The following is a 68,738-nucleotide window of genomic DNA, read 5'->3' on the forward strand; positions in this document are numbered from 1 at the left end:
AAGTAGCTCTGCTGACCAGATTTTCTAGGTTTGAAGTAGATTTGCTGATCTGGTTCTCTGGCTCTACAGTGGCTCTGTTGACCTGGTTCTCTGGCTCCAATGCAGCTCTGCTGACCTGGTTCTCTGACTCTAGTGCAGCTCTGCTGACCTGGATATCGAGTTCTACAGCAGTTCTGCTGACCTAGTTCTCTGGCTCTAGAGCAGCTCTGCTGACCTGGTTCTCTGGGTTTGAAGCAGCTCTGCTGACCTGGTTCTCTGGCTCTAGAGCAGCTCTCCTGACCTGGTTCTCTCCCTCTAAAGGAGGTCTGATGACATGGTTTCTCTGGCTCTAGAGCAGCTCTACTGACCTGGTTCTCTGGCTTTGAAGCAACTCTGCTGACCTGGTTCTCTGGCTCTAAAGCAGCTCTGCTGACCAGGTTCACTGGCTCTAGAGAAGGTCTGCTGGCCTGGTTCTCTGGCTCCAAGGCATCTCTGGTGACCTGGTTCTCTGGCTTTGAAGCAGCTCTGCTGACCTGGTTCTTTGACTCTAGAGGAGCTCTGCTGACCTGGATCTCTGGATCTACAAGGGCTCTGCTGACCTTGTTCTCAGGTTCTAAAGCAGCTCTGCTGACCTGGTTCACTGGCTCTACAGCGGCTCTGTTGACCTGGTTCTCTGGCTCCAATGCAGCTCTGCTGACCTGGTTCTCTGGCTCTAGAGCAGCTCTGCTGACCCGGTTATCAGCCTCAAGAGCAGCTCTGCTGACCTCGTTCTTGGGCTCTAGAGAAGGTCTGCTGACCTGGTTCTGTGGCTTTGAAGCACCTCTCTGCTGACCTGGTTCGCTGGCTCTAAAGTAGCTCTGGTGACCTGGTTCTCTGGCTTTGAAGCAGATTTGCTGATCTGGTTCTCTGGCTCTAGAGCTGCTCTGCTGATCTGGTTCTCTGGATCTACAAGGGCTCTGCTGACCTTGTTCTCAGGCTCTAAAGCAGCTCTGCTGACCTGGTTCACTGGCTCTACAGCGGCTCTGTTGACCTGGTTCTCTGGCTCCAATGCAGCTCTGCTGACCTGGTTCTCTGACTCTAGAGCAGACCTGCTGGCCTTGATCTCTGGCTCTAAAGCAGTTCTGCTGCCCTGGTTCTCTGGCTCTAGAGCAGCTCTGCTGACCTGGTTCTCTGGGTTTGAAGCAGCTCTGCTGACCTGGTTCTCTGGCTCTTGAGCAGCTCTGCTGACCTGGTTCTCGGGCCTTAAAACAACTCTGCTGACTTCGTTCTCTGGCTCTACAGCAGCTTTGCTGACCTGGTTCTCTGACTCCAGTGCAACTCTGCTGACGTGGATATCTAGTTCAACAGCAGCTCTGCTGACCTAGTTCTCTGGCTCTAGAGCAGCTCTGCAGACCTGGTTCTCGGGCCTTAAAACAACTCTGCTGACTTCGTTCTCTGGCTCTACAGCAGCTTTGCTGACCTGGTTCTCTGACTCCAGTGCAACTCTGCTGACCTGGATATCTAGTTCAACAGCAGCTCTGCTGACCTAGTTCTCTGGGTTTGAAGCAGCTCTGCTGACCTCGTTCTCTGGGTTTGAAGCAGCTCTGCTGACCTGGTTCTCTGGGTTTGAAGCAGCTCTGCTGACCTGGTTCTCTGGCTCTTGAGCAGCTCTGCTGACCTGGTTCTCGGGCCTTAAAACAACTCTGCTGACTTCGTTCTCTGGCTCTACAGCAGCTTTGCTGACCTGGTTCTCTGACTCCAGTGCAACTCTGCTGACCTGGATATCTAGTTCAACAGCAGCTCTGCTGACCTAGTTCTCTGGCTCTAGAGCAGCTCTGCAGACCTGGTTCTCGGGCCTTAAAACAACTCTGCTGACTTCGTTCTCTGGCTCTACAGCAGCTTTGCTGACCTGGTTCTCTGACTCCAGTGCAACTCTGCTGACCTGGATATCTAGTTCAACAGCAGCTCTGCTGACCTAGTTCTCTGGGTTTGAAGCAGCTCTGCTGACCTAGTTCTCTGGGTTTGAAGCAGCTCTGCTGACCTGGTTCTCTGGGTTTGAAGCAGCTCTGCTGACCTGGTTCTCTGGCTCTTGAGCAGCTCTGCTGACCTGGTTCTCGGGCCTTAAAACAACTCTGCTGACTTCGTTCTCTGGCTCTACAGCAGCTTTGCTGACCTGGTTCTCTGACTCCAGTGCAACTCTGCTGACCTGGATATCTAGTTCAACAGCAGCTCTGCTGACCTAGTTCTCTGGCTCTTGAGCAGCTCTGCTGACCTGGTTCTCGGGCCTTAAAACAACTCTGCTGACTTCGTTCTCTGGCTCTACAGCAGCTTTGCTGACATGGTTCTCTGACTCCAGTGCAACTCTGCTGACCTGGATATCTAGTTCAACAGCAGCTCTGCTGAACTAGTTCTCTGGCTCTAGAGCAGCTCTGCTGACCTGGTTTTCTGGGTTTGAAGCAGCTCTGCTGACCTGGTTCTCTGGCTCTAGAGCAGCTCTGCTGACCTGGTTCTCGGGCCTTAAAACATCTCTGCTGACCTGGTTCTCTGGCTCTACAGCAGCTTTGCTGACCTGGTTCTCTGACTCTAGTGCACCTCTGTTGACCTGGATATCTAGCTTTACAGCAGCTCTGCTGACCTAGTTCTCTATCTCTAGAGCAGCTCTGCTGACCTGGTTCTCTGGCTCTACAATGGCTCTGCTGACCTGGTTCTCTCCCTCTAAAGCAGCTCTGCTGATCTGGTTTTCTCCCTCAAACGCAGCTCTGCTGACATGGTTTCTCTGGCTCTAGAGCAGCTATGTTGACCTGGTTCTTGGGCTCTAGAGAAGCTCTGCTGACTTGGAACTCTGGTTTGAAGCACCTCTCTGCTGACCTGGTTCTCTGGCTCTAAAGTATCTATGCTGACCTGGTTCTCTGGCTTTGAAGCAGATTTGCTGATCGGGTTCTCTGTCTCTAGAGCAGCTCTACTGACCTGGTTCTCTGGCTCTAGAGCGGCTCTGCTGATCTGGTTCTCTGGATCTACAACGGCTCTGCTGACCTTATTCTCAGGCTCTAAAGCAGCTCTGTTGACCTGGTTCACTGGCTCTACAGCGGCTCTTTTGACCTGGTTCTCTGGCTCCAATGCAGCTCTGCTGATCTGGTTCTCTGACTCTAGAGCAGCTCTACTGTCCTGGATCTCTAGATCTACAGCAGCTCTGCTGACCTAGTTCTCTGGCTCGACAGCAGCTCTGCTGACCTGATTCTCTGGCTCGACAGCAGCTCTGCTGACTTGGTTCTCTGGCTTTGAAGCAGCTCTGCTGACCTGGTTTTCTAGCTCTAGAGCAGTTCTGCTGACCTGGTTCTCTGGCTCTAGATCAGCTCTGCTGACCTGGTACTCTGGCTCTAAAGCATGTCTGGTGACCTTGTTTTCTGGCTCTAGATCAGCTCTGCTGACCTGGTTCTCTAGCTTTGAAGCAGCTCTGCTGATCTGGTTCTCTGGCTCTAGAGCAGCTCGGCTGACCTGGTTCTCTGGCTCCAAAGCAGCTATGCTGACATGGTTCTCTGGCTCTAGAGCAGCTCTGCTGTCCTGGATCTCTAGATCTACAGCAGCTCAGCTGACCTAGTTCTCTGGCTCGACAGCAGCTCTGCTGACCTGATTCTCTTGCTCGACAGCAGCTCTGCTGACTTGGTTCTCTGGCTTTGAAGCAGCTCTGCTGACCTGGTTTTCTAGCTCTAGAGCAGTTCTGCTGACCTGGTTCTCTGGCTCTAGATCAGCTCTGCTGACCTGGTACTCTGGCTCTAAAGCATGTCTGGTGACCTTGTTTTCTGGCTCTAGATCAGCTCTGCTGACCTGGTTCTCTAGCTTTGAAGCAGCTCTGCTGATCTGGTTCTTGGGCTCTAGAGCAGTTCTGCTGACCTGGTTCTCTGGGTTTGAAGCAGCTCTGCTGACCTGGTTCTCTGGCTCTAGAGCAGCTCTGCTGACCTGGTTCTCAGGCCTTAAAACAACTCTGCTGACCTGGTTCTCTGACTCTAGTGTAGCTCTGCTGACCTGGAAATCTAGCTCTACAGCAGCTCTGCTGACCTAGTTCTCTGGCTCTAGAGCAGCTCTGCTGACCTGGTTCTCTGGGTTTGAAGCAGCTCTGATGATATGCTTCTCTGGCTCTAGAGCAGCTCTGCTGACCTGGTTCTCGGGCTCTACAGCAGCTTTGCTGACCTGGTTCTCTGACACTAGTGCAGCTCTGCTGACCTGGATATCTACCTCTACAGCAGCTCCGCTGACCTAGTTCTCTAGCTCTAGAGCAGCTCTGCTGACCTGGTTTTCTGGGTTTGAAGCAGCTCTGCTGATCTGGTTCTTTGGCTCTAGAGCAGCTTTGCTGACCTGGTTCTCGGGCTCTACAGCAGCTCTGCTGACCTAGTTCTCTGGCTCTAGAGAAGCTCTGCTGACCTGGTTCTTTGGCTCTACAATGGCTCTGCTGACCTGGTTCTCTTCCTCTAAAGCAGCTCTGCTGACCTGGTTTTCTCCCTCGAACGCAGCTCTGCTGACATGGTTTCTCTGGCTCTAGAGCAGCTCTGCTGATCTGGTTCTCTGGCTCTAGAGCAGCTCTGCTGACCTGGTTATCAACCTCAAGAGCAGCTCTGCTGACCTCTTTCTTGGGCTCTAGAGAAGCTCTGCTGACTTGGTTCTCTGGCTTTGAAGCACCTCTCTGCTGACCTGTTTCTCTGGCTTTGAAGTAGATTTGCTGATCTGGTTCTCTGGCTCTAGAGCAGCTCTGCTGACCTGGTTCTCTGGCTCTACAGCGGCTCTGTTGACCTGGTTCTCTGGCTCCAATGCAGCTCTGCTGACCTGGTTCTCTGACTTTAGAGCAGCTCTGCTGGCCTGGATCTCTGGCTCTAGAGCAGCTCTGCTGACCTGGTACTCCGGGTTTGAAGCAGATCTGCTGACCTGGTTCTCTGGCTCTAAAGTAGCTCTGCTGACCTGGTTCTCTGGCTCGACAGCAGCTCTGCTGACTTGGTTCTCTGGCTTTGAAGCAGCTCTGCTGACCTGGTTTTCTAGCTCTAGATCAGCTCTGCTGACCTGGTACTCTGGCTCTAAAGCATGTCTGGTGACCTTGTTTTCTGGCTCTAGATCAGCTCTGCTGACCTGGTTCTCTAGCTTTGAAGCAGCTCTGCTGATCTGGTTCTCTGGCTCTAGAGCAGCTCGGCTGACCTGGTTCTCTGGCTCCAAAGCAGCTATGCTGACATGGTTCTCTGGCTCTAGAGCAGCTCTGCTGTCCTGGATCTCTAGATCTACAGCAGCTCAGCTGACCTAGTTCTCTGGCTCGACAGCAGCTCTGCTGACCTGATTCTCTGGCTCGACAGCAGCTCTGCTGACTTGGTTCTCTGGCTTTGAAGCAGCTCTGCTGACCTGGTTTTCTAGCTCTAGAGCAGTTCTGCTGACCTGGTTCTCTGGCTCTAGATCAGCTCTGCTGACCTGGTACTCTGGCTCTAAAGCATGTCTGGTGACCTTGTTTTCTGGCTCTAGATCAGCTCTGCTGACCTGGTTCTCTAGCTTTGAAGCAGCTCTGCTGATCTGGTTCTCTGGCTCTAGAGCAGCTCGGCTGACCTGGTTCTCTGGCTCCAAAGCAGCTATGCTGACATGGTTCTCTGACTCTAGTGCAGCTCTGCTGACCTGGAAATCTAGCTCTACAGCAGCTCTGCTGACCTAGTTCTCTGGCTCTAGAGCAGCTCTGCTGACCTGGTTCTCTGGGTTTGAAGCAGCTCTGATGATATGCTTCTCTGGCTCTAGAGCAGCTCTGCTGACCTGGTTCTCGGGCTCTACAGCAGCTTTGCTGACCTGGTTCTCTGACACTAGTGCAGCTCTACTGACCTGGATATCTACCTCTACAGCAGCTCCGCTGACCTAGTTCTCTAGCTCTAGAGCAGCTCTGCTGACCTGGTTTTCTGGGTTTGAAGCAGCTCTGCTGACCTGGTTCTCGGGCTCTACAGCAGCTCTGCTGACCTAGTTCTCTGGCTCTAGAGAAGCTCTGCTGACCTGGTTCTTTGGCTCTACAATGGCTCTGCTGACCTGGTTCTCTCCCTCTAAAGCAGCTCTGCTGACCTGGTTTTCTCCCTCGAACGCAGCTCTGCTGATATGGTTTCTCTGGCTCTAGAGCAGCTCTGCTGATCTGGTTCTCTGGCTCTAGAGAAGCTCTGCTGACTTGGTTCTCTGGCTTTGAAGCACCTCTCTGCTGACCTGTTTCTCTGGCTTTGAAGTAGATTTACTGATCTGGTTCTCTGTCTCTAGAGGAGCTCTGCTGACCTGGTTCTCTGGCTCTACAGCGGCTCTGTTGACCTGGTTCTCTGGCTCCAATGCAGCTCTGCTGACCTGGTTCTCTGACTTTAGAGCAGCTCTGCTGGCCTGGATCTCTGGCTCTAGAGCAGCTCTGCTGACCTGGTACTCCGGGTTTGAAGCAGATCTGCTGACCTGGTTCTCTGGCTCTAAAGTAGCTCTGCTGACCTGGTTCTCTGGCTTTGAAGTAGATTTGCTGATCTGGTTCTCTGGCTCTACAGCGGCTCTGTTGACCTGGTTCTCTGGCTCCAATGCAGCTCTGCTGACCTGGTTCTCTGACTCTAGTGCAGCTCTGCTGACCTGGATATCGAGTTCTACAGCAGCTCTGCTGACCTAGTTCTCTGGCTCTAGAGCAGCTCTGCTGACCTGGTTCTCTGGGTTTGAAGCAGCTCTGCTGACCTGGTTCTCTGGCTCTAGAGCAGCTCTGCTGACCTGGTTCTCTGGCTCTGCAGCGGCTCTGTTGACCTGGTTCTCTGGCTCCAATGCAGCTCTGCTGACCTGGTTCTCTGACTTTAGAGCAGCTCTGCTGGCCTGGATTTCTGGCTCTAGAGCAGCTCTGCTGACCTGGTAATCTGGGTTTGAAGCAGCTCTGCTGACCTGGTTCTCTGGCTCTAAAGTAGCTCTGCTGACCTGGTTCTCTGGCTTTGAAGTAGATTTGCTGATCTGGTTCTCTGGCTCTACAGCAGCTTTGCTGACCTGGGTCTCTGACTCTAGTGCAGCTCTGCTGACCTGGATATCTAGCTCTACAGCAGCTCTGCTGACCTAGTTCTCTGTCTCTAGAGCAGCTCTGCTGACCTGGTTCTACGGCTCTACAATGTCTCTGCTGACCTGGTTCTCTCCCTCTAAATGAGGTCTGCTGACATGGTTTCTCTGGCTCTAGAGCAGCTCTGCTTGCCTGGATCTCTAGATCTACAGCAGCTCTGCTGACCTGGTTCTCAGGCTGTACAATTGCTCTGCTGACCTGGTTCTTTGACTGTAGAGCAGCTCTGCTGACCTGGTTCCCTGGCTCTAGAACAGCTCTGCTGACATGGTTCTCCGGCTTTGAAGCAACTCTGCTGACCTTGTTCTCTGGCTCTAAAGCAGCTCTGCTGTGCTGGTTCTCTGGCTCTAGAGCAGCTCTGCTGACCTGGTTCTCTGGTTTTGATGCAGCTCTGTTGACCTGGTCCTCTGGCTCTAGAGTAGCTCTGCTGACCTGGTCCCCTGGCACTAGAGCAGCTCTGCTGACTTGGTTCTTTGGCTCTAAAGCAGCTCTGCTGACCTGGTTGTTTAGCTCTACAGCAGCACTGCTGACCTGGTTCTCTGGCTTTGAAGCAGCTCTGCTGACCTGGTTCTCTGGCTTTGAAGCAGCTCTGCTGACCTGGTTCTCTGGCTCTGGAGAAGATCTGCTGACCTGGTTCTCTGGCTTTACAGCAGCTCTGCTGACCTGGTTCTCTGGCTCTAGAGCAGCTCTGCTGACTTGGTTCTCTGGCTTTGAAGCAGGTCTGCTGACCTGGTTTTCTGGCTCTAGAGCTGTTCTGCTGACCTGGTCCTCTTGCTCTACAGCAGCTCTGCTGACTTGGTTCTCTGGCTTTGAAGCAGCTCTGCTGACCTGGTTCTCTGGCTCTAAAGCCGCTCTGCTGACATGGTTCTCTGGCTCTACAATGGCTCTGCTGAGCTGGTTCCCTGGCTCTAGAGCAGCTCTGCTGACCTGGTACTCTGGCTCTAAAGCAGCTCTGCTGACATGGTTCTCTGGCTCTAGAGCAGCTCTGCAGAGCTGGTTCTCTGGCTCTAGAGCAGCTCTGCTAACCTGGTTCCCTGGCTTTGAAGCAGCTCTCCTGACCTAGTTCTCTGGTTCTAAAGCAGCTCTGCTGGCCTGGTTCTCTGGCTCTACAATGGCTCTGCTGACCTGGTTCTCTCCCTCTAAAGGAGATCTGCTGACATAGTTTCTCTGGCTCTAGAACAGCTCTGCTGACCTGGTTCTCTGGCTTTGAAGCAACTCTGCTGACCTGGTTCTCTGGCTCTAAAGCAGCTCTGCTGACCTGGTTCACTGGCTCTAGAGAAGCTCTGCTGGCCTGGTTCTCTGGCTCCTAGGCATCTCTGCTGACCTGGTTCTCTGGCTCTACAGCAGCTCTGCTGGCCTGGTTCGCTGGCTTTGAATCAGCTCTGTTGACCTGGTTCTCTGGCTTTGAAGCAGCTCTGCTGACCTGGTTCTTAGACTCTAGAGAAGCTCTGCTGACCTGGATCTCTGGTTCCATGGCAGTTCTGCTGACCTGATTCTCTGGCACTAGAGCAGCTCTGCTGACCTGGATCTTAGGCTCTAAAGCCGCTCTGCTGACATGGTTCTCTGGCTACTAGGCATCTCTGCTGACCTGGTTCTCTGGCTCTACAGTAGCTCTGCTGACCTGGTTCCCTGGCTTTGAAGCAGCTCTGCTGACCTGGTTCTCTGGCTCTAAAGCAACTCTCCTGACCTGGTTCTTTGGCTCTAGAGAAGCTCTGCTGACCTGGATCTCTGGTTCCACGGCAGGTCTGCTGACCTGGTTCACTGACTCTAGAGCAGCTCTGCTGGCCTGTATCTCTAGATCTACAGCAGCTCTGCTGACCTAGTTCACTGGCTCTACAGCAGCTCTGCTGACCTGGTTTTCAGGCTGTACAATGGCTCTGCTGACCTGATTCTTTGACTGTAGGGCAGCTCTGCTGACCTGATTCTCGGGCCTTAAAACAACTCTGCTGACCTGGTTCTCTGGCTCTAGCGCAGCTTTGCTAACCTGGTTCTTTGGCTCTAAAGCAGCTCTGCTGACCTGGTTGTTTAGCTCTACAGCAGCACTGCTGACCTGGTTCTCTGGCTTTGAAGCAGCTCTGCTGACCTGGTTCTCTGGCTTTGAAGCAGCTATGCTGACCTGGTTCTCTGGCTCTGGAGAAGATCTGCTGACCTGGTTCTCTGGCTTTACAGCAGCTCTGCTGACCTGGTTCTCTGGCTCTAGAGCAGCTCTGCTGACTTGGTTCTCTGGCTTTGAAGCAGGTCTGCTGACCTGGTTTTCTGGCTCTAGAGCTGTTCTGCTGACCTGGTCCTCTTGCTCTACAGCAGCTCTGCTGACTTGGTTCTCTGGCTTTGAAGCAGCTCTGCTGACCTGGTTCTCTGGCTCTAGAGAAGCTCTGCTGACCTGGATCTTAGGCTCTAAAGCCGCTCTGCTGACATGGTTCTCTGGCTCTACAATGGCTCTGCTGAGCTGGTTCCCTGGCTCTAGAGCAGCTCTGCTGACCTGGTACTCTGGCTCTAAAGCAGCTCTGCTGACATGGTTCTCTGGCTCTAGAGCAGCTCTGCAGAGCTGGTTCTCTGGCTCTAGAGCAGCTCTGCTAACCTGGTTCCCTGGCTTTGAAGCAGCTCTCCTGACCTAGTTCTCTGGTTCCAAAGCAGCTCTGCTGGCCTGGTTCTCTGGCTCTACAATGGCTCTGCTGACCTGGTTCTCTCCCTCTAAAGCAGCTCTCCTGACCTGGTTCTCTCCCTCTAAAGGAGATCTGCTGACATAGTTTCTCTGGCTCTAGAACAGCTCTGCTGACCTGGTTTTCTGGCTTTGAAGCAACTCTGCTGACCTGGTTCTCTGGCTCTAAAGTAGCTCTGCTGACCTGGTTCACTGGCTCTAGAGAAGCTCTGCTGGCCTGGTTCTCTGGCTCCTAGGCATCTCTGCTGACCTGGTTCTCTGGCTCTACAGCAGCTCTGCTGGCCTGGTTCGCTGGCTTTGAAGCAGCTCTGTTGACCTGGTTCTCTGGCTTTGAAGCAGCTCTGCTGACCTGGTTCTTAGACTCTAGAGAAGCTCTGCTGACCTGGATCTCTGGTTCCATGGCAGTTCTGCTGACCTGATTCTCTGGCACTAGAGCAGCTCTGCTGACCTGGATCTTAGGCTCTAAAGCCGCTCTGCTGACATGGTTCTCTGGCTACTAGGCATCTCTGCTGACCTGGTTCTCTGGCTCTACAGTAGCTCTGCTGACCTGGTTCCCTGGCTTTGAAGCAGCTCTGCTGACCTGGTTCTCTGGCTCTAAAGCAACTCTCCTGACCTGGTTCTTTGGCTCTAGAGAAGCTCTGCTGACCTGGATCTCTGGTTCCACGGCAGGTCTGCTGACCTGGTTCACTGACTCTAGAGCAGCTCTGCTGGCCTGTATCTCTAGATCTACAGCAGCTCTGCTGACCTAGTTCACTGGCTCTACAGCAGCTCTGCTGACCTGGTTTTCAGGCTGTACAATGGCTCTGCTGACCTGATTCTTTGACTGTAGGGCAGCTCTGCTGACCTGATTCTCGGGCCTTAAAACAACTCTGCTGACCTGGTTCTCTGGCTCTAGCGCAGCTTTGCTAACCTGGTTCTCTGACTCTAGTGCAGCTCTGCTGACATGGATATCTCGTTCTACAGCAGCTCTGCTCACTTAGTTCTCTTGCTCTAGAGCAGCTCTGCTGACCTGGTTCTCTGGCTCTAAAGCAGCTCTGCTGACCTGGTTCCCTGGCTTTGAAGCAGCTCTGCTGACCTGGTTCTCTGGCTCTAAAGCAACTCTCCTGACCTGGTTCTTTGGCTCTAGAGAAGCTCTGCTGACCTGGATCTCTGGTTCCACGGCAGGTCTGCTGACCTGGTTCTCTGACTCTAGAGCAGCTCTGCTGGCCTGTATCTCTAGATCTACAGCAGCTCTGCTGACCTAGTTCACTGGCTCTACAGCAGCTCTGCTGACCTGGTTTTCAGGCTGTACAATGGCTCTGCTGACCTGATTCTTTGACTGTAAGGCAGCTCTGCTGACCTGATTCTCGGGCCTTAAAACAACTCTGCTGACCTGGTTCTCTGGCTCTAGCGCAGCTTTGCTAACCTGGTTCTCTGACTCTAGTGCAGCTCTGCTGACATGGATATCTCACTCTACAGCAGCTCTGCTGACCTGGTTCTCTGGATCTAGAGCAGCTCTGCTGGCCTGGTTCTCGGGCCTTAAAACAACTCTGCTGACCTGGTTCTCTGGCTCAACAGCAGCTTTGCTGACCTGGTTCTCTGGCTCTACAGCAGCTTTGCTGACCTGGTTCTCTGACTCTAGTGCAGCTCTGCTGACCTGGATATCTAGCTCTAGAGCAGCTCTGCTGACCTGGTTCTCTGGCTCTACAATGGCTCTGCTGACCTGGTTCTCTCTCTCTAAAGCAGCTCTGCTAACGTGGTTTTCTCCCTCTAAAGCAACTCTGCTGACATGGTTTCTCTGGCTCTAGAGCAGTTCTGCTGACTTGGTTCTTTGGCTCTAGAGCAGCTCTGATGACCTGGTACTCTGGCTCTAAAACAGCTTTGCTGACCTTATTCTCTGGCTCTAGAGCAGCTCTGCTGACCTGGTTCTCTGGTTTTGAAGCAGCTCTGCTGATCTGGTTCTCTGGCTCTAGAGCAGCTCTGCTGACCTGGTAATCTGGCTCTAGAGCAGCTCTGCTGACCTGGTTCTCTGGGTTTGAACCAGCTCTGCTGACCTGGTTCTCTGGCTCTAGAGCAGCTCTGCTGACCTGGTTCTCAGGCCTTAAAATAACTCTGCTGACCTGGTTCTCTGGCTCTACGGCAGCTTTGCTGACCTGGTTCTCTGACGCTAGTGCAGCTCTGCTGACCTCGATATCTAGCTCTACAGCAGCTCTGCTGACCTAGATCACTGGCTCTTGAGCAGCTCTGCTGACCTGGTTCTCTGGCTCTACAATGGCTCTGCTGACCTGGTTCTCTCCCTCTAAAGCAGCTCTGCTGAACTGGTTTTCTCCCTCGAACGCAGCTCTGCTGACATGGTTTCTCTGGCTATAGAGCAGCTCTGCTGACCTGGTTCTCTGGCTCTAGAGCAGCTCTGCTGACCCGGTTATCAGCCTCAAGAGCAGCTCTGCTGACCTCGTTCTTGGGCTCTAGAGAAGGTCTGCTGACCTGGTTCTCTGGCTTTGAAGCACCTCTCTGCTGACCTGGTTCGCTGGCTCTAAAGTAGCTCTGCTGACCTGGTTCTCGGGCCTTAAAACAACTATGCTGACCTGGTTCTCTGGCTCTAAAGGAGGGCTGCTGACATGGTTTCTCTGGCTCTAGAGCAGCTCTGCTGACCTGGTTCTCTGGCTTTGAAGCAGCTTTGCTGACCTGTTTCTCTGGCTTTAAAGCAACTCTGCTGACCTGGTTCTCTGGCTCTAAAGCAGCTCTGCTGACCTGGTTCTCTGGCTCTAGAGAAGCTCTGCTAGCCTGGTTCTCTGGCTCAAAAGCAGCTCTGCTGACCTGGTTCTCTGGCTCTACAGCAGCTCTGCTGGCCTGGTTCGCTGGCTTTAAAGCAGCTCTGGTGACCTGGTTTTCTGGCTTTAAAGCAGCTCTGCTGACCTTTTTTTCTGGCTCCAGAGAAGGTCTGCTGACCTGTATCTCTGGCCCCACAGCAGCTCTGCTGACCTGATTCTCTGGCTCTGGAGCAGCTCTGCTGACTTGGTTTTTGGCTTTGAAGCAGCTCTGCTGACCTGGTTTTCTAGCTCTAGAGCAGATCTGCTGACCTGGTTCTAAGGCTTTGAAGCAGCTCTATGGATCTGGTTCTCTAGCTCTAGAGCAGCTCTGTTGACCTGGTTCTCTGGCTCCAAAGCAGCTCTGCTGACCTGGTTTCTTGGCTCTAGACTCCTAGAGCAGCTCTGCTGACCTGGTTCTCTGGGTTTGAAGCAGCACTGCTGGTCTGGTTCTCTGACTCTACTGCAGCTCTGCTGACCTGGATATCTAGCTTTACAGCAGATCTGCTGACCTAGTTCTCTGGCTCTAGAGCAGCTCTGCTGACCTGGTTCTCTGGGTTTGAAGCAGCTCTGCTGATCTGGTTCTCTGGCTTTAGAGCAGCTCTGCTGACCTGGTTCTCGGGCCTTAAAACAACTCTGCTGACCTGGTTCTCTAGCTCTACAGCAGCTTTGCTGACCTGGTTCTCTGACTGTAGTGCAGCTCTGCTGACCTGGATATCTAGCTCTACATCAGCTCTGCTGACCTAGTTCTCTGGCTCTAGAACAGCTCTGCTGACCTGGTTCACTGGCTCTACAATGGCTCTGCTGACCTGGTTCTCTCCCTCTAAAACAGCTCTGCTGACCTGGTTTTCTCCCTCGAACGCAGCTCTGCTGACATGGTTTCTCTGGCTCTAGAGCAGCTCTGCTGACCTGGTTCCCTGGCTCTAGAGCAGCTCTGCTGACCCGGTTATCAGCCTCAAGAGCAGCTCTGCTGACCTCGTTCTTGGGCTCTAGAGAAGGTCTGCTGACCTGGTTCTGTGGCTTTGAAGCACCTCTCTGCTGAACTGGTTCGCTGGCTCTAAAGTAGCTCTGCTGACCTGGTTCTCTGGCTTTGAAGCAGATTTGCTGATCTGGTTCTCTGGCTCTAGAGCTGCTCTGCTGATCTGGTTCTCTGGATCTACAAGGGCTCTGCTGACCTTGTTCTCAGGTTCTAAAGCAGCTCTGCTGACCTGGTTCACTGGCTCTACAGCGGCTCTGTTGACCTGGTTCTCTGGCTCCAATGCAGCTCTGCTGACCTGGTTCTCTGACTCTAGAGCAGATCTGCTGGCCTTGATCTCTGGCTCTAAAGCAGTTCTGCTGCCCTGGTTCTCTGGCTCTAGAGCAGCTCTGCTGACCTGGTTCTCTGGGTTTGAAGCAGCTCTGCTGACCTGGTTCTCTGGCTCTTGAGCAGCTCTGCTGACCTGGTTCTCGGGCCTTAAAACAACTCTGCTGACTTCGTTCTCTGGCTCTACAGCAGCTTTGCTGACCTGGTTCTCTGACTCCAGTGCAGCTCTGCTGACCTGGATATCTAGTTCAACAGCAGCTCTGCTGACCTAGTTCTCTGGCTCTAGAGCAGCTCTGCTGACCTGGTTTTCTGGGTTTGAAGCAGCTCTGCTGACCAGGTTCTCTGGCTCTAGAGCAGCTCTGCTGACCTGGTTCTCTGGCTCTTGAGCAGCTCTGCTGACCTGGTTCTCGGGCCTTAAAACAACTCTGCTGACTTCGTTCTCTGGCTCTACAGCAGCTTTGCTGACCTGGTTCTCTGACTCCAGTGCAGCTCTGCTGACCTGGATATCTAGTTCAACAGCAGCTCTGCTGACCTAGTTCTCTGGCTCTAGAGCAGCTCTGCTGACCTGGTTTTCTGGGTTTGAAGCAGCTCTGCTGACCTGGTTCTCTGGCTCTACAGCAGCTTTGCTGACCTGGTTCTTTGACTCTAGTGCACCTCTGCTGACCTGGATATCTATCTCTACAGCAGCTCTGCTGACCTAGTTCTCTATCTCTAGAGCAGCTCTGCTGACCTGGTTCTCTGGCTCTACAATGGCTCTGCTGACCTGGTTCTCTCCCTCTAAAGCAGCTCTGCTGATCTGGTTTTCTCCCTCGAACGCAGCTCTGCTGACATGGTTTCTCTGGCTCTAGAGCAGCTATGCTGACCTGCTTCTTGGGCTCCAGAGAAGCTCTGCTGACTTGGTACTCTGGTTTGAAGCACCTCTCTGCTGACCTGGTTCTCTGGCTCTAAAGTATCTATGCTGACCTGGTTCTCTGGCTTTGAAGCAGATTTGCTGATCGGGTTCTCTGTCTCTAGAGCAGCTCTACTGACCTGGTTCTCTGGCTCTAGAGCGGCTCTGCTGATCTGGTTCTCTGGATCTACAACGGCTCTGCTGACCTTATTCTCAGGCTCTAAAGCAGCTCTGCTGACCTGGTTCACTGGCTCTACAGCGGCTCTTTTGACCTGGTTCTCTGGCTCCAATGCAGCTCTGCTGATCTGGTTCTCTGACTCTAGAGCAGCTCTGCTGTCCTGGATCTCTAGATCTACAGCAGCTCTGCTGACCTAGTTCTCTGGCTCGACAGCAGCTCTGCTGACCTGATTCTCTGGCTCGACAGCAGCTCTGCTGACTTGGTTCTCTGGCTTTGAAGCAGCTCTGCTGACCTGGTTTTCTAGCTCTAGAGCAGTTCTGCTGACCTGGTTCTCTGGCTCTAGATCAGCTCTGCTGACCTGATACTCTGGCTCTAAAGCATGTCTGACTCTAGAGCAGCTCTGCTGTCCTGGATCTCTAGATCTACAGCAGCTCTGCTGACCTAGTTCTCTGGCTTGACAGCAACTCTGCTGACCTGATTCTCTGGCTCGACAGCAGCTCTGCTGACTTGGTTCTCTAGCTTTGAATCAGATCTGCTGACCTGGTTTTCTAGCTCTAGAGCAGTTCTGCTGACCTTGTTTTCTGGCTCTAGATCAGCTCTGCTGACCTGGTTCTCTAGCTTTGAAGCAGCTCTGCTGATCTGGTTCTCTGGCTCTAGAGCAGCTCGGCTGACCTGGTTCTCTGGCTCCAAAGCAGCTATGCTGACATGGTTCTCTGGCTCTAGAGCAGCTCTGCTGACCTGGTTCTCTGGGTTTAAAGCGGCTCTGCTGATCTGGTTCTCTGACTCTAGTGCAGCTCTGCTGACATGGAAATCTAGCTCTACAGCAGCTCTGCTGACCTAGTTCTCTGGCTCTAGAGCAGCTCTGCTGACCTGGTTCTCTGGGTTTGAAGCAGCTCTGATGATATGCTTCTCTGGCTCTAGAGCAGCTCTGCTGACCTGGTTCTCGGGCTCTACAGCAACTTTGCTGACCTGGTTCTCTGACACTAGTGCAGCTCTGCTGACCTGGATATCTACCTCTACAGCAGCTCTGCTGACCTAGTTCTCTAGCTCTAGAGCAGCTCTGCTGACCTGGTTTTCTGGGTTTGAAGCAACTCTGCTGATCTGGTTCTCTGGCTCTAGAGCAGCTTTGCTGACCTGGTTCTCGGGCTCTACAGCAGCTCTGCTGACCTAGTTCTCTGGCTCTAGAGAAGCTCTGCTGACCTGGTTCTTTGGCTCTACAATGGCTCTGCTGACCTGGTTCTCTCCCTCTAAAGCAGCTCTGCTGACCTGGTTTTCTCCCTCGAACGCAGCTCTGCTGACATGGTTTCTCTGGCTCTAGAGCAGCTCTGCTGATCTGGTTCTCTGGCTCTAGAGCAGCTCTGCTGACCTGGTTATCAACCTCAAGAGCAGCTCTGCTGACCTCTTTCTTGGGCTCTAGAGAAGATCTGCTGACCTGGTTCTCTGGCTTTGAAGCACCTCTCTGCTGAACTGGTTCTCTGGCTCTAAAGTAGCTCTGCTGACCTGGTTCTCTGGCTCTGAAGTAGATTTGCTGATCTGGTTCTCTGGCTCTAGAGCAGCTCTGCTGACCTGGTTCTCTGGCTCTACAGCGGCTCTGTTGACCTGGTTCTCTGGCTTCAATGCAGCTCTGCTGACCTGGTTCTCTGACTTTAGAGCAGCTCTGCTGGCCTGGATCTCTGGCTCTAGAGCAGCTCTGCTGACCTGGTACTCTGGGTTTGAAGCAGCTCTGCTGACCTGGTTCTCTGGCTCAAAAGTAGCTCTGCTGACCTGGTTCTCTGGCTTTGAAGTAGATTTGCTGATCTGGTTCTCTTGCTCTACAGAGGCTCTGTTGACCTGGTTCTCTGGCTCCAATGCAGCTCTGCTGACCTGGTTCTCTGACTCTAGTGCAGCTCTGCTGACCTGGATATCGAGTTCTACAGCAGCTCTGCTGACCTAGTTCTCTGGCTCTAGAGCAGCTCTGCTGACCTGGTTCTCTGGGTTTGAAGCAGTTCTGCTGACCTGGTTCTCTGGCTCTAGAGCAGCTCTGCTGACCTGGTTCTCTGGCTCTACAGCGGCTCTGTTGACCTGGTTCTCTGGCTCCAATGCAGCTCTGCTGACCTGGTTCTCTGACATTAGAGCAGCTCTGCTGGCCTGGATTTCTGGCACTAGAGCAGCTCTGCTGACCTGATAATCTGGGTTTGAAGCAGCTCTGCTGACCTGGTTCTCTGGCTCTAAAGTAGATCTGCTGACCTGGTTCTCTGGCTTTGAAGTAGATTTGCTGATCTGGTTCTCTGGCTCTACAGCGGCTCTGTTGACCTGGTTCTCTGGCTCCAATGCAGCTCTGCTGACCTGGTTCTCTGACTCTAGAGCAGCTCTGCTGACCTGGTTCTCTGGGTTTGAAACAACTCTGCTGACCTGGTTCTCTGGCTCTAGAGCAGCTCTGCTGACCTGGTTCTCGGACCTTAAAACAACTCTTCTGACCTGGTTCTCTGGCTCTACAGCAGCTTTGCTGACCTGGGTCTCTGACTCTAGTGCAGCTCTGCTGACCTGGATATCTAGCTCTACAGCAGCTCTGCTGACCTAGTTCTCTGTCTCTAGAGCAGCTCTGCTGACCTGGTTCTACGGCTCTACAATGTCTCTGCTGACCTGGTTCTCTCCCTCTAAAGGAGGTCTGCTGACATGGTTTCTCTGGCTCTAGAGCAGCTCTGCTTGCCTGGATCTCTAGATCTACAGCAGCTCTGCTGACCTGGTTCTCAGGCTGTACAATTGCTCTGCTGACCTGGTTCTTTGACTGTAGAGCAGCTCTGCTGACCTGGTTCCCTGGCTCTAGAACAGCTCTGCTGACATGGTTCTCTGGCTTTGAAGCAACTCTGCTGACCTTGTTCTCTGGCTCTAAAGCAGCTCTGATGAGCTGGTTCTCTGGCTCTAGAGCAGCTCTGCTGACCTGGCTCTCTGGTTTTGAAGCAACTTTGTTGACCTGGTCCTCTGGCTCTAGAGAAGCTCTGCTGACCTGGTCCCCTGGCACTAGAGCAGCTGTGCTGACATGGTTCTCTGGCTCTAAAGCAGCTCTGCTGACCTGGTTGTTTAGCTCTACAGCAGCACTGCTGACCTGGTCCTCTGGCTTTGAAGCAGCTCTGCTGACCTGGTTTTCTGGCTCTAAAGCAGTTCTGCTGACCTGATTCTCTGGCACTAGAGCAGCTCTGCTGACATGGTACTCTGGCTCTAAAGCAGCTCTGCTGACATGGTTCTCTGGCTCTAGAGCAGCTCTGCAGAGCTGGTTCTCTGGCTTTGAAGCAGCTCTGCTGACCTGGTTCTCTGGCTCTAAAGCAACTCTCCTGACCTAGTTCTCTGGTTTTAAAGCAGCTCTGCTGGCCTGGTTCTCTGGCTCTACAATGGCTCTGCTGACCTGGTTCTCTCCCTCTAAAGCAGCTCTCCTGACCTGGTTCTCTCCCTCTAAAGGAGGTCTGCTGACATGGTTTCTCTGGCTCTAGAGCAGCTCTGCTGACCTGGTTCTCTGGCTTTGAAGCAACTCTGCTGACCTGGTTCTCTGGCTCTAAAGCAGCTCTGCTGACCTGGTTCACTGGCTCTAGAGAAGCTCTGCTGGCCTGGTTCTCTGGCTCCAAGGCATCTCTGCTGACCTGGTTCTCTGGCTCTACAGCAGCTCTGCTGGCCTGGTTCGCTGGCTTTGAAGCAGCTCTGGTGACCTGGTTCTCTGGCTTTGAAGCAGCTCTGCTGACCTGGTTCTTTGGCTCTAGAGAAGCTCTGCTGACCTGGATTTCTGGTTCCACGGCAGTTCTGCTGACCTGGTTCTCTGACTCTAGAGCAGCTCTGCTGGCCTGAATCTCTAGATCTACAGCAGCTCTGCTGACCTAGTTCACTGGCTCTACAGCAGCTCTGCTGACCTGGTTCTCAGGCTGTACAATGGCTCTGCTGACCTGATTCTTTGACTGTAGGGCAGCTCTGCTGACCTGGTTCTCGGGCCTTAAAACAACTCTGCTGACCTGGTTCTCTGGCTCTAGCGCAGCTTTGCTGACCTGGTTCTCTGACTCTAGTGCAGCTCTGCCGACATGGATATCTCGCTCTACAGCAGCTCTGCTCACTTAGTTGTCTTGCTCTAGAGTAGCTCTGCTGGCCTGGTTCTCTGGGTTTGAAGCAGCTCTGCTGATCTGGTTCTCTGTCTCTAGAGCAGCTCGGCTGACCTGGTTCTCGGGCCTTAAAACAACTCTGTTGACCTGGTTCTCTGGCTCTACAGCAGCTTTGCTGACCTGGTTCTCTGACGCTAGTGCAGCTCTGCTGACCTGGATATCTAGCTCTACAGCAGCTCTGCTGACCTAGATCTCTGGCTCTAGAGCAGCTCTGCTGACCTGGTTCTCTGGCTCTACAATGGCTCTGCTGACCTGGCTCTCTCCCTCTAAAGCAGCTCTGCTGAACTGGTTTTCTCCCTCGAACACAGCTCTGCTGACATGGTTTCTCTGGCTCTAGAGCAGCTTTGCTGACCTGGTTCTCTGGTTCTAGAGCAGCTCAGCTGACCTGGTTATCAACCTCAAGAGCAGCTATGCAGACCTCTTTCTTGGTCTCTAGAGAAGCTCTGATGACCTGGTTCTCTCACTTTGAAGCACCTCTCTGCTGACCTGGTTCTCTGGCTCTAAAGTAGCTCTGCTGACCTGGTTCTCGGGCCTTAAAACAACTATGCTGACCTGGTTCTCTGGCTCTAAAGGAGGGCTGCTGACATGGTTTCTCTGGCTCTAGAGCAGCTCTGCTGACCTGGTTCTCTGGCTTTGAAGCAGCTTTGCTGACCTGTTTCTCTGGCTTTAAAGCAACTCTGCTGACCTGGTTCTCTGGCTCTAAAGCAGCTCTGCTGACCTGGTTCTCTGGCTCTAGAGTAGCTCTGCTAGCCTGGTTCTCTGGCTCTAAAGCAGCTCTGCTGACCTGGTTCTCTGGCTCTACAGCAGCTCTGCTGGCCTGGTTCGCTGGCTTTAAAGCAGCTCTGGTGACCTGGTTTTCTGGCTTTAAAGCAGCTCTGCTGACCTTTTTTTCTGGCTCCAGAGAAGGTCTGCTGACCTGTATCTCTGGCCCCACAGCAGCTCTGCTGACCTGATTCTCTGGCTCTAGAGCAGCTCTGCTGACTTGGTTTTTGGCTTTGAAGCAGCTCTGCTGACCTGGTTTTCTAGCTCTAGAGCAGATCTGCTGACCTGGTTCTAAGGCTTTGAAGCAGCTCTATGGATCTGGTTCTCTAGCTCTAGAGCAGCTCTGTTGACCTGGTTCTCTGGCTCCAAAGCAGCTCTGCTGACCTGGTTTCTTGGCTCTAGACTCCTAGAGCAGCTCTGCTGACCTGGTTCTCTGGGTTTGAAGCAGCACTGCTGGTCTGGTTCTCTGACTCTACTGCAGCTCTGCTGGCCTGGATATCTAGCTCTACAGCAGATCTGCTGACCTAGTTCTCTGGCTCTAGAGCAGCTCTGCTGACCTGGTTCTCTGGGTTTGAAGCAGCTCTGCTGATCTGGTTCTCTGGCTTTAGAGCAGCTCTGCTGACCTGGTTCTCGGGCCTTAAAACAACTCTGCTGACCTGGTTCTCTAGCTCTACAGCAGCTTTGCTGACCTGGTTCTCTGACTGTAGTGCAGCTCTGCTGACCTGGATATCTAGCTCTACATCAGCTCTGCTGACCTAGTTCTCTGGCTCTAGAACAGCTCTGCTGACCTGGTTCTCTCCCTCTAAAACAGCTCTGCTGACCTGGTTTTCTCCCTCGAACGCAGCTCTGCTGACATGGTTTCTCTGGCTCTAGAGCAGCTCTGCTGACCTGGTTCCCTGGCTCTAGAGCAGCTCTGCTGACCCGGTTATCAGCCTCAAGAGCAGCTCTGCTGACCTCGTTCTTGGGCTCTAGAGAAGGTCTGCTGACCTGGTTCTGTGGCTTTGAAGCACCTCTCTGCTGAACTGGTTCGCTGGCTCTAAAGTAGCTCTGCTGACCTGGTTCTCTGGCTTTGAAGCAGATTTGCTGATCTGGTTCTCTGGCTCTAGAGCTGCTCTGCTGATCTGGTTCTCTGGATCTACAAGGGCTCTGCTGACCTTGTTCTCAGGTTCTAAAGCAGCTCTGCTGACCTGGTTCACTGGCTCTACAGCGGCTCTGTTGACCTGGTTCTCTGGCTCCAATGCAGCTCTGCTGACCTGGTTCTCTGACTCTAGAGCAGATCTGCTGATCTCTGGCTCTAAAGCAGTTCTGCTGCCCTGGTTCTCTGGCTCTAGAGCAGCTCTGCTGACCTGGTTCTCTGGGTTTGAAGCAGCTCTGCTGACCTGGTTCTCTGGCTCTTGAGCAGCTCTGCTGACCTGGTTCTCGGGCCTTAAAACAACTCTGCTGACTTCGTTCTCTGGCTCTACAGCAGCTTTGCTGACCTGGTTCTCTGACTCCAGTGCAGCTCTGCTGACCTGGATATCTAGTTCAACAGCAGCTCTGCTGACCTAGTTCTCTGGCTCTAGAGCAGCTCTGCTGACCTGGTTTTCTGGGTTTGAAGCAGCTCTGCTGACCAGGTTCTCTGGCTCTAGAGCAGCTCTGCTGACCTGGTTCTCTGGCTCTTGAGCAGCTCTGCTGACCTGGTTCTCGGGCCTTAAAACAACTCTGCTGACTTCGTTCTCTGGCTCTACAGCAGCTTTGCTGACCTGGTTCTCTGACTCCAGTGCAGCTCTGCTGACCTGGATATCTAGTTCAACAGCAGCTCTGCTGACCTAGTTCTCTGGCTCTAGAGCAGCTCTGCTGACCTGGTTTTCTGGGTTTGAAGCAGCTCTGCTGACCTGGTTCTCTGGCTCTACAGCAGCTTTGCTGACCTGGTTCTCTGACTCTAGTGCACCTCTGCTGACCTGGATATCTATCTCTACAGCAGCTCTGCTGACCTAGTTCTCTATCTCTAGAGCAGCTCTGCTGACCTGGTTCTCTGGCTCTACAATGGCTCTGCTGACCTGGTTCTCTCCCTCTAAAGCAGCTCTGCTGATCTGGTTTTCTGACTTTAGAGCAGCTCTGCTGGCCTGGATTTCTGGCACTAGAGCAGCTCTGCTGACCTGATAATCTGGGTTTGAAGCAGCTCTGCTGACCTGGTTCTCTGGCTCTAAAGTAGATCTGCTGACCTGGTTCTCTGGCTTTGAAGTAGATTTGCTGATCTGGTTCTCTGGCTCTACAGCGGCTCTGTTGACCTGGTTCTCTGGCTCCAATGCAGCTCTGCTGACCTGGTTCTCTGACTCTAGTGCAGCTCTGCTGACCTGGATATTGAGTTCTACAGCAGCTCTGCTGACCTAGTTCTCTGGCTCTAGAGCAGCTCTGCTGACCTGGTTCTCTGGGTTTGAAACAACTCTGCTGACCTGGTTCTCTGGCTCTAGAGCAGCTCTGCTGACCTGGTTCTCGGACCTTAAAACAACTCTTCTGACCTGGTTCTCTGGCTCTACAGCAGCTTTGCTGACCTGGGTCTCTGACTCTAGTGCAGCTCTGCTGACCTGGATATCTAGCTCTACAGCAGCTCTGCTGACCTAGTTCTCTGTCTCTAGAGCAGCTCTGCTGACCTGGTTCTACGGCTCTACAATGTCTCTGCTGACCTGGTTCTCTCCCTCTAAAGGAGGTCTGCTGACATGGTTTCTCTGGCTCTAGAGCAGCTCTGCTTGCCTGGATCTCTAGATCTACAGCAGCTCTGCTGACCTGGTTCTCAGGCTGTACAATTGCTCTGCTGACCTGGTTCTTTGACTGTAGAGCAGCTCTGCTGACCTGGTTCCCTGGCTCTAGAACAGCTCTGCTGACATGGTTCTCTGGCTTTGAAGCAACTCTGCTGACCTTGTTCTCTGGCTCTAAAGCAGCTCTGATGAGCTGGTTCTCTGGCTCTAGAGCAGCTCTGCTGACCTGGCTCTCTGGTTTTGAAGCAACTTTGTTGACCTGGTCCTCTGGCTCTAGAGAAGCTCTGCTGACCTGGTCCCCTGGCACTAGAGCAGCTGTGCTGACCTGGTTCTCTGGCTCTAAAGCAGCTCTGCTGACCTGGTACTCTGGCTCTAAAGCAGCTCTGCTGACATGGTCCTCTGGCTTTGAAGCAGCTCTGCTGACCTGGTTTTCTGGCTCTAAAGCAGTTCTGCTGACCTGATTCTCTGGCACTAGAGCAGCTCTGCTGACATGGTACTCTGGCTCTAAAGCAGCTCTGCTGACATGGTTCTCTGGCTCTAGAGCAGCTCTGCAGAGCTGGTTCTCTGGCTTTGAAGCAGCTCTGCTGACCTGGTTCTCTGGCTCTAAAGCAACTCTCCTGACCTAGTTCTCTGGTTTTAAAGCAGCTCTGCTGGCCTGGTTCTCTGGCTCTACAATGGCTCTGCTGACCTGGTTCTCTCCCTCTAAAGCAGCTCTCCTGACCTGGTTCTCTCCCTCTAAAGGAGGTCTGCTGACATGGTTTCTCTGGCTCTAGAGCAGCTCTGCTGACCTGGTTCTCTGGCTTTGAAGCAACTCTGCTGACCTGGTTCTCTGGCTCTAAAGCAGCTCTGCTGACCTGGTTCACTGGCTCTAGAGAAGCTCTGCTGGCCTGGTTCTCTGGCTCCAAGGCATCTCTGCTGACCTGGTTCTCTGGCTCTACAGCAGCTCTGCTGGCCTGGTTCGCTGGCTTTGAAGCAGCTCTGGTGACCTGGTTCTCTGGCTTTGAAGCAGCTCTGCTGACCTGGTTCTTTGGCTCTAGAGAAGCTCTGCTGACCTGGATTTCTGGTTCCACGGCAGTTCTGCTGACCTGGTTCTCTGACTCTAGAGCAGCTCTGCTGGCCTGAATCTCTAGATCTACAGCAGCTCTGCTGACCTAGTTCACTGGCTCTACAGCAGCTCTGCTGACCTGGTTCTCAGGCTGTACAATGGCTCTGCTGACCTGATTCTTTGACTGTAGGGCAGCTCTGCTGACCTGGTTCTCGGGCCTTAAAACAACTCTGCTGACCTGGTTCTCTGGCTCTAGCGCAGCTTTGCTGACCTGGTTCTCTGACTCTAGTGCAGCTCTGCCGACATGGATATCTCGCTCTACAGCAGCTCTGCTCACTTAGTTGTCTTGCTCTAGAGTAGCTCTGCTGGCCTGGTTCTCTGGGTTTGAAGCAGCTCTGCTGATCTGGTTCTCTGTCTCTAGAGCAGCTCGGCTGACCTGGTTCTCGGGCCTTAAAACAACTCTGTTGACCTGGTTCTCTGGCTCTACAGCAGCTTTGCTGACCTGGTTCTCTGACGCTAGTGCAGCTCTGCTGACCTGGATATCTAGCTCTACAGCAGCTCTGCTGACCTAGATCTCTGGCTCTAGAGCAGCTCTGCTGACCTGGTTCTCTGGCTCTACAATGGCTCTGCTGACCTGGCTCTCTCCCTCTAAAGCAGCTCTGCTGAACTGGTTTTCTCCCTCGAACACAGCTCTGCTGACATGGTTTCTCTGGCTCTAGAGCAGCTTTGCTGACCTGGTTCTCTGGTTCTAGAGCAGCTCAGCTGACCTGGTTATCAACCTCAAGAGCAGCTATGCAGACCTCTTTCTTGGTCTCTAGAGAAGCTCTGATGACCTGGTTCTCTCACTTTGAAGCACCTCTCTGCTGACCTGGTTCTCTGGCTCTAAAGTAGCTCTGCTGACCTGGTTCTCGGGCCTTAAAACAACTATGCTGACCTGGTTCTCTGGCTCTAAAGGAGGGCTGCTGACATGTTTTCTCTGGCTCTAGAGCAGCTCTGCTGACCTGGTTCTCTGGCTTTGAAGCAGCTTTGCTGACCTGTTTCTCTGGCTTTAAAGCAACTCTGCTGACCTGGTTCTCTGGCTCTAAAGCAGCTCTGCTGACCTGGTTCTCTGGCTCTAGAGAAGCTCTGCTAGCCTGGTTCTCTGGCTCTAAAGCAGCTCTGCTGACCTGGTTCTCTGGCTCTACAGCAGCTCTGCTGGCCTGGTTCGCTGGCTTTAAAGCAGCTCTGGTGACCTGGTTTTCTGGCTTTAAAGCAGCTCTGCTGACCTTTTTTTCTGGCTCCAGAGAAGGTCTGCTGACCTGTATCTCTGGCCCCACAGCAGCTCTGCTGACCTGATTCTCTGGCTCTAGAGCAGCTCTGCTGACTTGGTTTTTGGCTTTGAAGCAGCTCTGCTGACCTGGTTTCTTGGCTCTAGACTCCTAGAGCAGCTCTGCTGACCTGGTTCTCTGGGTTTGAAGCAGCACTGCTGGTCTGGTTCTCTGACTCTACTGCAGCTCTGCTGGCCTGGATATCTAGCTCTACAGCAGATCTGCTGACCTAGTTCTCTGGCTCTAGAGCAGCTCTGCTGACCTGGTTCTCTGGGTTTGAAGCAGCTCTGCTGATCTGGTTCTCTGGCTTTAGAGCAGCTCTGCTGACCTGGTTCTCGGGCCTTAAAACAACTCTGCTGACCTGGTTCTCTAGCTCTACAGCAGCTTTGCTGACCTGGTTCTCTGACTGTAGTGCAGCTCTGCTGACCTGGATATCTAGCTCTACATCAGCTCTGCTGACCTAGTTCTCTGGCTCTAGAACAGCTCTGCTGACCTGGTTCACTGGCTCTACAATGGCTCTGCTGACCTGGTTCTCTCCCTCTAAAACAGCTCTGCTGACCTGGTTTTCTCCCTCGAACGCAGCTCTGCTGACATGGTTTCTCTGGCTCTAGAGCAGCTCTGCTGACCTGGTTCCCTGGCTCTAGAGCAGCTCTGCTGACCCGGTTATCAGCCTCAAGAGCAGCTCTGCTGACCTCGTTCTTGGGCTCTAGAGAAGGTCTGCTGACCTGGTTCTGTGGCTTTGAAGCACCTCTCTGCTGAACTGGTTCGCTGGCTCTAAAGTAGCTCTGCTGACCTGGTTCTCTGGCTTTGAAGCAGATTTGCTGATCTGGTTCTCTGGCTCTAGAGCTGCTCTGCTGATCTGGTTCTCTGGATCTACAAGGGCTCTGCTGACCTTGTTCTCAGGTTCTAAAGCAGCTCTGCTGACCTGGTTCACTGGCTCTACAGCGGCTCTGTTGACCTGGTTCTCTGGCTCCAATGCAGCTCTGCTGACCTGGTTCTCTGACTCTAGAGCAGATCTGCTGGCCTTGATCTCTGGCTCTAAAGCAGTTCTGCTGCCCTGGTTCTCTGGCTCTAGAGCAGCTCTGCTGACCTGGTTCTCTGGGTTTGAAGCAGCTCTGCTGACCTGGTTCTCTGGCTCTTGAGCAGCTCTGCTGACCTGGTTCTCGGGCCTTAAAACAACTCTGCTGACTTCGTTCTCTGGCTCTACAGCAGCTTTGCTGACCTGGTTCTCTGACTCCAGTGCAGCTCTGCTGACCTGGATATCTAGTTCAACAGCAGCTCTGCTGACCTAGTTCTCTGGCTCTAGAGCAGCTCTGCTGACCTGGTTTTCTGGGTTTGAAGCAGCTCTGCTGACCAGGTTCTCTGGCTCTAGAGCAGCTCTGCTGACCTGGTTCTCTGGCTCTTGAGCAGCTCTGCTGACCTGGTTCTCGGGCCTTAAAACAACTCTGCTGACTTCGTTCTCTGGCTCTACAGCAGCTTTGCTGACCTGGTTCTCTGACTCCAGTGCAGCTCTGCTGACCTGGATATCTAGTTCAACAGCAGCTCTGCTGACCTAGTTCTCTGGCTCTAGAGCAGCTCTGCTGACCTGGTTTTCTGGGTTTGAAGCAGCTCTGCTGACCTGGTTCTCTGGCTCTACAGCAGCTTTGCTGACCTGGTTCTCTGACTCTAGTGCACCTCTGCTGACCTGGATATCTATCTCTACAGCAGCTCTGCTGACCTAGTTCTCTATCTCTAGAGCAGCTCTGCTGACCTGGTTCTCTGGCTCTACAATGGCTCTGCTGACCTGGTTCTCTCCCTCTAAAGCAGCTCTGCTGATCTGGTTTTCTCCCTCGAACGCAGCTCTGCTGACATGGTTTCTCTGGCTCTAGAGCAGCTATGCTGACCTGCTTCTTGGGCTCTAGAGAAGCTCTGCTGACTTGGTACTCTGGTTTGAAGCACCTCTCTGCTGACCTGGTTCTCTGGCTCTAAAGTATCTATGCTGACCTGGTTCTCTGGCTTTGAAGCAGATTTGCTGATCGGGTTCTCTGTCTCTAGAGCAGCTCTACTGACCTGGTTCTCTGGCTCTAGAGCGGCTCTGCTGATCTGGTTCTCTGGATCTACAACGGCTCTGCTGACCTTATTCTCAGGCTCTAAAGCAGCTCTGCTGACCTGGTTCACTGGCTCTACAGCGGCTCTTTTGACCTGGTTCTCTGGCTCCAATGCAGCTCTGCTGATCTGGTTCTCTGACTCTAGAGCAGCTCTGCTGTCCTGGATCTCTAGATCTACAGCAGCTCTGCTGACCTAGTTCTCTGGCTCGACAGCAGCTCTGCTGACCTGATTCTCTGGCTCGACAGCAGCTCTGCTGACTTGGTTCTCTGGCTTTGAAGCAGCTCTGCTGACCTGGTTTTCTAGCTCTAGAGCAGTTCTAGAGCAGTTCTGCTGACCTTGTTTTCTGGCTCTAGATCAGCTCTGCTGACCTGGTTCTCTAGCTTTGAAGCAGCTCTGCTGATCTGGTTCTCTGGCTCTAGAGCAGCTCGGCTGACCTGGTTCTCTGGCTCCAAAGCAGCTATGCTGACATGGTTCTCTGGCTCTAGAGCAGCTCTGCTGACCTGGTTCTCTGGGTTTAAAGCGGCTCTGCTGATCTGGTTCTCTGACTCTAGTGCAGCTCTGCTGACATGGAAATCTAGCTCTACAGCAGCTCTGCTGACCTAGTTCTCTGGCTCTAGAGCAGCTCTGCTGACCTGGTTCTCTGGGTTTGAAGCAGCTCTGATGATATGCTTCTCTGGCTCTAGAGCAGCTCTGCTGACCTGGTTCTCGGGCTCTACAGCAACTTTGCTGACCTGGTTCTCTGACACTAGTGCAGCTCTGCTGACCTGGATATCTACCTCTACAGCAGCTCTGCTGACCTAGTTCTCTAGCTCTAGAGCAGCTCTGCTGATCTGGTTTTCTGGGTTTGAAGCAACTCTGCTGATCTGGTTCTCTGGCTCTAGAGCAGCTTTGCTGACCTGGTTCTCGGGCTCTACAGCAGCTCTGCTGACCTAGTTCTCTGGCTCTAGAGAAGCTCTGCTGACCTGGTTCTTTGGCTCTACAATGGCTCTGCTGACCTGGTTCTCTCCCTCTAAAGCAGCTCTGCTGACCTGGTTTTCTCCCTCGAACGCAGCTCTGCTGACATGGTTTCTCTGGCTCTAGAGCAGCTCTGCTGATCTGGTTCTCTGGCTCTAGAGCAGCTCTGCTGACCTGGTTATCAACCTCAAGAGCAGCTCTGCTGACCTCTTTCTTGGGCTCTAGAGAAGATCTGCTGACCTGGTTCTCTGGCTTTGAAGCACCTCTCTGCTGAACTGGTTCTCTGGCTCTAAAGTAGCTCTGCTGACCTGGTTCTCTGGCTCTGAAGTAGATTTGCTGATCTGGTTCTCTGGCTCTAGAGCAGCTCTGCTGACCTGGTTCTCTGGCTCTACAGCGGCTCTGTTGACCTGGTTCTCTGGCTTCAATGCAGCTCTGCTGACCTGGTTCTCTGACTTTAGAGCAGCTCTGCTGGCCTGGATCTCTGGCTCTAGAGCAGCTCTGCTGACCTGGTACTCTAGGTTTGAAGCAGCTCTGCTGACCTGGTTCTCTGGCTCAAAAGTAGCTCTGGCTTTGAAGTAGATTTGCTGATCTGGTTCTCTTGCTCTACAGAGGCTCTGTTGACCTGGTTCTCTGGCTCCAATGCAGCTCTGCTGACCTGGTTCTCTGACTCTAGTGCAGCTCTGCTGACCTGGATATCGAGTTCTACAGCAGCTCTGCTGACCTAGTTCTCTGGCTCTAGAGCAGCTCTGCTGACCTGGTTCTCTGGGTTTGAAGCAGTTCTGCTGACCTGGTTCTCTGGCTCTAGAGCAGCTCTGCTGACCTGGTTCTCTGGCTCTACAGCGGCTCTGTTGACCTGGTTCTCTGGCTCCAATGCAGCTCTGCTGACCTGGTTCTCTGACTTTAGAGCAGCTCTGCTGGCCTGGATTTCTGGCACTAGAGCAGCTCTGCTGACCTGATAATCTGGGTTTGAAGCAGCTCTGCTGACCTGGTTCTCTGGCTCTAAAGTAGATCTGCTGACCTGGTTCTCTGGCTTTGAAGTAGATTTGCTGATCTGGTTCTCTGGCTCTACAGCGGCTCTGTTGACCTGGTTCTCTGGCTCCAATGCAGCTCTGCTGACCTGGTTCTCTGACTCTAGTGCAGCTCTGCTGACCTGGATATTGAGTTCTACAGCAGCTCTGCTGACCTAGTTCTCTGGCTCTAGAGCAGCTCTGCTGACCTGGTTCTATGGCTCTACAATGTCTCTGCTGACCTGGTTCTCTCCCTCTAAAGGAGGTCTGCTGACATGGTTTCTCTGGCTCTAGAGCAGCTCTGCTTGCCTGGATCTCTAGATCTACAGCAGCTCTGCTGACCTGGTTCTCAGGCTGTACAATTGCTCTGCTGACCTGGTTCTTTGACTGTAGAGCAGCTCTGCTGACCTGGTTCCCTGGCTCTAGAACAGCTCTGCTGACATGGTTCTCTGGCTTTGAAGCAACTCTGCTGACCTTGTTCTCTGGCTCTAAAGCAGCTCTGATGAGCTGGTTCTCTGGCTCTAGAGCAGCTCTGCTGACCTGGCTCTCTGGTTTTGAAGCAACTTTGTTGACCTGGTCCTCTGGCTCTAGAGAAGCTCTGCTGACCTGGTCCCCTGGCACTAGAGCAGCTGTGCTGACCTGGTTCTCTGGCTCTAAAGCAGCTCTGCTGACCTGGTTGTTTAGCTCTACAGCAGCACTGCTGACCTGGTCCTCTGGCTTTGAAGCAGCTCTGCTGACCTGGTTTTCTGGCTCTAAAGCAGTTCTGCTGACCTGATTCTCTGGCACTAGAGCAGCTCTGCTGACATGGTACTCTGGCTCTAAAGCAGCTCTGCTGACATGGTTCTCTGGCTCTAGAGCAGCTCTGCAGAGCTGGTTCTCTGGCTTTGAAGCAGCTCTGCTGACCTGGTTCTCTGGCTCTAAAGCAACTCTCCTGACCTAGTTCTCTGGTTTTAAAGCAGCTCTGCTGGCCTGGTTCTCTGGCTCTACAATGGCTCTGCTGACCTGGTTCTCTCCCTCTAAAGCAGCTCTCCTGACCTGGTTCTCTCCCTCTAAAGGAGGTCTGCTGACATGGTTTCTCTGGCTCTAGAGCAGCTCTGCTGACCTGGTTCTCTGGCTTTGAAGCAACTCTGCTGACCTGGTTCTCTGGCTCTAAAGCAGCTCTGCTGACCTGGTTCACTGGCTCTAGAGAAGCTCTGCTGGCCTGGTTCTCTGGCTCCAAGGCATCTCTGCTGACCTGGTTCTCTGGCTCTACAGCAGCTCTGCTGGCCTGGTTCGCTGGCTTTGAAGCAGCTCTGGTGACCTGGTTCTCTGGCTTTGAAGCAGCTCTGCTGACCTGGTTCTTTGGCTCTAGAGAAGCTCTGCTGACCTGGATTTCTGGTTCCACGGCAGTTCTGCTGACCTGGTTCTCTGACTCTAGAGCAGCTCTGCTGGCCTGAATCTCTAGATCTACAGCAGCTCTGCTGACCTAGTTCACTGGCTCTACAGCAGCTCTGCTGACCTGGTTCTCAGGCTGTACAATGGCTCTGCTGACCTGATTCTTTGACTGTAGGGCAGCTCTGCTGACCTGGTTCTCGGGCCTTAAAACAACTCTGCTGACCTGGTTCTCTGGCTCTAGCGCAGCTTTGCTGACCTGGTTCTCTGACTCTAGTGCAGCTCTGCCGACATGGATATCTCGCTCTACAGCAGCTCTGCTCACTTAGTTGTCTTGCTCTAGAGTAGCTCTGCTGGCCTGGTTCTCTGGGTTTGAAGCAGCTCTGCTGATCTGGTTCTCTGTCTCTAGAGCAGCTCGGCTGACCTGGTTCTCGGGCCTTAAAACAACTCTGTTGACCTGGTTCTCTGGCTCTACAGCAGCTTTGCTGACCTGGTTCTCTGACGCTAGTGCAGCTCTGCTGACCTGGATATCTAGCTCTACAGCAGCTCTGCTGACCTAGATCTCTGGCTCTAGAGCAGCTCTGCCTACCTGGTTCTCTGGCTCTACAATGGCTCTGCTGACCTGGCTCTCTCCCTCTAAAGCAGCTCTGCTGAACTGGTTTTCTCCCTCGAACACAGCTCTGCTGACATGGTTTCTCTGGCTCTAGAGCAGCTTTGCTGACCTGGTTCTCTGGTTCTAGAGCAGCTCAGCTGACCTGGTTATCAACCTCAAGAGCAGCTATGCAGACCTCTTTCTTGGTCTCTAGAGAAGCTCTGATGACCTGGTTCTCTCACTTTGAAGCACCTCTCTGCTGACCTGGTTCTCTGGCTCTAAAGTAGCTCTGCTGACCTGGTTCTCTGGCTTTGAAGTAGATTTGCTGATCTGGTTCTCTGGCTCTAGAGCAGCTCTGCTGACCTGGTTTTCAGGCTGTACAATGGCTCTGCTGACCTGATTCTTTGACTGTAGGGCAGCTCTGCTGACCTGATTCTCGGGCCTTAAAACAACTCTGCTGACCTGGTTCTCTGGCTCTAGCGCAGCTTTGCTAACCTGGTTCTCTGACTCTAGTGCAGCTCTGCTGACATGGATATCTCGCTCTACAGCAGCTCTGCTCACTTAGTTCTCTTGCTCTAGAGCAGCTCTGCTGACCTGGTTCTCTGGCTCTAAAGCAGCTCTGCTGACCTGGTTCCCTGGCTTTGAAGCAGCTCTGCTGACCTGGTTCTCTGGCTCTAAAGCAACTCTCCTGACCTGGTTCTTTGGCTCTAGAGAAGCTCTGCTGACCTGGATCTCTGGTTCCACGGCAGGTCTGCTGACCTGGTTCTCTGACTCTAGAGCAGCTCTGCTGGCCTGTATCTCTAGATCTACAGCAGCTCTGCTGACCTAGTTCACTGGCTCTACAGCAGCTCTGCTGACCTGGTTTTCAGGCTGTACAATGGCTCTGCTGACCTGATTCTTTGACTGTAAGGCAGCTCTGCTGACCTGATTCTCGGGCCTTAAAACAACTCTGCTGACCTGGTTCTCTGGCTCTAGCGCAGCTTTGCTAACCTGGTTCTCTGACTCTAGTGCAGCTCTGCTGACATGGATATCTCACTCTACAGCAGCTCTGCTGACCTGGTTCTCTGGATCTAGAGCAGCTCTGCTGGCCTGGTTCTCGGGCCTTAAAACAACTCTGCTGACCTGGTTCTCTGGCTCAACAGCAGCTTTGCTGACCTGGTTCTCTGGCTCTACAGCAGCTTTGCTGACCTGGTTCTCTGACTCTAGTGCAGCTCTGCTGACCTGGACATCTAGCTCTACAGCAGCTCTGCTGACCTGGTTATCTGGCTCTAGAGCAGCTCTGCTGACCTGGTTCTCTGGCTCTACAATGGCTCTGCTGACCTGGTTCTCTCTCTCTAAAGCAGCTCTGCTGACGTGGTTTTCTCCCTCGAAAGCAACTCTGCTGACATGGTTTCTCTGGCTCTAGAGCAGTTCTGCTGACTTGGTTCTTTGGCTCTAGAGCAGCTCTGCTGACCTGGTTCTCTGGGTTTGAACCAGCTCTGCTGACCTGGTTCTCTGGCTCTAGAGCAGCTCTGCTGACCTGGTTCTCAGGCCTTAAAATAACTCTGCTGACCTGGTTCTCTGGCTCTACAGCAGCTTTGCTGACCTGGTTCTCTGACGCTAGTGCAGCTCTGCTGACCTCGATATCTAGCTCTACAGCAGCTCTGCTGACCTAGATCACTGGCTCTTGAGCAGCTCTGCTGACCTGGTTCTCTGGCTCTACAATGGCTCTGCTGACCTGGTTCTCTCCCTCTAAAGCAGCTCTGCTGAACTGGTTTTCTCCCTCGAACGCAGCTCTGCTGACATGGTTTCTCTGGCTATAGAGCAGCTCTGCTGACCTGGTTCTCTGGCTCTAGAGCAGCTCTGCTGACCCTGTTATCAGCCTCAAGAGCAGCTCTGCTGACCTCGTTCTTGGGCTCTAGAGAAGGTCTGCTGACCTGGTTCTCTGGCTTTGAAGCACCTCTCTGCTGACCTGGTTCGCTGGCTCTAAAGTAGCTCTGCTGACCTGGTTCTCGGGCCTTAAACCAACTATGCTGACCTGGTTCTCTGGCTCTAAAGGAGGGCTGCTGACATGGTTTCTCTGGCTCTAGAGCAGCTCTGCTGACCTGGTTCTCTGGCTTTGAAGCAGCTTTGCTGACCTGTTTCTCTGGCTTTAAAGCAGCTCTGCTGACCTGGTTCTCTGGCTCTAGAGAAGCTCTGCTAGCCTGGTTCTCTGGCTCTAAAGCAGCTCTGCTGACCTGGTTCTCTGGCTCTACAGCAGCTCTGCTGGCCTGGTTCGCTGGCTTTAAAGCAGCTCTGGTGACCTGGTTTTCTGGCTTTAAAGCAGCTCTGCTGACCTTTTTTTCTGGCTCCAGAGAAGGTCTGCTGACCTGTATCTCTGGCCCCACAGCAGCTCTGCTGACCTGATTCTCTGGCTCTAGAGCAGCTCTGCTGACTTGGTTTTTGGCTTTGAAGCAGCTCTGCTGACCTGGTTTTCTAGCTCTAGAGCAGATCTGCTGACCTGGTTCTAAGGCTTTGAAGCAGCTCTATGGATCTGGTTCTCTAGCTCTAGAGCAGCTCTGTTGACCTGGTTCTCTGGCTCCAAAGCAGCTCTGCTGACCTGGTTTCTTGGCTCTAGACTCCTAGAGCAGCTCTGCTGACCTGGTTCTCTGGGTTTGAAGCAGCACTGCTGGTCTGGTTCTCTGACTCTACTGCAGCTCTGCTGGCCTGGATATCTAGCTCTACAGCAGATCTGCTGACCTAGTTCTCTGGCTCTAGAGCAGCTCTGCTGACCTGGTTCTCTGGGTTTGAAGCAGCTCTGCTGATCTGGTTCTCTGGCTTTAGAGCAGCTCTGCTGACCTGGTTCTCGGGCCTTAAAACAACTCTGCTGACCTGGTTCTCTAGCTCTACAGCAGCTTTGCTGACCTGGTTCTCTGACTGTAGTGCAGCTCTGCTGACCTGGATATCTAGCTCTACATCAGCTCTGCTGACCTAGTTCTCTGGCTCTAGAACAGCTCTGCTGACCTGGTTCACTGGCTCTACAATGGCTCTGCTGACCTGGTTCTCTCCCTCTAAAACAGCTCTGCTGACCTGGTTTTCTCCCTCGAACGCAGCTCTGCTGACATGGTTTCTCTGGCTCTAGAGCAGCTCTGCTGACCTGGTTCCCTGGCTCTAGAGCAGCTCTGCTGACCCGGTTATCAGCCTCAAGAGCAGCTCTGCTGACCTCGTTCTTGGGCTCTAGAGAAGGTCTGCTGACTTGGTTCTGTGGCTTTGAAGCACCTCTCTGCTGAACTGGTTCGCTGGCTCTAAAGTAGCTCTGCTGACCTGGTTCTCTGGCTTTGAAGCAGATTTGCTGATCTGGTTCTCTGGCTCTAGAGCTGCTCTGCTGATCTGGTTCTCTGGATCTACAAGGGCTCTGCTGACCTTGTTCTCAGGTTCTAAAGCAGCTCTGCTGACCTGGTTCACTGGCTCTACAGCGGCTCTGTTGACCTGGTTCTCTGGCTCCAATGCAGCTCTGCTGACCTGGTTCTCTGACTCTAGAGCAGATCTGCTGGCCTTGATCTCTGGCTCTAAAGCAGTTCTGCTGCCCTGGTTCTCTGGCTCTAGAGCAGCTCTGCTGACCTGGTTCTCTGGGTTTGAAGCAGCTCTGCTGACCTGGTTCTCTGGCTCTTGAGCAGCTCTGCTGACCTGGTTCTCGGGCCTTAAAACAACTCTGCTGACTTCGTTCTCTGGCTCTACAGCAGCTTTGCTGACCTGGTTCTCTGACTCCAGTGCAGCTCTGCTGACCTGGATATCTACTTCAACAGCAGCTCTGCTGACCTAGTTCTCTGGCTCTAGAGCAGCTCTGCTGACCTGGTTTTCTTGGTTTGAAGCAGCTCTGCTGACCAGGTTCTCTGGCTCTAGAGCAGCTCTGCTGACCTGGTTCTCTGGCTCTTGAGCAGCTCTGCTGACCTGGTTCTCGGGCCTTAAAACAACTCTGCTGACTTCGTTCTCTGGCTCTACAGCAGCTTTGCTGACCTGGTTCTCTGACTCCAGTGCAGCTCTGCTGACCTGGATATCTAGTTCAACAGCAGCTCTGCTGACCTAGTTCTCTGGCTCTAGAGCAGCTCTGCTGACCTGGTTTTCTGGGTTTGAAGCAGCTCTGCTGACCTGGTTCTCTGGCTCTACAGCAGCTTTGCTGACCTGGTTCTCTGACTCTAGTGCACCTCTGCTGACCTGGATATCTATCTCTACAGCAGCTCTGCTGACCTAGTTCTCTATCTCTAGAGCAGCTCTGCTGACCTGGTTCTCTGGCTCTACAATGGCTCTGCTGACCTGGTTCTCTCCCTCTAAAGCAGCTCTGCTGATCTGGTTTTCTCCCTCGAACGCAGCTCTGCTGACATGGTTTCTCTGGCTCTAGAGCAGCTATGCTGACCTGCTTCTTGGGCTCTAGAGAAGCTCTGCTGACTTGGTACTCTGGTTTGAAGCACCTCTCTGCTGACCTGGTTCTCTGGCTCTAAAGTATCTATGCTGACCTGGTTCTCTGGCTTTGAAGCAGATTTGCTGATCGGGTTCTCTGTCTCTAGAGCAGCTCTACTGACCTGGTTCTCTGGCTCTAGAGCGGCTCTGCTGATCTGGTTCTCTGGATCTACAACGGCTCTGCTGACCTTATTCTCAGGCTCTAAAGCAGCTCTGCTGACCTGGTTCACTGGCTCTACAGCGGCTCTTTTGACCTGGTTCTCTGGCTCCAATGCAGCTCTGCTGATCTGGTTCTCTGACTCTAGAGCAGCTCTGCTGTCCTGGATCTCTAGATCTACAGCAGCTCTGCTGACCTAGTTCTCTGGCTCGACAGCAGCTCTGCTGACCTGATTCTCTGGCTCGACAGCAGCTCTGCTGACTTGGTTCTCTGGCTTTGAAGCAGCTCTGCTGACCTGGTTTTCTAGCTCTAGAGCAGTTCTGCTGACCTGGTTCTCTGGCTCTAGATCAGCTCTGCTGACCTGATACTCTGGCTCTAAAGCATGTCTGACTCTAGAGCAGCTCTGCTGTCCTGGATCTCTAGATCTACAGCAGCTCTGCTGACCTAGTTCTCTGGCTTGACAGCAACTCTGCTGACCTGATTCTCTGGCTCGACAGCAGCTCTGCTGACTTGGTTCTCTAGCTTTGAATCAGATCTGCTGACCTGGTTTTCTAGCTCTAGAGCAGTTCTGCTGACCTTGTTTTCTGGCTCTAGATCAGCTCTGCTGACCTGGTTCTCTAGCTTTGAAGCAGCTCTGCTGATCTGGTTCTCTGGCTCTAGAGCAGCTCGGCTGACCTGGTTCTCTGGCTCCAAAGCAGCTATGCTGACATGGTTCTCTGGCTCTAGAGCAGCTCTGCTGACCTGGTTCTCTGGGTTTAAAGCGGCTCTGCTGATCTGGTTCTCTGACTCTAGTGCAGCTCTGCTGACATGGAAATCTAGCTCTACAGCAGCTCTGCTGACCTAGTTCTCTGGCTCTAGAGCAGCTCTGCTGACCTGGTTCTCTGGGTTTGAAGCAGCTCTGATGATATGCTTCTCTGGCTCTAGAGCAGCTCTGCTGACCTGGTTCTCGGGCTCTACAGCAACTTTGCTGACCTGGTTCTCTGACACTAGTGCAGCTCTGCTGACCTGGATATCTACCTCTACAGCAGCTCTGCTGACCTAGTTCTCTAGCTCTAGAGCAGCTCTGCTGACCTGGTTTTCTGGGTTTGAAGCAACTCTGCTGATCTGGTTCTCTGGCTCTAGAGCAGCTTTGCTGACCTGGTTCTCGGGCTCTACAGCAGCTCTGCTGACCTAGTTCTCTGGCTCTAGAGAAGCTCTGCTGACCTGGTTCTTTGGCTCTACAATGGCTCTGCTGACCTGGTTCTCTCCCTCTAAAGCAGCTCTGCTGACCTGGTTTTCTCCCTCGAACGCAGCTCTGCTGACATGGTTTCTCTGGCTCTAGAGCAGCTCTGCTGATCTGGTTCTCTGGCTCTAGAGCAGCTCTGCTGACCTGGTTATCAACCTCAAGAGCAGCTCTGCTGACCTCTTTCTTGGGCTCTAGAGAAGATCTGCTGACCTGGTTCTCTGGCTTTGAAGCACCTCTCTGCTGAACTGGTTCTCTGGCTCTAAAGTAGCTCTGCTGACCTGGTTCTCTGGCTCTGAAGTAGATTTGCTGATCTGGTTCTCTGGCTCTAGAGCAGCTCTGCTGACCTGGTTCTCTGGCTCTTCAGCGGCTCTGTTGACCTGGTTCTCTGGCTTCAATGCAGCTCTGCTGACCTGGTTCTCTGACTTTAGAGCAGCTCTGCTGGCCTGGATCTCTGGCTCTAGAGCAGCTCTGCTGACCTGGTACTCTGGGTTTGAAGCAGCTCTGCTGACCTGGTTCTCTGGCTCAAAAGTAGCTCTGCTGACCTGGTTCTCTGGCTTTGAAGTAGATTTGCTGATCTGGTTCTCTTGCTCTACAGAGGCTCTGTTGACCTGGTTCTCTGGCTCCAATGCAGCTCTGCTGACCTGGTTCTCTGACTCTAGTGCAGCTCTGCTGACCTGGATATCGAGTTCTACAGCAGCTCTGCTGACCTAGTTCTCTGGCTCTAGAGCAGCTCTGCTGACCTGGTTCTCTGGGTTTGAAGCAGTTCTGCTGACCTGGTTCTCTGGCTCTAGAGCAGCTCTGCTGACCTGGTTCTCTGGCTCTACAGCGGCTCTGTTGACCTGGTTCTCTGGCTCCAATGCAGCTCTGCTGACCTGGTTCTCTGACTTTAGAGCAGCTCTGCTGGCCTGGATTTCTGGCACTAGAGCAGCTCTGCTGACCTGATAATCTGGGTTTGAAGCAGCTCTGCTGACCTGGTTTTCTGGCTCTAAAGTAGATCTGCTGACCTGGTTCTCTGGCTTTGAAGTAGATTTGCTGATCTGGTTCTCTGGCTCTACAGCGGCTCTGTTGACCTGGTTCTCTGGCTCCAATGCAGCTCTGCTGACCTGGTTCTCTGACTCTAGTGCAGCTCTGCTGACCTGGATATTGAGTTCTACAGCAGCTCTGCTGACCTAGTTCTCTGGCTCTAGAGCAGCTCTGCTGACCTGGTTCTCTGGGTTTGAAACAACTCTGCTGACCTGGTTCTCTGGCTCTAGAGCAGCTCTGCTGACCTGGTTCTCGGACCTTAAAACAACTCTTCTGACCTGGTTCTCTGGCTCTACAGCAGCTTTGCTGACCTGGGTCTCTGACTCTAGTGCAGCTCTGCTGACCTGGATATCTAGCTCTACAGCAGCTCTGCTGACCTAGTTCTCTGTCTCTAGAGCAGCTCTGCTGACCTGGTTCTACGGCTCTACAATGTCTCTGCTGACCTGGTTCTCTCCCTCTAAAGGAGGTCTGCTGACATGGTTTCTCTGGCTCTAGAGCAGCTCTGCTTGCCTGGATCTCTAGATCTACAGCAGCTCTGCTGACCTGGTTCTCAGGCTGTACAATTGCTCTGCTGACCTGGTTCTTTGACTGTAGAGCAGCTCTGCTGACCTGGTTCCCTGGCTCTAGAACAGCTCTGCTGACATGGTTCTCTGGCTTTGAAGCAACTCTGCTGACCTTGTTCTCTGGCTCTAAAGCAGCTCTGATGAGCTGGTTCTCTGGCTCTAGAGCAGCTCTGCTGACCTGGCTCTCTGGTTTTGAAGCAACTTTGTTGACCTGGTCCTCTGGCTCTAGAGAAGCTCTGCTGACCTGGTCCCCTGGCACTAGAGCAGCTGTGCTGACCTGGTTCTCTGGCTCTAAAGCAGCTCTGCTGACCTGGTTGTTTAGCTCTACAGCAGCACTGCTGACCTGGTCCTCTGGCTTTGAAGCAGCTCTGCTGACCTGGTTTTCTGGCTCTAAAGCAGTTCTGCTGACCTGATTCTCTGGCACTAGAGCAGCTCTGCTGACATGGTACTCTGGCTCTAAAGCAGCTCTGCTGACATGGTTCTCTGGCTCTAGAGCAGCTCTGCAGAGCTGGTTCTCTGGCTTTGAAGCAGCTCTGCTGACCTGGTTCTCTGGCTCTAAAGCAACTCTCCTGACCTAGTTCTCTGGTTTTAAAGCAGCTCTGCTGGCCTGGTTCTCTGGCTCTACAATGGCTCTGCTGACCTGGTTCTCTCCCTCTAAAGCAGCTCTCCTGACCTGGTTCTCTCCCTCTAAAGGAGGTCTGCTGACATGGTTTCTCTGGCTCTAGAGCAGCTCTGCTGACCTGGTTCTCTGGCTTTGAAGCAACTCTGCTGACCTGGTTCTCTGGCTCTAAAGCAGCTCTGCTGACCTGGTTCACTGGCTCTAGAGAAGCTCTGCTGGCCTGGTTCTCTGGCTCCAAGGCATCTCTGCTGACCTGGTTCTCTGGCTCTACAGCAGCTCTGCTGGCCTGGTTCGCTGGCTTTGAAGCAGCTCTGGTGACCTGGTTCTCTGGCTTTGAAGCAGCTCTGCTGACCTGGTTCTTTGGCTCTAGAGAAGCTCTGCTGACCTGGATTTCTGGTTCCACGGCAGTTCTGCTGACCTGGTTCTCTGACTCTAGAGCAGCTCTGCTGGCCTGAATCTCTAGATCTACAGCAGCTCTGCTGACCTAGTTCACTGGCTCTACAGCAGCTCTGCTGACCTGGTTCTCAGGCTGTACAATGGCTCTGCTGACCTGATTCTTTGACTGTAGGGCAGCTCTGCTGACCTGGTTCTCGGGCCTTAAAACAACTCTGCTGACCTGGTTCTCTGGCTCTAGCGCAGCTTTGCTGACCTGGTTCTCTGACTCTAGTGCAGCTCTGCCGACATGGATATCTCGCTCTACAGCAGCTCTGCTCACTTAGTTGTCTTGCTCTAGAGTAGCTCTGCTGGCCTGGTTCTCTGGGTTTGAAGCAGCTCTGCTGATCTGGTTCTCTGTCTCTAGAGCAGCTCGGCTGACCTGGTTCTCGGGCCTTAAAACAACTCTGTTGACCTGGTTCTCTGGCTCTACAGCAGCTTTGCTGACCTGGTTCTCTGACGCTAGTGCAGCTCTGCTGACCTGGATATCTAGCTCTACAGCAGCTCTGCTGACCTAGATCTCTGGCTCTAGAGCAGCTCTGCTGACCTGGTTCTCTGGCTCTACAATGGCTCTGCTGACCTGGCTCTCTCCCTCTAAAGCAGCTCTGCTGAACTGGTTTTCTCCCTCGAACACAGCTCTGCTGACATGGTTTCTCTGGCTCTAGAGCAGCTTTGCTGACCTGGTTCTCTGGTTCTAGAGCAGCTCAGCTGACCTGGTTATCAACCTCAAGAGCAGCTATGCAGACCTCTTTCTTGGTCTCTAGAGAAGCTCTGATGACCTGGTTCTCTCACTTTGAAGCACCTCTCTGCTGACCTGGTTCTCTGGCTCTAAAGTAGCTCTGCTGACCTGGTTCTCTGGCTTTGAAGTAGATTTGCTGATCTGGTTCTCTGGCTCTAGAGCAGCTCTGCTGACCTGGTTCTCTGGCTCTAGAGCTGCTCTGCTGATCTGGTTCTCTGGATCTACAACAGCTCTGCTGACCTTCTTCTCAGGCTCTAAAGCAGCTCTGCTGACCTGGTTCACTGGCTCTACAGCGGCTCTGTTGACCTGGTTCTCTGGCTCCAATGTAGCTCTGCTGACCTGGTTCTCTGACTTTAGAGCAGCTCTGCTGACCTGATACCCTAGATCTAGAGCAGCTCTGCTGACCTGGTTCTCTGGCTCAAGAGCAGCTCTGCTGACCTGGTTCTCTGGCTCTAAAGCAGCTCTGCTGACCGGGTTGTCTGGCTCTACAGCAGCTCTGCTGACCTGGTTCTCTGGATTTGAAGCAGCTCTGCTGACCTGGTTCTCTGGCTCTGGAGAAGATCTGCTGACCTGGTTCTCCGTCTCTACAACAGCTCTGCTGACTAGGTTCTCTAGCTTTGAAGCAGCGCTGCTGACCTGGTTTTCTGGCTCTAAAGTAGCTCTGCTGACCTGGTTCTCAGACAGAAAAACAGATTTGCTGATCTGTTTTTCTGTCTCTAGAGCAGCTCTGCTGCCCTGGTTTTCTGGCTCTAGAGCTGCTCTGCTGACTTTGTTCTCTGGCTTTAAAGCAGCTCTGCTGACCTGGTTCTCTGGCTCGAGAGAAGCTCTGCTGAACTGGTTCTCTGGCTCTATAATGGCTCTGCTAACCTGGTTCTCTCCCTCTAAAGCAGCTCTGCTGACCTGGTTGTCCGGCTCTACAGCAGCTCTGCTGACCTTGTTCTCTGGCTTTGAAGCAGCTCTGCTGACCTGGTTCTCTGGCTCTACAGCAGTTCTGCTGACCTGGTTATCTGGCTCTAAAGTAGCTCTGCTGACCTGGTTCTCTGGCTTTGAAGCAGATTTATTGATTGGGTTCTCTGTCTCTAGAGCAGCTCTGCTGACATGGTTTCTCTGGCTCTAGAGAAGCTCTGCTGACCTGGTTCTCTGGCTTTGAAGCACCTCTCTGCTGACCTGGTTCTCTGGCTCTAAAGTAGCTCTGCTGACCTGGTACTTTGGCTTTGAAGCAGATTTGCTGAACTGGTTCTCTGACTCTAGAGCAGCTCTGCTGGCCTGGATCTCTAGATCTACAGCAGCTCTGCTGACCAAGTTCTCTGGCTCTAGAGGTGCTCTGCTGACCTGGTTCTCAGGCTGTACAATAGCTCTGCTGACCTGGTTCTTTGACTGGTGAGCAGCTCTGCTGACCTGGTTCTCGGGCCTTAAAAGAACTCTGCTGACCTGGTTCTCTGGCTCTACAGCAGCTTTGCTGACCTGGTTCTCTGGCTTTGAAGCAGATTTGCTGATCTCGTTCTCTGTCTCTAGAGCAGCTCTGCTGCCCTGGTTTTCTGGCTCTAGAGCTGCTCTGCTGACTTTGTTCTCTGGCTTTGAAGCAGCTCTGCTGACCTGGTTCTCTGGCTCTAGAGAAGCTCTGCTGAACTGGTTCTCTGGCTCTATAATGGCTCTGCTAACCTGGTTCTCTCCCTCTAAAGCAGCTCTGCTGACCTGGTTGTCTGGCTCTAAAGTAGCTCTGCTGACCTGGTTCTCCGGCTTTGAAGCAGATTTGCTGATCTGGTTCTCTGTCTCTAGGGCAGCTCTGCTGTCCTGGTTTTCTGGCTCTAGAGCTGCTCTGCTGACTTTGTTCTCTGGCTTTGAAGCAGCTCTGCTGACCTGGTTCTCTGGCTCTAGAGAAGGTCTGCAGAACTGGTTCTCTGGCTCTATAATGGCTCTGCTAACCTGGTTCTCTCCCTCTAAAGTTGCTCTGCTGACCTGGTTGTCTGGCTCTACAGCAGCTCTGCTGACCTTGTTCTCTGGCTTTGAAGCAGCTCTGCTGACATGGTTCTCTGGCTCTGCAGAAGATTTGCTGACCTGGTTCTCTGGCTCTACAGCAGTTCTGCTGACCTGGTTCTCTGACTCTAAAGCAGCTCTAATGACTTGGTTCTCTGGCTTTGAAGCAGCTCTGCTGACCTGGTTTTCTGGCTCTTAAGTAGCTCTGCTGACCTGGTTCTCTGGCTTTGAAGCAGATTTACTGATCTGGTTCTCTGTCTCTAGAGCAGCTCTGCTGACATGGTTTCGCTGGCTCTAGAGCAGCTCTGCTGACCTGGTTCTTGGGCTCTAGAGAAGCTCTGCTGACCTGGTTCTCTGGCTTTGAAGCACCTCTCTGCTGACCTGGTTCTCTGGCTCTAAAGTAGCTCTGCTGACCTGGTACTTTGGCTTTGAAACAGATTTGCTGATCTGGTTCTCTGGCTCTAGAGCTGCTCTGCTGATCTGGTTCTCTGGATCTACAACGGCTCTGCTGACATTGTTCTCAGGCTCTAAAGCAGCTCTGCTGACCTGGTTCACTGGCTCTACAGCGGCTCTGTTGACCTGGTATTCTGGCTCCAATGCAGCTCTGCTGAACTGGTTCTCTGACTCTAGAGCAGCTCTGCTGGCCTGGATCTTTAGATCTACAGCAGCGCTGCTGACCTAGTTCTCTGGCTCTAGAGCAGCTCTGCTGACCTGGTTCTCAGGCTGTACAATGGCTCTGCTGACCTAGTTCTTTGACTGGTGAGCAGCTCTTCTGACCTGGTTCTCGGGCCTTAAAACAACTCTGCTGACCTAGTTCTCTGGCTCTACAGCAGCCTTGCTGACCTGGTTCTCTGACTCTAGTGCAGTTCTGCTGACATGGTGTGAGAAGTTGGGCTGGCATATGCTGGTCACTAGTTATAGTGGCCACCTTGCACCAGTCCAATTCGACTCTTGGTAGATAGGTTTAAAGACAACCTTTTAAAGAAAGCTATCCTAGTGGTAGCTGTGGAGAGCAGCCTTCAGGCTAAGTCTCTGAAGAATGTAAAGCAGCTTGTTTTACCTTATAATCTCTTGAATTACCAAATGAAAAGACACCACACAGGTATATATATCAAATATATATGTATTTATTTCTAAATATACTCTACTAATCTCTTTATGAGATTAGAGCCAGGTAAACATTCAAAAGTTCAACAGTTCTCAATAAATTAAGCACAAATATGGCTGTAGCCCTAGGGGCGTACCCGACCATATACTAAAAAATTGGGTTAACAAACTCGACTTGCAAAATGAAGAGGCCTAGGGCCTTGGGAATCGCTGGGGCTTCACTTCTGCAGTGTTAGCAGGTAAGTAATCAGCCCACAGGAGACGCGTGCAGTGTCTAAACACACACGCGGGTTTTCAATGCGTTTCAATGGCAAATGTCGCGGTTTGTATTTTACAGTTCTAGGGCACTTCGCAAAAGTCAACAGGCATGCAACTTACAGGGTAAGTATTTCGAGAGCCAACACACACTTGGGCACTGGAGTGCATGAGTTACCTCACCCAGAGAAGCCGGGTGCATAGGTGTCCTTTGGTATCGGGTCGCGATGCTGTTTTCAATTCAATTGTCCATTCAAATACGACGATGGATTGGAGTTGCAGAAGACCTAGATATTGAGGGGACAGAGTTCAGAGTCACTTGCCAGTGACCGGTGGCCAGCAAGATGGATGACCACAGCTGTCGCGTCTCTTCAGGTCAATGATGGTGTTTTGTCTCTTCGCTCACGAGGACCAGGAGGGATCGAAGATGACCAGCAGCTGGCTTCCAAGGTTCCCACAATGTCTGCAGCTGATGACAGTGTCGGCACCCGGATTGGAGCCAACAAGCCTTGGCAACTGCAATTCTTGTGTAGAGTGAAGATTGGCAATGGTGCAGACCAGCAAGGTCTAATGGACTTACCCAGCAAGGGTAAGTGAGGGCAGGCGCAGAGCAACCAGGCGAGCCCTTGAAGTTGATGTGGAAGTCTTCAGGTGAGTTACTAGCTAACGGGCAAGCAACCACAAAGACACCTTTGCAGGAAAAGTTTAACAACAGCCCACGGTCACTCGGGATGGGGTAGGCCGCTGAATTTCGGTACTAGACCTGCTAGGGACTTGGACAACAAGTGGTCCAAAGCACAACTTCGTTGAACGTAGATTAGGGCATGCACTCAAAATCAGTGCATGGTTCCCTGGAATTGCTGTTCCTCGACACTCGTGGGGTCCAGATGCCACAGCTTCACTGGGGACTCAAAATGGCCGTCAAGAGGTCAGAAAATCTACTTCAGGGGACGCAGGGACTTCGGGCTCCGGCGGGAGCGGTAAAGTTTGCAACCGTTGTAGAAGAGTTTTGGTGCCTGCCAAGCAGGGGAGTCACTCCTTGACTCCAAGGGAGATTCTTCAGTCTTCCAAAGATAGTGGAACGTCGAAGGGCCAGGATTCTTCATTGTAGAGTGTCGTCCAGGTTCAATCTAAGTTGCATTGGAAAGCTTTGGTATCTTATAGTAAAAAGATGGGAGGGACTAGCTCTATGACCACTCCTCTAGGAGGGTCAGGGTAGTGGGTGGTTACACCCACTTCCCTTTGTCCAGTTTTGTGCCAGAGCAGGGGCAGGTAGCCCCTGATTCGGTTTGAGCTGGCATATGCACAGAGGAGCCTACTGCTCCCCCAGTGCAGGACTTCAAAGCACTCTAAGAGTGCACCCCCCCAGCTCCAATACACTAAATCCTGTCTGGGAGGTGGTGACACCTCCCTGTGACAGGAAACCCTTTGTTGGGCTCCCTCCACTGCGAGTTTCGGTCAGAAGCAGGAGGGCAGCCCGGTGTCTGTGCTGGTGGCATCCATTTTGTGATGCCAGGGCTCTAGATGATTTCTACCGTGTTGTACAGTGGGTACATGTCGTCCCCTCTAGAAGGGTGGGATCCTACTCCCACACCAGTTACTGGTGTGGGGGTAGGATTCCAAGTTGTTTGACACCAAACACAACATGTTTTGATGCAGTCATTCCAAAGTTAGCATTTACCGCGAGGTTATAATGCACTTAAGAGTATATGGTTTAACCGCATCCACAAACAGCAGCAGAGAATAGACTCTGCCAGCTGCAGAGGGGTCCTGCTCAGGCAGAAGCACCCCCTCACATAGTAAACGAAGCACCCTGCCCTCAAGATTTTTAGGGCCTGCAATAGGGGTGACTGATAGGTTTATATGTGTGTGTATGGTGAGATAAAGGAACCTATACCACAGTGAGGAGTGCTAACACTACCTCACACAGGCTGCAGTAGCAGGCCAGTGGTGTCAGATTGTGACGTAGGCCTGTGAAGTACCAATGCCCTTGGTACCTAAGGTACCATATACTAGAGGCTCATAAGGTACCACAGTATCCAATCACTAGTGCATCTAATATGCACACCAAGTTGTTTAGAGAGATCAGTTAGACTGGGACCCTGATTAGCAGGGACCCAGCCAGACTATAGCCAGATACCAGTGTATACATCAGATAAAAAGTGGGGGCAACACAAGTGCAGATCCTACTCTCCTACACATGGATATCTATCTCTACAGCAGCTCTACTCACCTAGTTTTCTGGCTCTAGAGCAGCTCTGTTGACCTGGTTCTCTGGCTCTAAAATGGCTCTGCTGACCTGGTTCTCTCCCTCTGAAGCAGCTCTGCTGACCTGGTTTTCCCCCTCGAACGCAGCTCTGCTGACATGGTTTCTCTGGCTCTAGAGCAGCTCTGCTGACCTGGTTCTCTGGCTCTAGAGCAGCTCTGCTGACCTGGTTCTCTGGCTTTGAAGCACCTCTCTGCTGACCTGGTTTCCTGGCTCTAAAGTAGCTCTGCAGACCTGGTTCTCTGGCTCTAGAGCTGCTCTTTGTAGGAGAGTAGGATCTGCACTTGTGTTGCCCCCACTTTTTTTCTGATGTATACACTGGTTTCTGGCTATAGTCTGGCTGGGTCCCTGCTAATCAGGGCCCCCGTCTAACTGATCTCTCTAAACAACTTGGTGTGCATATTAGATGCACTAGTGATTAGATACTGTGGTACCTTATGAGCCCCTAGTATATGGTACCTTAGGTACCTAGGGCATTGGTACTTCACAGGCCTACCAGGGGCTGCAGCATGTATTATGCCACCCCTGGGAAGCACTCACAATCTGACACCACAGGCCTGCTACTGCAGCCTGTGTGAGGTAGTGTTAGCACTCCTCACAGAGGTATAGGTTCCTATATCTCACCATACACACACATATAAACCTATCAGTCACCCCTATGGTAGGCCCTATCAATCCCAAGGGCAGGGTGCGTGGTTTACTATGTGAGGTGGTGCTTCTGCCTGAGCAGGACCCCTCTGCAGCTGGCAGAGTCTATTCTCTGCTGCTGTTTGTGGATGCGGTTAAACCATATACCCTTAAGTGCATTATAACCTCGCGGTAAATGCTAACTTTGGAATGACTGCATCAAAACATGTCGTGTTTGGTGTCAAACAACTTGGAAGAATCCTACCCCCACACCAGTAACTGGTGTGAGAGTAGAATCCCACCCTTCTAGAGGGGACGACATGTACACACTGTACTAACCGGTAGAAATCTTCTAAGGCCCTGGCATCACAAAATGGATACCACCAGCACAGACACCGGGCTGCCCTCCTGCTGCTGACCGAAACTCGCAGTGGAGGGAGCCCAACAAAGGGTTTCCTGTCACAGGGAGGTGTCACCACCTCCCAGACAGGGTTTAGTGTATTGAAGCTGGGTGGGTGCACTCTTAGAGTGCTTTGAAGTCCTGCACTGGGGGAGCAGTAGGCTCCTCTGTGCATATGCCAGCTCAAACCGGTTCAGGGGCTGCTTGCCCCTGTCCTGGCACGAAACTGGACAAAGGGAAGTGGGTGTAACCACCCACTACCCTGGCCCTCCTAGAGGAGTGGCCAGAGAGCTAGTCCCTCCCATCTTTTCACTATAAGATACCAAAGCTTGCCAATGCAACTTAGATTACACCTGGACGACGCTCTACGAAGAAGAATCCTGGCCCCTCAACTTTCTACTATCTTTAGAAGACCGAAGGATCTCCCTTGGAGTCAAGGAGTGACTCCCCTGCTTGGCAGGCACCAAAACTACTGGACTACGGTTGCAAACTTTACCGCTCCCGCCAGAGCCCGAAGTCCCTGCGTCCCCTGAAGTGGATTTTCTGACCTCTCGTCGGCCATTTTGAGTCCCCAGCGAAGCTGTGGCATCTGGACCCCACGAGTGAAGAGGAACGGCAATACCAGGGAACCGTGCACTGATTTCAGTGCAAGCATTAAACTACGTCACACATAGTTGTGCTTTGGACCATTTCTTGTCCAAGTCCTGAGCAGGTCTGGTACCAAATTTCAGCGGCCTACCCCGTCCCGAGTGACCGTGGGCTGTTGTTAAACTTTTCCTGCAAAGGCGTCTTTGCAGTTGCTTGCCCGTTGGCTAGTAGACCTCCAGAAGACTTCCACATCCACTTCAAGGGCTCGCCTGGTTGCTCTGGGCCTGCCCTCACTTACCCTCGCTGGGTAAGTCCATCGGACCTTGCTGGTCTGATCCATCGACAATCGTCCATCCGCACAAGACTTGCAGTTGCCAAGGTTTTTTGACTCCGATCCGAGTGCCGATACCGCCAACAGCTGCAGACGTTGTGGGATCACCGGAATCCAGCTGCTGGTCTTCATCGATCCCTCCTGGTCCACGTGAGTGAAGAGACAAAACGACATCAGCGACCTGAAGAGACGCGACAGCTGTGGTCATCTATTCTGCTGGCCACCAGTCACTGGCAAGTGACTTTGAACTCTGTCCCCTCAATTTCTAGGTCTCCTGCAACTCCAATCCATCGTCGGATTCAAGCGGACACTTCTCTCGACGACACAAGCAGCAAAACTTCCCCGATCTCCATTGAAAACAGCATCGCGACCCGACACCAAAGGACACCTATGCACCCGGCTTCCCTGGGTGAGGTAACTCTGGCATTACGGTGCCCAAGTGTGCATTGGTTATCAAAGTACTTACCCTGTAAGTTGTTTGCTTGTTGTCCTCTCCGAAGTGCCCTAGAACTGTAAATTACAAACAGCGATATTTGCCATTGAAACGCATTGAAACCCGCGTGTGTGTTTAGACACTGCACGCGTCTCCTGTGGGCTTATTACTTACCTGCTAACACTGCAGAAGTGAAGCCCCAGCGATTCCCAAGGCCCTAGGCCTCTTCATAATGCAAGTCGAGTTTGTTAAACCACTATTTTAGTATATGGTCTGGTACGCCCCTAGGGCTACAGCCATATTTGTGCTTAATTTATTGAGAACTGTTGATCTTTTGAATGTTTACCTGGCTCTAATCTCATGAAGAGATTAGTAGAGTATATTTAGAAATAAATACATATATATTTGATATATATACCTGTGTGGTGTCTTTTCATTTGGTAATTCAAGAGATTATAAGGTAAAACAAGCTGCTTTACATTCCTCAGAGACTTAGCCTGAAGGCTGCTCTCCACAGCTACCATTAGGATAGCTTTCTTTAAAAGGTTGTCTTTAAACCTATCTACCAAGAGTCTAATTGGACTGGTGCAAGGTGGCCACTATAACTAGTGACCAGCATATGCCAGGCCAACTTCTCACACTATTCTGATCTGGTTCTCTGGATCTACAACGGCTCTGCTGACCTTGTTCTCAGGCTCTAAAGCAGCTCTGCTGACCTGGTTCACTGGCTCTACAGCGGCTTTGTTGACCTGGTTCTCTGGCTCCAATGCAGCTGTGCTGACCTGGTTCTCTGACTCTAGAGCAGCTTTGCTGGCCTGGATCTCTAGATCTACAGCAGCTCTGCTGGCCTAGTTCTCTGGATCAAGAGCAGCTCTGCTGACCTAGTTCTCAGGCTGTACAATGGCTCTGCTGACCTGGTTCTTTGACTGTAGAGCAGCTCTGCTGACCTGGTTCTCTGGCTCTAGAACAGCTCTGCTGGCATGGTTCTCTGGCTTTGAAGCAACTCTGGTGACCTGGTTCTCTAGCTCTAAAGCAGCTCTGCTGAGCTGGTTCTCTGGCTCTAGAGCAGCTCTGTTGACCTGGTTCTCTGGCTTTGAAGCAGCTCTGTTGGCCTGGTCCCGTGGCTCTAGAGCAGCTCTGCTAACCTGGTCCCCTGGATCTAGAGCAGCTCTGGTGACCTGGTTCTTTGGCTCTAGAGAAGCTCTGCTGACCTAGTTCTCTGGCTCTAAAGAAGCTCTGCTGATCTGGTTGTCTGGCTCTACAGCAGCTCTGCTGACCTGGTTCTCTCCCTCTAAAGCAGCTCTGCTGACCTGGTTTTCTGGCTCTACAGCAGCTCTGCTGACCTTGTTCTCTGGCTTTGAAGCAGCTCTGCTGACCTGATTCTCTGGCTCTGGAGAAGATCTGCTGACCTGGTTCTCTGGCTCTACAGCAGCTCTGCTGACTTGGTTCTCTGGCTCTAGAGCAGCTCTTGTGACTTGGTTCTCTGGCTTTGAAGCAGCTCTGCTGACCTGGTTCTCTGGCTCTAGAGAAGCTCTGCTGAACTGGTTCTATGGCTCTACAATGGCTCTGCTGACCTGGTTCTCTCCCTCTAAAGCAGCTCTGCTGACCTGGATTTCTCCCTCGAACGCAGCTCTGCTGACATGGTTTCTCTGGCTCTGGAGCAGCTCTGCTGACCTTGTTCTTAGGCTCTAAAGCAGCTCTGCTGACCTGTTCACTGGCTCTACAGCGGCTCTGTTGACCTGGTTCTCTGGCTCCAATGCAGCTGTGCTGACCTGGTTCTCTGACTCTAGAGCAGCTTTGCTGGCCTGTATCTCTAGAGCTACAGCAGCTCTGCTGACCTAGTTCTCTGGATCAAGAGCAGCTCTGCTGACCTAGTTCTCAGGCTGTACAATGGCTCTGCTGACCTGGTTCTTTGACTGTGGAGCAGCTCTGCTGACCTGGTTCTCTGGCTCTAGAACAGCTCTGCTGGCATGGTTCTCTGGCTTTGAAGCAACTCTGGTGACCTGGTTCTCTAGCTCTAAAGCAGCTCTGCTGAGCTGGTTCTCTGGCTCTAGAGCATCTCTGTTGACCTGGTTCTCTGGCTTTGAAGCAGCTCTGTTGGCCTGGTCCCCTGGCTCTAGAGCAGCTCTGCTGACCTGGTCCCCTGGCTCTAAAGAAGCTCTGCTGACCTGGTTCTTTGGCTCTACAGCAGCTCTGCTGACCTGGTTCTCTGGCTCTAAAGAAGCTCTGCTGACCTGGTTGTCTGGCTCTACAGCAGCTCTGCTGACCTGGTTCTCTCCCTCTAAAGCAGCTCTGCTGACCTGGTTTTCTGGCTCTACAGCAGCTCTGCTGACCTGGTTCTCTGGCTTTGAAGCAGCTCTGCTGACCTGATTCTCTGGCTCTGGAGAAGATCTGCTGACCTGGTTCTCTGGCTCTACAGCAGCTCTGCTGGCTTGGTTCTCTGGCTCTAGAGCAGCTCTGGCGACTTGGTTCTCTGGCTTTGAAGCAGCTCTGCTGACCTTGTTCTCTGGCTCTAGAGAAGCTCTGCTGAACTGGTTCTATGGCTCTACAATGGCTCTGCTGACCTGGTTCTCTCCCTCTAAAGCAGCTCTGCTGACCTGTATTTCTCCCTCGAACGCAGCTCTGCTGACATGGTTTCTCTGGCTCTAGAGCAGCTCTGCTGACCTGGTTCTCTGGCTCTAGAGCAGCTCTGCTGACCTGGTTATCAGCCTCAAGAGCAGCTCTGCTGAGCTGGTTCTTGGGCTCTAGAGAATCTCTGCTGACCTGGTTCTCTGGCTTTGAAGCACCTCTCTGCTGACCTGGTTCTATGGCTCTAAAGTAGCTCTGCTGAGCTGGTTCTCTGGCTTTGAAGCAGATTTGCTGATCTGGTTCTCTGTCTCTAGAGCAGCTCTTCTGACCTGTTTCTCTGGCTCTAGAGCTCTTCTGCTGATCTGGTTCTCTGGACAACAACGGATCTGCCGACCTTGTTCTCAGGCTCTAAAGCAGCTCTGCTGACCTGTTTCACTGGCTCTACAGTGGCTCTGTTGACATGAAACTCTGGCTCCAATGCAGCTCTGCTGACCTGGTTCTCTGACTCTAGAGCTTCTCTTCTGATCTGGTTCTCTGGATCTACAACGGCTCTGCTGACCTTGTTCTCAGGCTCTAAAGCAGCTCTGCTGACCTGGTTCACTGGCTCTACAGCGGCTCTGTTGACCTGGTTCTCTGGCTCCAATGCAGCTGTGCTGACCTGGTTCTCTGACTCTAGAGCAGATTTGCTGGCCTGGATCTCTAGATCTACAGCAGCTCTGCTGACCTAGTTCTCTGGATCAAGAGCAGCTCTGCTGACCTAGTTCTCAGGCTGTACAATGGCTCTGCTGACCTGGTTCTTTGACTGTAGAGCAGCTCTGCTGACCTGGTTCTCTGGCTCTAGAACAGCTCTGCTGGCATGGTTCTCTGGCTTTGAAGCAACTCTGGTGACCTGGTTCTCTAGCTCTAAAGCAGCTCTGCTGAGCTGGTTCTCTGGCTCTAGAGCAGCTCTGTTGACCTGGTTCTCTGGCTTTGAAGCAGCTCTGTTGGCCTGGTCCCCTTACTCTAGAGCAGCTCTGCTGACCTGGTCCCCTGGATCTAGAGCAGCTCTGGTGACCTGGTTCTTTGGCTCTAGAGCAGCTCTGCTGACCTAGTTCTCTGGCTCTAAAGAAGCTCTGCTGACCTGGTTGTCTGGCTCTACAGCAGCTCTGCTGACCTGGTTCTCTCCCTCTAAAGCAGCTCTGCTGACCTGGTTTTCTAGCTCTAGAGCAGCTCTGGTGACTTGGTTCTCTGGCTTTGAAGCAGCTCTGCTGCCCTGGTTCTCTGGCTCTAGAGCAGCTCTGGTGACTTGGTTCTCTGGCTTTGAAGTAGCTCTGCTGACCTGGTTCTCTGGCTCTAGAGAAGCTCTGCTGAACTGGTTCTATGGCTCTACAATGGCTCTGCTGACCTGGTTCTCTCCCTCTAAATTAGCTCTGCTGACCTGGATTTCTCCCTCGAACGCAGCTCTGCTGACATGGTTTCTCTGGCTCTAGAGCAGCTCTGCTGACCTTGTTCTCAGGCTCTAAAGCAGCTCTGCTGACCTGGTTTACTGGCTCTACAGCGGCTCTGTTGACCTGGTTCTCTGGCTCCAATGCAGCTGTGCTGACCTGGTTCTCTGACTCTAGAGCAGCTTTGCTGGCCTGTACCTCTAGATCTACAGCAGCTCTGCTGACCTAGTTCTCTGGATCAAGAGCAGCTCTGCTGACCTAGTTCTCAGGCTGTACAATGGCTCTGCTGACCTGGTTCTTTGACTGTGGAGCAGCTCTGCTGACCTGGTTCTCTGGCTCTAGAACAGCTCTGCTGGCATGGTTCTCTGGCTTTGAAGCAACTCTGGTGACCTGGTTCTCTAGCTCTAAAGCAGCTCTGCTGAGCTGGTTCTCTGGCTCTAGAGCAGCTCTGTTGACCTGGTTCTCTGGCTTTGAAGCAGCTCTGTTGGCCTGGTCCCCTGGCTCTAGAGCAGCTCTGCTGACCTGGTCCCCTGGCTCTAGAGCAGCTCTGCTGACCTGGTCCCCTGGCTCTAAAGAAGCTCTGCTGACCTGGTTCTTTGGCTCTACAGCAGCTCTGCTGACCTGGTTCTCTGGCTCTAAAGAAGCTCTGCTGACCTGGTTGTCTGGCTCTACAGCAGCTCTGCTGACCTTGTTCTCTCCCTCTAAAGCAGCTCTGCTGACCCGGTTTTCTGGCTCTACAGCAGCTCTGCTGACCTTGTTCTCTGGCTTTGAAGCAGCTCTGCTGACCTGATTCTCTGGCTCTGGAGAAGATCTGCTGACCTGGTTCTCTGGCTCTACAGCAGCTCTGCTGGCTTGGTTCTCTGGCTCTAGAGCAGCTCTGGCGACTTGGTTCTCTGGCTTTGAAGCAGCTCTGCTGACCTTGTTCTCTGGCTCTAGAGAAGCTCTGCTGAACTGGTTCTATGGCTCTACAATGGCTCTGCTGACCTGGTTCTCTCCCTCTAAAGCAGCTCTGCTGACCTGGAATTCTCCCTCGAACGCAGCTCTGCTGACATGGTTTCTCTGGCTCTAGAGCAGCTCTGCTGACCTGGTTCTCTGGCTCTAGAGCAGCTCTGCTGACCTGGTTATCAGCCTCAAGAGCAGCTCTGCTGAGCTGGTTCTTGGGCTCTAGAGAATCTCTGCTGACCTGGTTCTCTGGCTTTGAAGCAGATTTGCTGATCTGGTTCTCTGTCTCTAGAGCAGCTCTGCTGACCTGTTTCTCTGGCTCTAGAGCTCTTCTGCTGATCTGGTTCTCTGGACAACAACGGATCTGCCGACCTTGTTCTCAGGCTCTAAAGCAGCTCTGCTGACCTGTTTCACTGGCTCTACAGTGGCTCTGTTGACATGAAACTCTGGCTCCAATGCAGCTCTGCTGACCTGGTTCTCTGACTCTAGAGCTTCTCTTCTGATCTGGTTCTCTGGATCTACAACGGCTCTGCTGACCTTGTTCTCAGGCTCTAAAGCAGCTCTGCTGACCTGGTTCACTGGCTCTAGAGCAGCTCTGTTGACCTGGTTCTCTGGCTTTGAAGCAGCTCTGTTGGCCTGGTCCCCTGGCTCTAGAGCAGCTCTGCTGACCTGGTTCTCTCCCTCTAAAGCAGCTCTGCTGACCTGGATTTCTCCCTCGAACGCAGCTCTGCTGACATGGTTTCTCTGGCTCTAGAGCAGCTCTGCTGACCTGGTTCTCTGGCTCTAGAGCAGCTCTGTTGACCTGGTTATCAGCCTCAAGAGCAGCTCTGCTGAGCTGGTTCTTGGGCTCTAGAGAAGCTCTGCTGACCTGGTTCTCTGGCTTTGAAGCACCTCTCTGCTGACCTGGTTCTATGGCTCTAAAGTAGCTCTGCTGACCTGGTTCTCTGGCTTTGAAGCAGATTTGCTGATCTGGTTCTCTGTCTCTAGAGCAGCTCTGCTGACCTGTTTCTCTGGCTCTAGAGCTGCTCTGCTGATCTGGTTCTCTGGACAACAACGGATCTGCTGACCTTGTTCTCAGGCTCTAAAGCAGCTCTGCTGAGCTGGTTCTCTGGCTCTAGAGCAGCTCTGTTGACCTGGTTCTCTGGCTTTGAAGCAGCTCTGTTGGCCTGGTCCCCTGGCTCTAGAGCAGCTCTGCTGACCTGGTCCCCTGGCTCTAGAGCAGCTCTGCTGACCTGGTCCCCTGGCTCTAAAGAAGCTCTGCTGACCTGGTTCTTTGGCTCTACAGCAGCTCTGCTGACCTGGTTCTCTGGCTCTAAAGAAGCTCTGCTGACCTGGTTGTCTGGCTCTACAGCAGCTCTGCTGACCTGGTTCTCTCCCTCTAAAGCAGCTCTGCTGACCCGGTTTTCTGGCTCTACAGCAGCTCTGCTGACCTTGTTCTCTGGCTTTGAAGCAGCTCTGCTGACCTGATTCTCTGGCTCTGGAGAAGATCTGCTGACCTGGTTCTCTGGCTCTACAGCAGCTCTGCTGGCTTGGTTCTCTGGCTCTAGAGCAGCTCTGGCGACTTGGTTCTCTGGCTTTGAAGCAGCTCTGCTGACCTTGTTCTCTGGCTCTAGAGAAGCTCTGCTGAACTGGTTCTATGGCTCTACAATGGCTCTGCTGACCGGGTTCTCTCCCTCTAAAGCAGCTCTGCTGACCTGGAATTCTCCCTCGAACGCAGCTCTGCTGACATGGTTTCTCTGGCTCTAGAGCAGCTCTGCTGACCTGGTTCTCTGGCTCTAGAGCAGCTCTGCTGACCTGGTTATCAGCCTCAAGAGCAGCTCTGCTGAGCTGGTTCTTGGGCTCTAGAGAATCTCTGCTGACCTGGTTCTCTGGCTTTGAAGCAGATTTGCTGATCTGGTTCTCTGTCTCTAGAGCAGCTCTGCTGACCTGTTTCTCTGGCTCTAGAGCTCTTCTGCTGATCTGGTTCTCTGGACAACAACGGATCTGCCGACCTTGTTCTCAGGCTCTAAAGCAGCTCTGCTGACCTGTTTCACTGGCTCTACAGTGGCTCTGTTGACATGAAACTCTGGCTCCAATGCAGCTCTGCTGACCTGGTTCTCTGACTCTAGAGCTTCTCTTCTGATCTGGTTCTCTGGATCTACAACGGCTCTGCTGACCTTGTTCTCAGGCTCTAAAGCAGCTCTGCTGACCTGGTTCACTGGCTCTACAGCGGCTCTGTTGACCTGGTTCTCTGGCTCCAATGCAGCTGTGCTGACCTGGTTCTCTGACTCTAGAGCAGATTTGCTGGCCTGGATCTCTAGATCTACAGCAGCTCTGCTGACCTAGTTCTCTGGATCAAGAGCAGCTCTGCTGACCTAGTTCTCAGGCTGTACAATGGCTCTGCTGACCTGGTTCTTTGACTGTAGAGCAGCTCTGCTGACCTGGTTCTCTGGCTCTAGAACAGCTCTGCTGGCATGGTTCTCTGGCTTTGAAGCAACTCTGGTGACCTGGTTCTCTAGCTCTAAAGCAGCTCTGCTGAGCTGGTTCTCTGGCTCTAGAGCAGCTCTGTTGACCTGGTTCTCTGGCTTTGAAGCAGCTCTGTTGGCCTGGTCCCCTTGCTCTAGAGCAGCTCTGCTGACCTGGTCCCCTGGATCTAGAGCAGCTCTGGTGACCTGGTTCTTTGGCTCTAGAGCAGCTCTGCTGACCTAGTTCTCTGGCTCTAAAGAAGCTCTGCTGACCTGGTTGTCTGGCTCTACAGCAGCTCTGCTGACCTGGTTCTCTCCCTCTAAAGCAGCTCTGCTGACCTGGTTTTCTAGCTCTAGAGCAGCTCTGGTGACTTGGTTCTCTGGCTTTGAAGCAGCTCTGCTGCCCTGGTTCTCTGGCTCTAGAGCAGCTCTGGTGACTTGGTTCTCTGGCTTTGAAGCAGCTCTGCTGACCTGGTTCTCTGGCTCTAGAGAAGCTCTGCTGAACTGGTTCTATGGCTCTACAATGGCTCTGCTGACCTGGTTCTCTCCCTCTAAATTAGCTCTGCTGACCTGGATTTCTCCCTCGAACGCAGCTCTGCTGACATGGTTTCTCTGGCTCTAGAGCAGCTCTGCTGACCTTGTTCTCAGGCTCTAAAGCAGCTCTGCTGACCTGGTTTACTGGCTCTACAGCGGCTCTGTTGACCTGGTTCTCTGGCTCCAATGCAGCTGTGCTGACCTGGTTCTCTGACTCTAGAGCAGCTTTGCTGGCCTGTACCTCTAGATCTACAGCAGCTCTGCTGACCTAGTTCTCTGGATCAAGAGCAGCTCTGCTGACCTAGTTCTCAGGCTGTACAATGGCTCTGCTGACCTGGTTCTTTGACTGTGGAGCAGCTCTGCTGACCTGGTTCTCTGGCTCTAGAACAGCTCTGCTGGCATGGTTCTCTGGCTTTGAAGCAACTCTGGTGACCTGGTTCTCTAGCTCTAAAGCAGCTCTGCTGAGCTGGTTCTCTGGCTCTAGAGCAGCTCTGTTGACCTGGTTCTCTGGCTTTGAAGCAGCTCTGTTGGCCTGGTCCCCTGGCTCTAGAGCAGCTCTGCTGACCTGGTCCCCTGGATTTAAAGCAGCTCTGGTGACCTGGTTCTTTGGCTCTAGAGCAGCTCTGCTGACCTGGTTCTCTGGCTCTAAAGAAGCTCTGCTGACCTGGTTGTCTGGCTCTACAGCAGCTCTGCTGACCTGGTTCTCTCCCTCTAAAGCAGCTCTGCTGACCTGGTTTTCTGGCTCTACAGCAGCTCTGCTGACCTTGTTCTCTGGCTTTGAAGCAGCTCTGCTGACCTGATTCTCTGGCTCTGGAGAAGATCTGCTGACCTGCTTCTCTGGCTCTACAGCAGCTCTACTGACCTGGTTCTCTGGCTCTAGAGAAGCTCTGCTGAACTGGTTCTATGGCTCTACAATGGCTCTGCTGACCTGGTTCTCTCCCTCTAAAGCAGCTCTGCTGACCTGGATTTCTCCCTCGAACGCAGCTCTGCTGACATGGTTTCTCTGACTCTAGAGCAGCTCTGCTGACCTGGTTCTCTGGCTCTAGAGCAGCTCTGTTGACCTGGTTATCAGCCTCAAGAGCAGCTCTGCTGAGCTGGTTCTTGGGCTCTAGAGAAGCTCTGCTGACCTGGTTCTCTGGCTTTGAAGCACCTCTCTGCTGACCTGGTTCTATGGCTCTAAAGTAGCTCTGCTGACCTGGTTCTCTGGCTTTGAAGCAGATTTGCTGATCTGGTTCTCTGTCTCTAGAGCAGCTCTGCTGACCTGTTTCTCTGGCTCTAGAGCTGCTCTGCTGATCTGGTTCTCTGGACAACAACGGATCTGCTGACCTTGTTCTCAGGCTCTAAAGCAGCTCTGCTGACCTGTTTCACTGGCTCTACAGTGGCTCTGTTGACATGAAACTCTGGCTCCAATGCAGCTCTGCTGACCTGGTTCTCTGACTCTAGAGCTTCTCTTCTGATCTGGTTCTCTGGATCTACAACGGCTCTGCTGACCTTGTTCTCAGGCTCTAAAGCAGCTCTGCTGACCTGGTTCACTGGCTCTACAGCGGCTCTGTTGACCTGGTTCTCTGGCTCCAATGCAGCTGTGCTGACCTGGTTCTCTGACTCTAGAGCAGATTTGCTGGCCTGGATCTCTAGATCTACAGCAGCTCTGCTGACCTAGTTCTCTGGATCAAGAGCAGCTCTGCTGACCTAGTTCTCAGGCTGTACAATGGCTCTGCTGACCTGGTTCTTTGACTGTAGAGCAGCTCTGCTGACCTGGTTCTCTGGCTCTAGAACAGCTCTGCTGGCATGGTTCTCTGGCTTTGAAGCAACTCTGGTGACCTGGTTCTCTAGCTCTAAAGCAGCTCTGCTGAGCTGGTTCTCTGGCTCTAGAGCAGCTCTGTTGACCTGGTTCTCTGGCTTTGAAGCAGCTCTGTTGGCCTGGTCCCCTTGCTCTAGAGCAGCTCTGCTGACCTGGTCCCCTGGATCTAGAGCAGCTCTGGTGACCTGGTTCTTTGGCTCTAGAGCAGCTCTGCTGACCTAGTTCTCTGGCTCTAAAGAAGCTCTGCTGACCTGGTTGTCTGGCTCTACAGCAGCTCTGCTGACCTGGTTCTCTCCCTCTAAAGCAGCTCTGCTGACCTGGTTTTCTAGCTCTAGAGCAGCTCTGGTGACTTGGTTCTCTGGCTTTGAAGCAGCTCTGCTGCCCTGGTTCTCTGGCTCTAGAGCAGCTCTGGTGACTTGGTTCTCTGGCTTTGAAGCAGCTCTGCTGACCTGGTTCTCTGGCTCTAGAGAAGCTCTGCTGAACTGGTTCTATGGCTCTACAATGGCTCTGCTGACCTGGTTCTCTCCCTCTAAATTAGCTCTGCTGACCTGGATTTCTCCCTCGAACGCAGCTCTGCTGACATGGTTTCTCTGGCTCTAGAGCAGCTCTGCTGACCTTGTTCTCAGGCTCTAAAGCAGCTCTGCTGACCTGGTTTACTGGCTCTACAGCTGCTCTGTTGACCTGGTTCTCTGGCTCCAATGCAGCTGTGCTGACCTGGTTCTCTGACTCTAGAGCAGCTTTGCTGGCCTGTACCTCTAGATCTACAGCAGCTCTGCTGACCTAGTTCTCTGGATCAAGAGCAGCTCTGCTGACCTAGTTCTCAGGCTGTACAATGGCTCTGCTGACCTGGTTCTTTGACTGTGGAGCAGCTCTGCTGACCTGGTTCTCTGGCTCTAGAACAGCTCTGCTGGCATGGTTCTCTGGCTTTGAAGCAACTCTGGTGACCTGGTTCTCTAGCTCTAAAGCAGCTCTGCTGAGCTGGTTCTCTGGCTCTAGAGCAGCTCTGTTGACCTGGTTCTCTGGCTTTGAAGCAGCTCTGTTGGCCTGGTCCCCTGGCTCTAGAGCAGCTCTGCTGACCTGGTCCCCTGGATTTAAAGCAGCTCTGGTGACCTGGTTCTTTGGCTCTAGAGCAGCTCTGCTGACCTGGTTCTCTGGCTCTAAAGAAGCTCTGCTGACCTGGTTGTCTGGCTCTACAGCAGCTCTGCTGACCTGGTTCTCTCCCTCTAAAGCAGCTCTGCTGACCTGGTTTTCTGGCTCTACAGCAGCTCTGCTGACCTTGTTCTCTGGCTTTGAAGCAGCTCTGCTGACCTGATTCTCTGGCTCTGGAGAAGATCTGCTGACCTGCTTCTCTGGCTCTACAGCAGCTCTACTGACCTGGTTCTCTGGCTCTAGAGAAGCGCTGCTGAACTGGTTCTATGGCTCTACAATGGCTCTGCTGACCTGGTTCTCTCCCTCTAAAGCAGCTCTGCTGACCTGGATTTCTCCCTCGAACGCAGCTCTGCTGACATGGTTTCTCTGACTCTAGAGCAGCTCTGCTGACCTGGTTCTCTGGCTCTAGAGCAGCTCTGTTGACCTGGTTATCAGCCTCAAGAGCAGCTCTGCTGAGCTGGTTCTTGGGCTCTAGAGAAGCTCTGCTGACCTGGTTCTCTGGCTTTGAAGCACCTCTCTGCTGACCTGGTTCTATGGCTCTAAAGTAGCTCTGCTGACCTGGTTCTCTGGCTTTGAAGCAGATTTGCTGATCTGGTTCTCTGTCTCTAGAGCAGCTCTTCTGACCTGTTTCTCTGGCTCTAGAGCTGCTCTGCTGATCTGGTTCTCTGGACAACAACGGATCTGCTGACCTTGTTCTCAGGCTCTAAAGCAGCTCTGCTGACCTGTTTCACTGGCTCTACAGTGGCTCTGTTGACATGAAACTCTGGCTCCAATGCAGCTCTGCTGACCTGGTTATCTGACTCTAGAGCTTCGCTTCTAATCTGGTTCTCTGGATCTACAACGGCTCTGCTGACCTTGTTCTCAGGCTCTAAAGCAGCTCTGCTGACCTGGTTCACTGGCTCTACAGCGGCTCTGTTGACCTGGTTCTCTGGCTCCAATGCAGCTGTGCTGACCTGGTTCTCTGACTCTAGAGCAGCTCTGCTGGCCTGGATCTCTAGATCTACAGCAGCTCTTTTTACCTAGTTCTCTGGATCAAGAGCAGCTCTGCTGACCTGGTTCTCAGGCTCTAGAACAGCTCTGCTGGCATGGTTCTCGGGCTTTGAAGCAACTCTGGTGACCTGGTTCTCTAGCTCTAAAGCAGCTCTGCTGAGCTGGTTCTCTGGCTCTAGAGCAGCTCTGTTGACCTGGTTCTCTGGCTTTGAAGCAGCTCTGTTGGCCTGGTCCCCTGGCTCTAGAGCAGCTCTGCTGACCTGGTTCTCTGGCTCTAAAGAAGCTCAACTGACCTGGTTGTCTGGCTCTACAGCAGGTCTGCTGACCTGGTTCTCTCCCTCTAAAGCATCTCTGCTGACCTTGTTCTCTGGCTTTGAAGCAGCTCTGCTGACCTGATTCTCTGGTTCTGGAGAAGATCTGCTGACCTGGTTCTCTGGCTCTACAGCAGCTCTGCTGACTTGGTTATCTGGCTCTAGAGCAGCTCTGGTGACTTGGTTCTCTGGCTTTGAAGGAGCTCTGCTGACCTGGTTCTCTGGCTCTAGAGAAGCTCTGCTGAACTGGTTCTCTGGCTCTACAATGGCTCTGCTGACTTGGTTCTCTCCCTCTAAAGCAGCTCAGCTGACCTGGTTTTCTCCCTCGAACGCAGCTCTGCTGACATGGTTTCTCTGGCTCTAGAGCAGCTCTGCTGACCTGGTTCTCTGGCTCTAGAGCAGCTCTGCTGACCTGGTTATCAGCCTCAAGAGCAGCTCTGATGACCTGGTTCTTGGGCTCTAGAGAAGCTCTGCTGACCTGGTTCTCTGGCTTTGAAGCACGTCTGCTGACCTGATTCTCTGGCTCTGGAGAAGATCTGCTGACCTGGTTTTCTGGCTCTAAAGCAGCTCTGCTGACTTGGTTCTCTGGCTCTAGAGCAGCTCTGGTGACTTGGTTCTCTGGCTTTGAATCAGCTCTGCTGACCTGGTTCTCTGGCTCTAGAGAAGCTCTGCTGACCTGGTTGTCTCCCTCTAAAGCAGCTCAGCTGACCTGGTTTTCTCCCTCGAACGCAGCTCTGCTGACATGGTTTCTCTGGCTCTAGAGCAGCTCTGCTGACCTTGTTCTCTGGCTCTAGAGCAGTTCTGCTGACCTGGTTATCAGCCTCAAGAGCAGCTCTGCTGACCTGCTTCTTGGGCTCTAGAGCAGCTCTGCTGACCTGGTTATCAGCCTCAAGAGCAGCTCTGCTGACCTGGTTCTCTGGCTCTAAAGTAGCTCTGCTGACCTGGTTCTCTGGCTTTGAATCAGATTTGCTGATCTGGTTCTCTGTCTCTAGAGCAGCTCTGCTGACCTGTTTCTCTGGCTCTAGAGCTGCTCTGCTGATCTGGTTCTCTGGATGAACAACGGCTCTGCTGATCTTGTTCTCAGGCTCTAAAGCAGCTCTGCTGACCTGTTTCATTGGCTCTAGAGTGGCTCTGTTGACCTGAAACTCTGGCTCCAATGCAGCTCTGCTGACCTGGTTCTCTGACTCTAGAGCAGCTCTGCTGGCCTGTATCTCTAGATCTACAGCAGCTCTGCTCACCTAGTTCTCTTGCTCTAGAGCAACTCTGCTGACCTGATTTTCTCCGTCAAAAGCAGCTCTGCTGACATGGTTTCTCTGGCTCTAGAGCAGTTCTGCTGACCTGGTTCTCTGGCTCTAGAACAGCTCTACTGACCTGGTACTCTGGCTCTAAAGCAGCTCTGCTGACCTTGTTTTCTGGCTCTAGAGCAGCTCTGCTGACCTGGTTCTCTGGCTTTGAAGCAGCTCTGCTGATCCGGTTCTCTGGCTCTAGAGCAGCTCTGCTGACCTGGTTCTCTGGCGCTAAAGCCGCTCTGCTGACCAGGTTCTCTGGCTCTAGTGCAGCTCTGCTGACCTGGTTCTCTGGGTTTGAAGCAGCTCTGCTGACCTGGTTCTTGGGCCTTAAAACAACTCTGCTGACCTGGTTCTCTGGCTCTACAGCAGCTTTGCTGACCTGGTTCTCTGACTCTAGTGCAGCTCTGCTGACCTGGATATCTAGCTCTACAGCAGCTCTGCTGACCTAGTTCTCTGGCTCTAGTGCAGCTCTGCTGACCTGGTTCTCTGGCTCTACAATGGCTCTGCTGACCTGGTTCTCTCTCTCTAAAGCAACTCTGCTGACCTGCTTTTCTCCCTCAAAAGCAACTCTGCTGACATGGTTTCTCTGCCTCTAGAGCAGTTCTGCTGACCTGGTTCTCTGGCTCTAGAGCAGCTCTGCTGACCTGGTACTCTGGCTCTACAGCAGCTCTGCTGACCTTGTTCTCTGGCTCTAGAGCAGCTCTGCTGACCTGGTTCTATGGCTTTGAAGCAGCTCTGCTGATCTGGTTCACTGGCTCTAGAGCAGCTCTGCTGACCTGGTTTTCTGGGTTTGAACCAGCTCTGCTGACCTGGTTCTATGGCTCTAGAGCAGCTCTGCTGACCTTGTTCTCTGGCTCTAGAGAAGCTCTGTTGACCTGGTTCTCCGGCTTTGAAGCAGCTCTGTTGATCTGGTTCTCTGGCTCTATAGCAGCTCTGCTGACCTGGTTCTCTGGCTCTAAAGCCGCTCTGCTGACCTGGTTCTCTGGCTCTAGAGCAGCTCTGCTGACCTTCTTCTCTGGGTTTGAAGCATCTCTGCTTACCTGGTTCTCTGGCTCTAGAGCAGCTCTGCTGACCTGGTTCTCGGGCCTTAAAACAACTCTGCTGACCTGGTTATCTGGCTCTACAGCAGCTTTGCTGACCTGGTACTCTGACTCTAGTGCAGCTCTGCTGACCTGGATATCCAGCTCTACAGCAGCTCTGCTGACCCATTTCTCTGTCTCTAGAGCAGCTCTGCTGACCTGGTTCTCTGACTCTACAATGGCTCTGCTGACCTGGTTCTCTCTCTCTAAAGCAGCTCTGCTGACCTTCTTTTCTCCCTCAAAAGCAACTCTGCTGACATGGTTTCTCTGCCTCTAGAGCAGTTCTGCTGACCTGGTTCTCTGGCTCTAGAGCAGCTCTGCTGACCTGGTACTCTGACTCTAAAGCAGCTCTGCTGACCTTGTTCTCTGGCTCTAGAGCAGCTCTGCTGACCTGGTTCTCTGGCTTTGAAGCAGCTCTGCTGATCTGGTTCACTGGCTCTAGAGCAGCTCTGCTGACCTGGTTTTCTGGGTTTGAACCAGCTCTGCTGACCTAGTTCTCTGGCTCTAGAGCAGCTCTGCTGACCTGGTTCTCTGGCTTTGAAGCAGCTCTGCTGATCTGGTTCACTGGCTCTAGAGCAGCTCTGCTGACCTGGTGTTCTGGGTTTGAACCAGCTCTGCTGATCTTGTTCTCAGGCTCTAAAGCAGCTCTGCTGACCTGTTTCATTGGCTCTACAGTGGCTCTGTTGACCTGAAACTCTGGCTCCAATGCAGCTCTGCTGACCTGGTTCTCTGACTCTAGAGCAGCTCTGCTGGCCTGTATCTCAAGATCTACAGCAGCTCTGTTCACCTAGTTCTCTTGCTCTAGAGCAACTCTGCTGACCTGATTTTCTCCGCCAAAAGCAGCTCTGCTGACATGGTTTCTCTGGCTCTAGAGCAGTTCTGCTGACCTGGTTCTCTGGCTCTAAAGAAGCTCTGCTGACCTTGTTTTCTGGCTCTAGAGCAGCTCTGCTGACCTGGTTCTCTGGCTTTGAAGCAGCTCTGCTGATCTGGTTCTCTGGCTCTAGAGCAGCTCTGCTGACCTGGTTCTCTGGCGCTAAAGCCGCTCTGCTGACCTGGTTCTCTGGCTCTAGCGCAGCTCTGCTGACCTGGTTCTCTGGGTTTGAAGCAGCTCTGCTGACCTGGTTCTCTGGCTCTAGAGCAGCTGTGCTGACCTGCTTCTTGGGCCTTAAAACAACTCTGCTGACCTGGTTCTCAGGCTCTACAGCAGCTTTGCTGACCTGGTTCTCTGACTCTAGTGCAGCTCTGCTGACCTCGATATCTAGCTCTACAGCAGCTCTGCTGACCTAGTTCTCTGGCTCTAGTGCAGCTCTGCTGACCTGGTTCTCTGGCTCTACAATGGCTCTGCTGACCTGGTTCTCTCTCTCTAAAGCAGCTCTGCTGACCTGGTTTTCTCCCTCAAAAGCAACTCTGCTGACATGGTTTCTCTGCCTCTAGAGCAGTTCTGCTGACCTGGTTCTCTGGCTCTAGAGCAGCTCTGCTGACCTGGTACTCTGGCTCTAAAGCAGCTCTGCTGACCTTGTTCTCTGGCTCTAGAGCAGCTCTGCTGACCTGGTTCTCTTGCTTTGAAGCAGCTCTGCTGATCTGGTTCTCTGGCTCTATAGCAGCTCTGCTGACCTGGTTCTCTGGGTTTGAACCAGCTCTGCTGACCTGGTTGTCTGGCTCTAGAGCAGCTCTGCTGACCTGGTTCTCGGGCTGTACAATTGCTCTGCTGACCTGGTTCTTTGACTGTAGAGCAGCTCTGCTGACCTGTTTCTCTGGCTCTAGAACAGCTCTGCTGACATGGTTCTCTGGCTTTGAAGCAACTCTGCTGCCCTGGTTCTCTGGCTCTAAAGCAGCTCTGCTGAGCTGGTTCTCTGGCTCGAGAGCAGCTCTGCTGACTTGGTTCTCTGGCTTTGAAGCAGCTCTGTTGACCTGGTCCCCTGGCTCTAGAGCAGCTCTGCTGACCTGGTACCCTGGATCTAGAGCAGCTCTGCTGACCTGGTTCCCTGGCTCTAGAACAGCTCTGCTGACCTGGTTCTCTGGCTCTAAAGCAGCTCTGCTGACCTGGTTGTCTGGCTCTACAGCAGCTCTGCTGACCTGGTTCTCTGGATTTGAAGCAGCTCTGCTGACCTGGTTCTCTGGCTCTGGAGAAGATCTGCTGACCTGGTTCTCTGGCTCTATAACAGCTCTGCTGACCTGGTTCTCTGGCTCTAGAGCAGCTCCGCTGAATATGTTCTCTAGCTTTGAAGCAGCTCTGCTGACCTGTTTTTCTGGCTCTAAAGTAGCTCTGATGACCTGGTTCTCTGGCTTTGAAGCAGATTTGCTGATCTGGTTCTCTGTCTCTAGAGCAGCTCTGCTGACCTGGTTCTCTGGCTCTAAAGCCGCTCTGCTGACCTGGTTCTCTGGCTCTAGAGCAGCTCTGCTGACCTTGTTCTCTGGCTCTAGAGCAGCTCTGTTGACCTGGTTCTCCGGCTTTGAAGCAGCTCTGCTGATCTGGTTCTCTGGCTCTATAGCAGCTCTGCTGACCTGGTTCTCTGGCTCTAAAGCCGCTCTGCTGACCTGGTTCTCTGGCTCTAGAGCAGCTCTGCTGACCTTGTTCTCTGGGTTTGAAGCAGCTCTGCTTACCTGGTTTTCTGGCTCTAGAGCAGCTCTGTTGACCTGGTTCTCGGGCCTTAAAACAACTCTGCTGACGTGGTTCTCTGACTCTAGTGCAGCTCTGCTGACCTGGATATCCAGCTCTACAGCAGCTCTGCTGACCTAGTTCTCTGGCTCTAGAGCAGCTCTGCTGACCTGGTTCTCTGGCTCTACAATGGCTCTGCTGACCTGGTTCTCTCTCTCTAAAGCAGCTCTGCTGACCTGCTTTTCTCCCTCAAAAGCAACTCTGCTGACATGGTTTCTCTGCCTCTAGAGCAGTTCTGCTGACCTGGTTCTCTGGCTCTAGAGCAGCTCCGCTGAATATGTTCTCTAGCTTTGAAGCAGCTCTGCTGACCTGTTTTTCTGGCTCTAAAGTAGCTCTGATGACCTGGTTCTCTGGCTTTGAAGCAGATTTGCTGATCTGGTTCTCTGTCTCTAGAGCAGCTCTGCTGACCTGGTTCTCTGGCTCTAAAGCCGCTCTGCTGACCTGGTTCTCTGGCTCTAGAGCAGCTCTGCTGACCTTGTTCTCTGGCTCTAGAGCAGCTCTGTTGACCTGGTTCTCCGGCTTTGAAGCAGCTCTGCTGATCTGGTTCTCTGGCTCTATAGCAGCTCTGCTGACCTGGTTCTCTGGCTCTAAAGCCGCTCTGCTGACCTGGTTCTCTGGCTCTAGAGCAGCTCTGCTGACCTTGTTCTCTGGGTTTGAAGCAGCTCTGCTTACCTGGTTTTCTGGCTCTAGAGCAGCTCTGTTGACCTGGTTCTCGGGCCTTAAAACAACTCTGCTGACGTGGTTCTCTGACTCTAGTGCAGCTCTGCTGACCTGGATATCCAGCTCTACAGCAGCTCTGCTGACCTAGTTCTCTGGCTCTAGAGCAGCTCTGCTGACCTGGTTCTCTGGCTCTACAATGGCTCTGCTGACCTGGTTCTCTCTCTCTAAAGCAGCTCTGCTGACCTGCTTTTCTCCCTCAAAAGCAACTCTGCTGACATGGTTTCTCTGCCTCTAGAGCAGTTCTGCTGACCTGGTTCTCTGGCTCTAGAGCAGCTCTGCTGACCTGGTACTCTTGCTTTGAAGCAGCTCTGCTGATCTGGTTCTCTGGCTCTAGAGCAGCTCTGCTGACCTGGTTCTCTGGGTTTGAACCAGCTCTGCTGACCTGGTTCTCTGGCTCTAGAGCAGCTCTGCTGACCTGGTTCTCGGGCTGTACAATGGCTCTGCTGACCTGGTTCTCTGGCTCTAGAGCAGCTCTGCTGACCTTGTTCTCTGGCTCTAGAGCAGCTCTGTTGACCTGGTTCTCCGGCTTTGAAGCAGCTCTGCTGATCTGGTTCTCTGGCTCTATAGCAGCTCTGCTGACCTGGTTCTCTGGCTCTAAAGCCGCTCTGCTGACCTGGTTCTCTGGCTCTAGAGCAGCTCTGCTGACCTTGTTCTCTGGGTTTGAAGCAGCTCTGCTTACCTGGTTTTCTGGCTCTAGAGCAGCTCTGTTGACCTGGTTCTCGGGCCTTAAAACAACTCTGCTGACGTGGTTCTCTGACTCTAGTGCAGCTCTGCTGACCTGGATATCCAGCTCTACAGCAGCTCTGCTGACCTAGTTCTCTGGCTCTAGAGCAGCTCTGCTGACCTGGTTCTCTGGCTCTACAATGGCTCTGCTGACCTGGTTCTCTCTCTCTAAAGCAGCTCTGCTGACCTGCTTTTCTCCCTCAAAAGCAACTCTGCTGACATGGTTTCTCTGCCTCTAGAGCAGTTCTGCTGACCTGGTTCTCTGGCTCTAGAGCAGCTCCGCTGAATATGTTCTCTAGCTTTGAAGCAGCTCTGCTGACCTGTTTTTCTGGCTCTAAAGTAGCTCTGATGACCTGGTTCTCTGGCTTTGAAGCAGATTTGCTGATCTGGTTCTCTGTCTCTAGAGCAGCTCTGCTGACCTGGTTCTCTGGCTCTAAAGCCGCTCTGCTGACCTGGTTCTCTGGCTCTAGAGCAGCTCTGCTGACCTTGTTCTCTGGCTCTAGAGCAGCTCTGTTGACCTGGTTCTCCGGCTTTGAAGCAGCTCTGCTGATCTGGTTCTCTGGCTCTATAGCAGCTCTGCTGACCTGGTTCTCTGGCTCTAAAGCCGCTCTGCTGACCTGGTTCTCTGGCTCTAGAGCAGCTCTGCTGACCTTGTTCTCTGGGTTTGAAGCAGCTCTGCTTACCTGGTTTTCTGGCTCTAGAGCAGCTCTGTTGACCTGGTTCTCGGGCCTTAAAACAACTCTGCTGACGTGGTTCTCTGACTCTAGTGCAGCTCTGCTGACCTGGATATCCAGCTCTACAGCAGCTCTGCTGACCTAGTTCTCTGGCTCTAGAGCAGCTCTGCTGACCTGGTTCTCTGGCTCTACAATGGCTCTGCTGACCTGGTTCTCTCTCTCTAAAGCAGCTCTGCTGACCTGCTTTTCTCCCTCAAAAGCAACTCTGCTGACATGGTTTCTCTGCCTCTAGAGCAGTTCTGCTGACCTGGTTCTCTGGCTCTAGAGCAGCTCTGCTGACCTGGTACTCTTGCTTTGAAGCAGCTCTGCTGATCTGGTTCTCTGGCTCTAGAGCAGCTCTGCTGACCTGGTTCTCTGGGTTTGAACCAGCTCTGCTGACCTGGTTCTCTGGCTCTAGAGCAGCTCTGCTGACCTGGTTCTCGGGCTGTACAATGGCTCTGCTGACCTGGTTCTTTGACTGTAGAGCAGCTCTGCTGACCTGTTTCTCTGGCTCTAGAACAGTTTTGCTGACATGGTTCTCTGGCTTTGAAGCAACTCTGCTGCCCTGGTTCTCTGGCTCTAAAGCAGCTCTGCTGAGCTGGTTCTCTGGCTCGAGAGCAGCTCTGCTGACTTGGTTCTCTGGCTTTGAAGCAGCTCTGTTGACCTGGTCCCCTGGCTCTAGAGCAGCTCTGCTGACCTGGTACCCTGGATCTAGAGCAGCTCTGCTGACCTGGTTCCCTGGCTCTAGAGCAGCTCTGCTGACCTGGTTCTCTGGCTCTAAAGCAGCTCTGCTGACCTGGTTGTCTGGCTCTACAGCAGCTCTGCTGACCTGGTTCTCTGGATTTGAAGCAGCTCTGCTGACCTGGATCTCTGGCTCTGAAAAAGATCTGCTGACCTGGTTCTCTGGCTCTACAACGGCTCTGCTGACCTGGTTCTCTGGCTCTAGAGCAGCTCCGCTGACTATGTTCTCTAGCTTTGAAGCAGCTCTGCTGACCTGTTTTTCTGGCTCTAAAGTAGCTCTGATGACCTGGTTCTCTGGCTTTGAAGCAGATTTCCTGATCTGGTTCTCTGTCTCTATAGCAACTCTGCTGACCTGGTTCTCTGGCTCTAAAGCCGCTCTGCTGACCTGGTTCTCTGGCTCTAGAGCAGCTCTGCTGACCTTGTTCTCTGGCTCTAGAGCAGCTCTGCTGATTTGGTTCTCTGGCTTTGAAGCAGCTCTGCTGATCTGGTTCACTGGCTCTAGAGCAGCTCTGCTGACCTGGTTTTCTGGGTTTGAACCAGCTCTGCTTACCTGGTTCTCTGGCTCTAGAGCAGCTCTGCTGACATTGTTCTCTGGCTCTAGAGCAGCTCTGTTGACCTGGTTCTCCGGCTTTGAAGCAGCTCTGCTGATCTGGTTCTCTGGCTCTATAGCAG

This window comes from Triturus cristatus, chromosome 1_1 (genome assembly GCF_964204655.1).
Source record: "Triturus cristatus chromosome 1_1, aTriCri1.1, whole genome shotgun sequence".
Classification (NCBI taxonomy): Eukaryota; Metazoa; Chordata; class Amphibia; order Caudata; family Salamandridae; genus Triturus; species Triturus cristatus.